Here is a 72,089-nt window from a genome sequence, read left to right as displayed (position 1 = left end):
TCTACTCACTACTCACTACTCTACTCACTACTCACTACTCTACTCACTACTCACTACTCTACTCACTACTCACTACTCTACTCACTACTCACTACTCTACTCACTACTCACTACTCTACTCACTACTCACTACTCTACTCACTACTCACTACTCAACTCACTACTCACTACTCAACTCACTACTCACTACTCTACTCACTACTCACTACTCTACTCACTACTCACTACTCTACTCACTACTCTACTCACTACTCTACTCACTACTCACTACTCTACTCACTACTCTACTCACTACTCTACTCACTACTCTACTCACTACTCACTACTCTACTCACTACTCTACTCACTACTCTACTCACTACTCACTACTCTACTCACTACTCTACTCACTACTCTACTCACTACTCTACTCACTACTCTACTCACTACTCTACTCACTACTCAACTCACTACTCAACTCACTACTCACTACTCTACTCACTACTCTACTCACTACTCTACTCACTACTCTACTCACTACTCTACTCACTACTCTACTCACTACTCTACTCACTACTCTACTCACTACTCACTACTCTACTCACTACTCTACTCACTACTCACTACTCTACTCACTACTCACTACTCTACTCACTACTCACTACTCTACTCACTACTCAACTCACTACTCAACTCACTACTCACTACTCTACTCACTACTCACTACTCTACTCACTACTCTACTCACTACTCTACTCACTACTCTACTCACTACTCTACTCACTACTCTACTCACTACTCTACTCACTACTCACTACTCTACTCACTACTCTACTCACTACTCACTACTCTACTCACTACTCTACTCACTACTCACTACTCAACTCACTACTCAACTCACTACTCAACTCACTACTCAACTCACTACTCACTACTCTACTCACTACTCTACTCACTACTCTACTCACTACTCTACTCACTACTCTACTCACTACTCTACTCACTACTCTACTCACTACTCTACTCACTACTCACTACTCTACTCACTACTCTACTCACTACTCACTACTCTACTCACTACTCACTACTCTACTCACTACTCACTACTCTACTCACTACTCAACTCACTACTCAACTCACTACTCACTACTCTACTCACTACTCACTACTCTACTCACTACTCTACTCACTACTCTACTCACTACTCTACTCACTACTCTACTCACTACTCACTACTCTACTCACTACTCTACTCACTACTCACTACTCTACTCACTACTCACTACTCTACTCACTACTCACTACTCTACTCACTACTCAACTCACTACTCAACTCACTACTCACTACTCTACTCACTACTCACTACTCTACTCACTACTCTACTCACTACTCTACTCACTACTCTACTAACTACTCTACTCACTACTCTACTCACTACTCTACTCACTACTCTACTCACTACTCAACTCTCTACTCACTACTCTGCTCACTACTCACTACTCTACTCACCACTCACTACTCTACTCACCACTCACTACTCTGCACTCACTACTCACTACTCTACTCACTACTCTACTCACTACTCACTACTCTACTCACTACTCACTACTCTACTCACTACTCTACTCACTACTCAACTCACTACTCAACTCACTGCTCTACTCACTACTCTACTCACTACTCACTACTCTACTCACTACTCACTACTCTACTCACTACTCACTACTCTACTCACTACTCTACTCACTACTCTACTCACTACTCACTACTCTACTCACTACTATGCACTCACTACTCTACTCACTACTCACTACTCACTACTCTGCACTCACTACTCTACTCACTACTCACCTCACTACTCACTACTCTACTCACTACTCACTACTCTACTCACTACTCACTACTCAACTCACTACTCAACTCACTACTCAACTCACTACTCAACTCACTACTGACTACTCTACTCACTACTCACTACTCTACTCACTACTCTACTCACTACTCACTACTCTACTCACTACTCTACTCACTACTCACTACTCTACTCACTACTCACTACTCTACTCACTACTCTACTCACTACTCACTACTCTGCACTCACTACTCTGCACTCACTACTCACTACTCTGCACTCACTACTCACTACTCTACTCACTACTCTACTCACTACTCTACTCACTACTCTACTTACTACTCACTACTCTACTCACTACTCTACTCACTACTCACTACTCTGCACTCACTACTCACTACTCTACTCACTACTCACTACTCTACTCACTACTCTACTCACTACTCACTACTCTACTCACTACTCTACTCACTACTCACTACTCTTCTCACTACTCACTACTCTACTCACTACTCTACTCACTACTCACTACTCTACTCACTACTCACTACTCTGCACTCACTACTCACTACTCTGCACTCACTACTCACTACTCTGCACTCACTACTCACTACTCTACTCACTACTCTACTCACTACTCTACTCACTACTCACTACTCTACTCACTACTCTACTCACTACTCACTACTCTGCACTCACTACTCACTACTCAGCACTCACTACTCACTACTCTGCACTCACTACTCACTACTCTGCACTCACTACTCACTACTCTACTCACTACTCTACTCACTACTCTACTCACTACTCTACTCACTACTCTACTCACTACTCACTACTCTACTCACTACTCTACTCACTACTCACTACTCTGCACTCACTACTCACTACTCTGCACTCACTACTCTACTCACTACTCACCTCACTACTCACTACTCTACTCACTACTCACTACTCTACTCACTACTCACTACTCAACTCACTACTCAACTCACTACTCAACTCACTACTCAACTCACTACTGACTACTCTACTCACTACTCACTACTCTACTCACTACTCTACTCACTACTCACTACTCTACTCACTACTCTACTCACTACTCACTACTCTACTCACTACTCACTACTCTACTCACTACTCTACTCACTACTCACTACTCTACTCACTACTCACTACTCTGCACTCACTACTCTGCACTCACTACTCACTACTCTGCACTCACTACTCTACTCACTACTCTACTCACTACTCACTACTCTACTCACTACTCTACTCACTACTCACTACTCTGCACTCACTACTCACTACTCTACTCACTACTCACTACTCTACTCACTACTCTACTCACTACTCTACTCACTACTCACTACTCTACTCACTACTCTACTCACTACTCACTACTCTACTCACTACTCACTACTATACTCACTACTCTACTCACTACTCACTACTCTGCACTCACTACTCACTACTCTGCACTCACTACTCACTACTCTGCACTCACTACTCACTACTCACTACTCTACTCACTACTCTACTCACTACTCTACTCACTACTCTACTCACTACTCTACTCACTACTCTACTCACTACTCTACTCACTACTCACTACTCTACTCACTACTCTACTCACTACTCACTACTCTGCACTCACTACTCACTACTCTGCACTCACTACTCACTACTCTGCACTCACTACTCACTACTCAGCACTCACTACTCACTACTCTGCACTCACTACTCACTACTCTGCACTCTCTACTCACTACTCTACTCACTACTCTACTCACTACTCTACTCACTACTCACTACTCTACTCACTACTCTACTCACTACTCTACTCACTACTCTACTCACTGCTCACTACTCTGCACTCACTACTCACTACTCTACTCACTACTCTACTCACTACTCACTACTCTACTCACTACTCACTACTCTACTCACTACTCACTACTCTACTCACTACGCACTACTCTACTCACTACTCTACTCACTACTCAACTCACTACTCACTACGCAACTCACTACTCTACTCACTACTCTACTCACTACTCACTACTCTACTCACTACTCTACTCACTACTCTACTCACTACTCAACTCACTACTCACTACTCTACTCACTACTCTACTCACTACTCTACTCACTACTCTACTCACTACTCTACTCACTACTCACTACTCTACTCACTACTCTACTCACTACTCTACTCACTACTCTACTCACTACTCTACTCTCTACTCTACTCTCTACTCTACTCTCTACTCACTACTCTACTCACTACTCTACTCACTACTCTACTCCCTACTCACTTCTCCTCTCCCTACTCTGCCCTCCCTACTCTGCCCTCCCTACTCTGCCCTCCCTACTCTGCCCTCACTACTCTGCCCTCTGCCCTCACTACTCTGCCCTCCCTACTCTGCCCTCCCTACTCTGCCCTCCCTACTCTGCCCTCCCTACTCTGCCCTCCCTACTCTGCCCTCCCTACTCTGCCCTCCCTACTCTGCCCTCCCTACTCTGCACTCCCTACTCTGCCCTCACTACTCTGCCCTCACTACTCTGCCCTCACTACTCTGCCCTCACTACTCTGCCCTCACTACTCTGCCCTCACTACTCTGCCCTCACTACTCTGCCCTCACTACTCTGCCCTCACTACTCTGCCCTCACTACTCTGCCCTCACTACTCTGCACTCTGCCCTCACTACTCTGCACTCACTACTCTGCCCTCACTACTCTGCACTCTGCACTCCCTACTCTGCACTCCCTACTCTGCACTCCCTACTCTGCACTCCCTACTCTGCACTCCCTACTCTGCACTCCCTACTCTGCACTCCCTACTCTGCCCTCACTACTCCGCCCTCACTACTCTGCACTCCCTACTCTGCACTCCCTACTCTGCACTCTGCCCTCACTACTCTGCACTCTGCACTCCCTACTCTGCCCTCCCTACTCTGCCCTCCCTGCTCTGCCCTCCCTGCTCTGCCCTCCCTACTCTGCCCTCCCTACTCTGCCCTCCCTACTCTGCCCTCCCTACTCTGCCCTCCCTACTCTGATCTTCTATTTTGACATTAAAAGTTTGAGTTCGGGTGAGTGGGCACGAGTGCTTATCAAATCACTTTGTTTTTTTACTTTCAGCTGTGCTGCATAGCAACCAGGCTGCTGTACAACATGGCTAAACATATCCCTGACAAAACCAACAGATTTTGTATAGGAGAGTCCTATTTGCTTTGCCAATGCTTGTTTAGCCTACCTCAGTCAAAGAGCAGGCGCGGGTTTGCCGGCGCGCACACAGAGCTCAAGGGAAAAAAAACACATCAGTGCACACGCTCCCAGCACCATCTGCCTTCAATTACCGGCACCTCGGACAGCTGGTAATTGAGGATTTATGTATTCTTCTGCGCGTGTCCGAACACTTTATGCAGGAAGTGGACATTGCAAAAATTCCAAAGCCCTATGGCGTGCTGCCTTACTTAAACACAGCCTTGCCTGGACCAATTACCATTCACATGGCAGAATACCACACGCAAAAACCGCGCGCTTTCTGGAATGCGGCAGCCGACAGCCCTTTCTGAACTTTTTTTTTTTATAACATTAGAGCTCGGAAGCCCCGCCCCACTTCGTGTGACGTAGGCCCGAGCCCTAAAAAGAACATAACAGACAGATACACTAACTTGTATTCTTTGATTACTTTCATTTTCCGATTGTATGAGTTCTCAATATTAACCCTGTAGGTATAAATGTTTTCATTTTATCATGGGTTTCTACCAAATGATTTGATGCTGAACGATTATGCAGTGAGTGCACATTTATTAGTACACCCACAGGGGTCTGACCCTAGTATAATCTTTACATCAAATCTCTTCTGAAACGCATTTGTGTATATACTTCTTAGTTTCAGAAACATTATTTACCTTGGGCTGCCTACAAACCTGCACTATTTATGGGACTGTTGATATATGACCAAAACACTTGAGGTCAAATATCTATCTACTGAATTGCTAGAACAGAATCAAATATAGTGAGTATGTATGGTCTCTTTTGAGGTTTTCTTGAAAGTTCCTTTGTCAAACACCCGCATGGACTTTCTGCTTCTAAGTGATTGGTAAATGTTCTGAAAAGTTATTGTGCTAAAATAAAAACTAGTTTTAAATAAATGCAAAATGGCACCTTGGAGAGTGCAAATAAATAAAATCTTGAAGTTGTTACCACAGTTATTTACGTTTGGCTGCAAAATTCCATATATCCTGGCACACTGGTTGTGTGGTGTGAAAGATGTTTCAATAAAAACTAATTTAACAGCAATAAATGTTGCTTTTTAGGTTTCGCCTGTGCGCTGTGCTCGTGAAATCTATTGTACTGAATATATCTTCAAAGGGGCTTATATCCTGCCTTCACTTGTGATTTGTCCATGTGCTTGTTACTTTACTTTTCCACCGTTTCCATTGGTTGAAGCTTTCTCCTTTGTGTGTTTCTCTCTTATCAGTATCCCGTGGTCCAAGTACTCATTCTCATCCACTTTGCTTTGGTGGCAGGAACTTCTTTTTTTATTAATATGTCAAGGCTGCACAGCGTTTGCTGTTTACCTTTAGTTATCTTATTGTGGCTGGATGCATCTCGACCTGTTACCATGCATTTCTATTGATGGTGCCAGCTCTTTTTATAATTTGTTTATTTTTGCCTCCAACACCTTTGAACTAACTGTTATATTTATATAGCGCATTTTCAAAAATATTGTTTTGCCACCATGCATTTTACACGTTTATTGGCAGCATGTCTTTTCTTTATTTTCAAACCTATTCGACACTTGTCTATTTCATGCACTTTCAGTTTTAACGAGGTGGAAAGCAGAAATGCGGTCTCCTCCCTTCTCTGCTTCAGGGTATCAGTCATGGTGTATGGTGGAGCGGATGCTTTCAGGGAGACAGCAGAAGCCGTCAGCGCCGGGGAGCGGGGGAGACAGGCAACCCGCGCTGGGAGGTTTACACCCTAGGTAGGCAGCAAATAGGGCATGTCCATTACCCCTTTTCTCTCCTTGTGTATTATTATTTATTACAATATAAAATATGGAATAAGGTCACAAGCCTAAGCCATTGTGTTACTGACAGAAATTATAAACCTTGACATTGCAATTGCACTAGGAAGCTTCATGAAAGACTTAAATCGGCTTGTATGGGACAAACTTAAGCAAGGATAGTAATGTTACCTAGTCCTAAAATCCCACACCCTGAGTATATAAATATTGAAGCTTATGGAACAGTTATAGATCTAATGGTTTTAATTAACTGCTGCTAAAAAGGAAGGATGAGGACAATGAATTCCCTTTGAAAGAGAGTTGAACAATACCGCCAATTAAATATTTTTATGTTATTTTAATTATTTAACTGTATATAGAATACTTAAATATTGATGTCACCAGGGGAGAAGGTGGTTAACGGTCTCTTTTTATAATGTATAAGCTAAATTAACTCTGATGAATTAGTGGTTTTAACTGTTTATGTGAAGTTTTCATGTATGGTTTTATTGTGTATTTGAGATTTCCGTGTGTTTAAAGACAATGGTCTAAATAAACAGAAATAAACTAGAACCAGTATTATTATTTACAAGTTGTAGGTTAGCTCCAGGGCTGTAAGTGGGATGAAAAAACTGGGGGGGTCTCTCAAAGGGGCATCGTCAATGCAATTAAGGGCGTGTCTTAAAAACATGTAAGCTAAGAATCTGTGCTTAGCATAGTGTGCCACCCGACTTGTATTTTGCTGTTTCTGTCATTGCATCCAGATATATGATACAACAAGTAACATCATACCTAGAACAAGCTAGGGCTACTGGCTTTGTCAACTATTGTTAGTTGCATGAGATAAATAGGCAGCAACTATAGCTTGTATATAATATTGAAAATGCTTGCACTTACAGCCCTAGTGACACCACAACAATGTTGCTGCTCCTGAGTTTCACAAAGAGAAGGGAAATCCAGAGAGAAAATGACTCTCTATATGATTCCCCTTTTCCTAAAACCATGCCCTGGCATGACAGCATGCCGTAACTTCTCCACTAGGAAGAAGTGAGCAGTGTGAGCACACGCACTTCAATGTGCCTGCTGTCACTGCAGTCCGGAAAAAACGAACCCCTGAGCCAGGGCACAAAACAGAGCCTGACAAAGACCTGTTTCGAGGCCTCATTTAATAAACTGCTGGTGCTCACAACTGGTAAGACCCGGCCCACTTGAAGCCCTGGTTAGCTCATCCCTGTTTTACATGTTCTTTGTTGTGTAATCTACACAGTAAACATTTTCAAGGCTCAGCTCACGCATCGGCTCAAAGAGATGATCCAGACGAGGCTCTGTCTCTCCCTGTTAATTTGCTGGCCTGGCTTGTTCCTAGCTATATATCTGTACTGTAAAGTAAAAAAATATGTTTAACCTCATCGCTGCGGCTCGAATTCCGCCACAGTGCTGAACAGTCCGATTGCGGGCGTGGTCATGACGGCTCCTGGCCGTCATCAGCACATGCCCACAGTGACTCATGATGGCCGGGAGCCGTCATGAGCATGGAAGAGGTTAAAGCTCTTGCCGCTTTCGTAAGTTAGGAGCTTTCCGGGCAATGACGTGGGTACTCTTGTTTTATCGGTGTCTGCCTTTGGTTCGCTACATGTAATGCATATAAATTGATACTTTTGCTTGAAATATGTGAAACTAGTACAAAGGAAGATGCATTTTGTGTGAAATCCCTATAGAAAGCCTAATGGGCGGATTTATGGGGTACCGGTTTTCTGGCAAGCTTGCGTTCCTGACAGAAGCGTTAGAGATTCCAACACCATTAGAAAAGCTTTCTATTGACGTTAATTTGAAACAACACATTTCAACCAGATCACAACACTGAGCTTATCGAAAAACACGATTGGTTAACAAGGATTAAACGGAAATCATCATACTTTTCGGTAGACAGTGGCAGTGCCTAAAAGTTTCACTTACCGACCATGCTGAAAAACACAAGAATAATGCCTGACCTTTGAAGTGTGTGGCATAAACGTTTGTGTGTGGTCTAGTTGATTGATTATTGTTTCTATGGGGGAAGGGTTGATGGTGTGTGTAAAGGGTGTAGTGATGCAAGTCACGTTACTATTCAACTTGCATAGTATAGCAGATGAATGCACCTGCATTTGAGATTCTTGAGTAAGCTGGGCATCATAACTTCCAAAGTGTGTAAGATAGTCTAACTGGTTTATGCACCTCCTGCTGCAATTTGGAATAAACTGCAATTCACAGGCCTCAAACTCACTAACAAATGTATTATTTTATGCTTTCTCAGTTGATAAAATAATTATCTTTTAAATGTGCTCATAAAAGTATTGCAAGGATCCATTTGTACTGTGTGATCTCCACAATATTTACCTTTTCTGCACTTCCTTTTTACCTGCAGTGCGATCTGAGGCTGGTATTTTTGAATCCACCATAAAGTGCTTTTGCTTCAACTAACTACAAACCACATTGATAATAAGAGTGGGGTCTAAAACAGGCTCGGACTTTTGTGATATGTTAGGCTGGCCAGGAACAGTGAGCAGAGTAAAGAATTCAAAATAATCCCTTTATTAGCGGCACGACAGATAGAGCACAGTCCCAGTTGCCCAATGTTTAATTAACACAGACAGCTGTGCAACTCCGAAATTCATTCCATATTCTTAAACAGATACAATCACCCCTTCAAAATGCAAGGTCTATTTTGAAAATGTAATTATAAATCCTGTCAGAAAAATACTTTACAACATCTTAGCAATATGAAAAATCACAGAATAGATAAGAACAATGACTATTCTGAAGTATAAATCTTTCATCTTGTTAGTCTTCTTGCTCTACGTGTGGGTTAGCATGTTGTTTGTACATTACTACCTCATGATGTTTTAAAACAAGCATTTATGCTACTACAAACGGTGTTAGTTCTAACACCATAAGTCACATTATGATAGAGAGTTATTACTCCTGATAGATATTACATTTGACTATCACCAACCTACATACACATTTGTGCATATGCATTACATTTTTCACGGCAGAATGATTTCGATTAATACTACTGAAGAATGCCCCAGAACCTAATATTTGGTCCCAGACAGGGCAGAATCATATCTATCTTTTTTCTCTAGGGGAGAAACTCTGTTGCCTTCCCTTCACTGTTTTTTTCTTCCATTCCTTGGATGCACCAGCATAAAAGTCCAAATTAGCCACTAAGAGGTAGTTTTCATTCACTTCATCTACATTTCATTAGCACTCCGTACCTCTCACCCACACCAACTCCTCACCTAGGTTAAGGAATACCATAAAAAAGACCACCTCAAGGGCTCCTCACTAGTATTGAGTTATATTCCACACCTGGTACCATTTACACTCTACACAACTGCACTCTATGTCACTGCACTCTACTCTTTATCACTGCTCTCTACTCCACTGCTCTCTATGAGACTCTACTGTATGCCAATACATTATGAGTCACTCTACACCACTGCACTTTACGACACTCTACTCTGCAACACTGCACTCTTTACCACTAAACTATATGCCATCTACACTCCATGACTGCACTCTACGCCACTGCACTCCATACTACTATATTCTAATCTGCACCATTTTATGCCCCTGCACTCTATGCAACGTTACTCTGCACCACTATACACCATGCACTCTATGCCACTCTACATCATTCTATGCCACTGCAATTTATGGCACCTTACTATGCACCACTGCACACCACTGTATTCCACGGTGCAGCATTGTACGCTGCTTAATTCTATGCCCCTTCTTTCTACTATAATCGTCAACACTCTATGCCAATACACTTCACACTAAATGACTGTATTCTACTCTGCGTGACTCCACTCCACTGTACGCCACTCCACTGTACTCTGCTCCGCTCTATGCAATTGTATTTTATACAACTGTACTCTACGACACTCTACTGTACACCTTAAAAAACACTTAATATTAATCGCATAAGTAAAACCTATTGCATTTGCCAATGCTTGTTCTGTGTATAAGAACACTCTTCCGGTCTCATTCACAAAGAAAGGCCTACATATACATCCATGCACATAGTCCGATGCAAAGGTGTAAATGTTCACATTTTGAGAATTTAAAAAATCCCAATAATGCAACTGGAAAGCTGTGGCAGTGAGAGAATTAAGGGCATTCTTTAGGCAATGTAATGTCACATTTGCTGCTTCCCCAATGAGAATTTGTACGCACTGTACAACTCTGTATTTTAGAATGACACTCTGATGCAAGTCCATGTTTTCTTTTACTTTTTTTTTTCTCCATGGAGGTTACCTATTTTGCCTGTGCAGATAAATCATCCCTTATGCTGTCAGAAAGTTAAGGGTTAGTGTTCTTTCCCCCTCCCCACTTTAGAAGCAGAGTCACTCATCCACAGCAAATCTTTAATTTCTGAATGTCAATTGTCTCAAAAGTTTCTAGGCATTTATAAACTCTCAAAGCAAATCTTTCCTTCCTCGCCTTTCTCCCCACCCTTAGCATGCAGTTTACTCCTGTATAATGGTGCGCAGTTGTGGCATGCAATTACACCGCAGTGAAAACATTAGCGACGGCTAGGTATCCTTCCATGGGTAGCTGGCAGGTGAGCATGACGTCATTTTGTGCCCTAAAGTTAGGTTTACGAATCGTGTTTAGTATAACATATCTTTGGTGAAAAAAGCCAGTGCATTTAAAACCAGTGAGTCAGTCTGCTAGGATTAAATTAAAGAGCAGGTGTGTGAGTTTCTTTGTTTTACGCAATGCCTGAAATATGCCATCTGTGTAAGAGACCCATTCACAGTAGTCTTTATTTGGGTCGTTGACTCTGAAAGCCATTCGTTAGTGCTCATTTATTTATTTAGAAATGGTTACTAATCATTGTAGTTGTTGTGCAGGCTGTAAATAGTACAATACACAATACAAAGAAAGAACCAACACATCTTTTTTATTTTACTATTGAAACCCGTCTCTTCTTCAAAATAATATGCACAGCTATATTCACAATGTCACAGTTCTGATAACTACGGAATGCAAAAATCCAGTTCCATCTCGCAGAGGCACAGGCTTCAGGGTAATTTATCTCTTTAATTGAAATATATTCATGTTCTCTTAAACATTATGGGCATAGAAAGCATAGATGTACTATGTCTTGTGAAGTGCTTGTTGACAGGAACCAGCCTTTTGCGCACTTGAGTTATTTCCCAACCCATTGCCTGCTGTTAGATCTGATGGCCTTAGGGTGGTCTTTCCCAACCTTTTGCCTGCTTACCTCCACTTTTAGTTGTATTATTTTAGTTGGTCTAGGGACTCTGAACACTTAACTGCTACCAGTGCTAAGGTGTATGTGCTCCCCCCTAAACATGGTTACAAAGACTTATCCACAGTTTTATTTATCTGTAAGTCTCAAGTAGAGTGCACTACCTGTGTCCAGGGCCTGTAAATTAAATGCTACAAGTTGGCCTGCAGCACTGATTGTGCCACCCCTACAAGTAGCCCTTTAAACATCTCATGCCTGCCACTGCATAGCCTGTGTGGGAAATTTACATTTATAACCCCTTGCCAATCCTTAAACTCATATAAACGCATATAAGTCACCCCTAAGGTAGGCCCTCGGTATCCCATAGGGCACGGTGCTGTGTAAGTAAAAGGTAGGATATGTACTTTTAATGTTCACATGTTCTGGTCATAAAGAACACCTCATTTCGTTTTTGACTATTGTGAGGCCTTTCCTCATTACTTATTACACTTTTAAGCTGTAATACCTCATTGAGAAGGAGGATATCTGTTATATTTAATATAATTGGAATAGTAATGATAAATCCTCTTTGTTGGCAATGTTGGGTTTGACTTCACTATTTTAGAAATTACACTTTTAGAAAATGGCGTTTCTCTGCTCTTAAAGCTCTGTGTACCTGAAGCCTGTCTCCAATACACAACTTGGGTGGGTAACAGCTGGAATCTGTGCATTCCCTCTAGACAGCCAAACAAAAAAGAAAGTTAGTTGTGACTTAGTGGCCGTCTGCATCCTGATGGGCCATCCTGGGCAGGACAGGAGGGAGGAGCTGACACACCTGAATAAGCAGTGCCCTGTCCCCATACAAAGGGTGATATACTCCCTGTAGTGAATGTGAAGCTGTGGCTGAAAAGGGAGTACCTGTGTGCAATTCAAAGCCCCTCTTTGAAGTCACCTTCACTTCAAAGGCACAACTCTGTACAAATACAAAATAGATACTACTGGACCTGTTAAGAACTCTACTCTACCTGAGGGAAGGACTGCTGGGCTGCTACAAGGAGTGCCACACTGTTGGTCTGCTGCTCTGAATAACTACTTTTCTGCTCTGCTCTGCTGTGCTGCCTTGCTGCCTACTACCCTCTGCCCTGCTGAGGAAGGACTGGATCCATCTCACTTGAACCCAGAGTGACTTCAAGGGTATGTTGGCTTGACCCCTGTTATAAAGTCTCAGAAACATCAAAAACTACTTTTCACCTGCAACAGCATCTGGACTTTGCTTGCTGCAAGTCCTGTTCTGCCAAGTGGTGCTAATCCAGTCATGGGCCCTTGGAAGTGGGTAAAATGTGCTGCAACTGCCAGATGCCCTGCATTGCCATCATTGCACCTCTCAAAACCTGAGCATCTCCCTCGACAACATTGCAGCGTGGCCACTGCGAGAACCGAAAACATTGCTTCACTGTCACTGTGACACATCATCTACCTTTCCAACGCATCCCTGACCATGCGCAGCTCAGATCCTACACATCGCCACCATGACTCAACAAGGTTTTTGTTAGTGGGCCAAGGCTGGTCCCTGTATCTGACCTGGGGTTGGTTGGCCTGAACTTTTGGATTCACCCCAGTCAAGGGCAACCAGATATCCCCGGTTGGCTCTTTAAGTTTTTAAGCACTATATTTTCATGTATTCTTTAAAAAATTATGACTCCAATTATACTTATTGGATTTTGTCGTTGTAGTCTTGTTTTTTCATAAAAATATCAGCTATTTTTATAAATTAGTGGGGAGTCTTTTTGTGGTGTTTTCACTGTGTTAATTTCTGAAGTGTTTCACAAACTCTTTAGACACTTCCTCTTAATTTATGCCTAAAGACTAATCTCTATGAACAGTTTATTCACATCATCGTATATTTAATTTGTATCTTGTTCTCTGTTTTGCTTTATTTGTTAAAAGTTCCTTTCTTTTCAAGATAGTATTTTTTTCTTTACTTACTACTTTTTTCACTATTATTTTCATTGTTTCCTTCTTTTGTGTTTGCATTCTTACTTTCTTTGTTTCTTTCTTTGTTTTTTCCTTTTTCTTTCTTTCTTGCATTCCTTATATAACTTCCTCCTTTCCGTTTCTGACCCCTTACCTTTTTTCCCTGCATCAAAGTGCTTTTTGCTCTCCGCTCTTTTAACTTAATTCTTATGACTTTCCTGCTCTTTTCTTGACACGTCCATCTCTTCGTTGTTCCTGTTGATCACGCCTGTTCCTTTTGCTTCTCTCCTCCCATACTTCGTTCCTTCCTTGGGTCTCGATCTCTTTCCATTGTACCTTCTTTTGTTTACCTAATGGTTTCTCCTTTCGGTTTCAATCTGCATCGCCTCTTTCTAGTTTGTGATGATTGTTTTAATCTTTATAATAGAACAGCTGCTGATAAACAAACCGTTCCCGTGATGTTTCCATCTACATCTCCAAAGATCAGATGTTTTGATGTTCAATGAAATAATACATTATCAAAATCTAATTCTCCAGCAAATAGCCTTTGTATTGGGACATCTTTTATTCATAAAACCTATTTTCCTGCGTGCTGTCTCTGAATCATGAAATCATTGTGCATCGAGGTTGACGGTTTGTATGGACGTTGATCGAGTGTTTTCTTTTGTGTAAATTATTTTCAATCTGAAAATCTTCTTGCTCATAGAAATACAGTGAAGGTGCTGTTCGTTTTGTGTACTTTCTTCTTTTAAAAAACTAGTTGACCATGCTGAAAAACACAAGAATAATGCCTGACCTTTGAAGTGTGTAGCATAAACGTTTGTGTGTGGTCTATTTGATTGATTATTGTTTCTATGGGAGAAGGGTTGATGGTGTGTCTAAATGGTGTAGTGCTGCAAGTCACGTTACTATTCAACTTACATAGTATAGCAGATGAATGCACCTGCATTTGAGATTCTTGAGTAAGCTGGGCATCATAACTTCCGAAGTGTGTAAGATAGTCTAACTGGTTTATGCACCTCCTGCTGCAATTTGGAATAAACTGCAATTCACAGGCCTCAAACTCACTAACAAATTTATTATTTTATGCTTTCTCAGTTGATCAAATAATTATCTTTTAAATGTGTTCATAAAAGTATTGCAAGGATCCATTTGTACTGTGTGATCACCACAATATTTACCCTTTCTGCACTTCCTTATTACCTTCAGTGCGATCTGAGGCTGGTATTTTTGAATCCACCATTAAGTGCTTTTGCTTCAACCAACTACAAACCACATTGATAATAAGAGTGGGGTCTAAAACAGGTTCGGACTTTTGTGATATGCTAGGCTGGCCAGGAACAGTGAGCAGAGTAAAGAATTCAAAATAATCCCTTTATTAGCGGCACGACAGATAGAGCACAGTCCCAGTTGCCCAATGTTTAATTAACACAGACAGCTGTGCAACTCCGAAATTCATTCCATATTCTTAAACAGATACAATCACCCCTTCAAAATGCAAGGTCTATTTTGAAAATGTAATTATAAATCCTGTCAGAAAAATACTTTACAACATCTCAGCAATATGAAAAATCACAGAATAGATAAGGACAATGACTATTCTGAAGTATAAATATTTCATCCTGTTAGTCTTCTTGCTCTTCGTGTGGGTTAGCATGTTGATTGTACATTACTACCTCATGATGTTTTAAAACAAGCATTTATGCTACTACAAACGGTGTTAGTTCTACCACCGTAAGTGTTATTATGATAGAGAGTTGTTACTCCTGATAGATATTACATTTGACTATCACCAACCTACATACAAATTTGTGCATATGCATTACATTTTTCATGGCAGAGTGATTTCGATTAATACTACTGAAGAATGCCCCAGAACCTAATATTTGGTTCAAGACAGGGCAGAATCATATCTATCTTTTTTCTCTAGGGGAAAAACTCTGTTGCCTTCCCTTCACTGTTTTTTTTTCCATTCCTTGGAGGCACCAGCATAAAAGTCAAAATTAGCCACTAAGAGGTAGTTTTCATTCACTTCATCTACATTTCATTAACACTCTGTACCTCTCACCCACACCAACTCCTCACCTAGGTTAAGGAATACCATTAAAAAAGACCACCTCAAGGGCTCCTCTCTAGTAGTGAGTTATATTCCACACCTGGTACCATTTACACTCTACACAACTGCACTCTACGTCACTGTACTCTGTGCCACTGCACTCTACTCTTTATCACTGCTCTCTACTCCACTGCTCTCTATGAGACTCTACTGTACGTCAATACATTATAAGTCACTCTACACCACTGCACTTTACGACACTCTACTCTGCAACACTGCACTCTTTACCACTAAACTATATGCCATCTACACTCCACGACTGCACTCTACGTCACTGCACTCCATACCACTATATTCTAATCTGCACCATTTTATGCCCCTGCACTCTATGCAACTCTACTCTGCACCACTATACACCATGCACTCTATGCCTTTCTACATCATTCTATGCCACTGCAATCTATGGCACCCTACTATGCACCACTGCACACCACTGTATTCTACAGTGCAGCATTGTAGGCTGCTTAATTCTATTCCCCTTCACTCTACTATAATCGTCAACACTCTATGCCAATACACTTTACACTAAATGACTGTATTCTACTCTGCGCCACTCCACTCCACTGTACGCCACTCCACTCTACTTTGCACCGCTCTATGCCACTGTACTTTCTGCAGCTGCACTCTACAACACTCTACTCTACACCACAAAAAACACTTAATATTAATCGCATAAGCAAAACCTATTGCATTTGCCAATGCTTGTTCTGTGTATAAGAACACTCTTCCAGTTTCATTCACAAAGAAAGGCATACATATACATTCATGCACATAGTCCGATGCAAAGGTGTAAATGTTCACATTTTGAGAATTTAAAAAATCCCAATAATGCAACTGGAAAGCTGTGGCAGTGAGAGAATTAAGGGCATTCTTTAGGCAATGTAATGTCACATTTGCTGCTTCCCCAATGAGAATTTGTACACACTGTACAACTCTGTATTTTAGAATAACACTCTAATGCAAGTCCATGTTTTCTTTTACTTTTCTTTTTCTCCATGGAAGTTACCTATTTTGCCTGTGCAGATAAATCATCCCTTATGCTGTCAGACAGTTTAATCCCTTCACTGCGGTGGCTATTCCGCCGCAGTGCTAAGGGGGCGGGGCAGCCGCCCGGCGGGCGCATGCTGGTGACGGAACCGCTCCGTCACCAGCCACGGTTGCGCTGTGCTCATGACGGAGCGGTTCCGTCACGGCCCCGCCCGCTCAATGGAACGCTCAGCGCAGGCACGGAATCCGCGCCGCGCAGGCGTGCCGAGCGGGCCGTGACGGAACCGCTCCGTCATCAGCACAGCGCGACTGCAGCTGATGACGGAGTGGTACCGTCACCAGCAGGGGAGGGGTTAAGGGTTAGTGTTCTTTCCCCCTCCCCACCTTAGAAGCAGAGTCACTCATCCACAGCACATCTTTGACCTCTGAATGTCAATTGTCTCAAAAGTTTCTAGGCATTTATAAACTCTCAAAGCAAATCTTTCCTTCCTCGCCTTTCTCCCTACCCTTAGCATGCAGTTTACTCCTGTATACTGGTGCGCAGTTGTGGCATGCAATTACACAGCAGTGAAAACATTAGCAACGGCTAGGTATCCTTCCATGGGTACCCTGCAGGTGAGCATGACGTCATTTTGTGCGCTTAAGTTAAGTTTATGAATCTTGATTAGTATAACATATCTTTGGTGAAAAAAGCCAGTGCGTTTATAACCAGTGAGTCATTCTGCTGGGATTAAATTAAACAGCTGGTGTGTGAGTTTCTTTGTTTTACGCAATGCCTGAAATATGCCATCTGTGTAAGAGACCCATTCACAGACACTTTATTTGGATCATTGACTCTGAAAGCCATGCGTTAGTGCTCATTTATTTATTTAGAAATGGTTACTAATCATTGTAGTTGCTGTGCAGGCTGTAAATAGTACAATACACAATACAAAGAAAGAACCAACACATCTTTTTTATTTTACTATTGAAACCCGTCTCTTCTTCAAAATAATATGCACAGCTATATTCACAATGTCACAGTTCTGATAACTACGGAATGCAAAAATCCAGTTCCATCTCGCAGAGGCACAGGTTTCAGGGTAATTGATCTCTTTCATTGAAATATATTCATGTTCTCTTAAACATTATGGGCATAGATGTACTATGTCTTGTGTAGTGCTTGTTGACAGGAACCAGCCTTTTGCGCACTTGAGTTATTTCCCAACCCATTGCCTGCTGTTAGATCTGATGGCCTTAGGGTGGTCTTTCCCAACCTTTTGCCTGCTTACCTCCACTTTTAGTTGTATTATTTTAGTTGGTCTAGGGACTCTGAACACTTAACTGCTACCAGTGCTAAGGTGTATGTGCTCCCCCCTAAACATGGTTACAAAGACTTATCCACAGTTTTATTTATCTGTAAGTCTCAAGTAGAGTGCACTACCTGTGTCCAGGGCCTGTAAATTAAATGCTACAAGTTGGCCTGCAGCACTGATTGTGCCACCCCTACAAGTAGCCCTTTAAACATCTCATGCCTGCCACTGCATAGCCTGTGTGGGAAATTTACATTTATAACCCCTTGCCAATCCTTAAACTCATATAAACGCATATAAGTCACCCCTAAGGTAGGCCCTCGGTATCCCATAGGGCACGGTGCTGTGTAAGTAAAAGGTAGGATATGTACTTTTAATGTTCACATGTTCTGGTCGTAAAGAACACCTCATTTCGTTTTTGACTATTGTGAGGCCTTTCCTCATTACTTATTACACTTTTAAGCTGTAATACCTCATTGAGAAGGAGGATATCTGTTATATTTAATATAATTGGAATAGTAATGATAAATCCTCTTTGTTGGCAATGTTGGGTTTGACTTCACTATTTTAGAAATTACACTTTTAGAAAATGGCGTTTCTCTGCTCTTAAAGCTCTGTGTACCTGAAGCCTGTCTCCAATACACAAGCCAAACACAAAAGAAAGTTAGTTGTGACTTAGTGGCCGTCTGCATCCTGATGGGCCATCCTGGGCAGGACAGGAGGGAGGAGCTGACACACCTGAATAAGCAGTGCCCTGTCCCCATACAAAGGGTGATATACTCCCTGTAGTGAATCTGAAGCTGTGGCTGAAAAGGGAGTACATCTGTGCAATTCAAAGCCCCTCTTTGAAGTCACCTTCACTTCAAAGGCACAACTCTGTACAAATACAAAATAGATACTACTGGACCTGTTAAGAACTCTACTCTACCTGAGGGAAGGACTGCTGGGCTGCTACAAGGAGTGCCACACTGTTGGTCTGCTGCTCTGAATAACTACTTTTCTGCTCTGCTCTGCTGTGCTGCCTTGCTGCCTACTACCCTCTGCCCTGCTGAGGAAGGACTGGATCCATCTCACTTGAACCCAGAGTGACTTCAAGGGTATGTTGGCTTGACCCCTGTTATAAAGTCTCAGAAACATCAAAAACTACTTTTCACCTGCAACAGCATCTGGACTTTGCTTGCTGCAAGTCCTGTTCTGCCAAGTGGTGCTAATCCAGTCATGGGCCCTTGGAAGTGGGTAAAATGTGCTGCAACTGCCAGATGCCCTGCATTGCCATCATTGCACCTCTCAAAACCTGAGCATCTCCCTCGACAACATTGCAGCGTGGCCACTGCGAGAACCGAAAACATTGCTTCACTGTCACTGTGACACATCATCTACCTTTCCAACGCATCCCTGACCATGCGCAGCTCAGATCCTACACATCGCCACCATGACTCAACAAGGTTTTTGTTAGTGGGCCAAGGCTGGTCCCTGTATCTGACCTGGGGTTGGTTGGCCTGAACTTTTGGATTCACCCCAGTCAAGGGCAACCAGATATCCCCGGTTGGCTCTTTAAGTTTGTAAGCACTATATTTTCATGTATTCTTTAAAAAATTATGACTCCAATTATACTTATTGGATTTTGTCGTTGTAGTCTTGTTTTTTCATAAAAATATCAGCTATTTTTATAAATTAGTGGGGAGTCTTTTTGTGGTGTTTTCACTGTGTTAATTTCTGAATAGTTTCACAAACTCTTTAGACACTTCCTCTTAATTTATGCCTAAAGACTAATCTCTATGAACAGTTTATTCACATCATCGTATATTTAATTTGTATCTTGTTCTCTGTTTTGCTTTATTTGTTAAAAGTTCCTTTCTTTTCAAGATAGTATTTTTTTCTTTACTTACTACTTTTTTCACTATTATTTTCATTGTTTCCTTCTTTTGTGTTTGCAGTCTTACTTTCTTTGTTTCTTTCTTTGTTTTTTCCTTTTTCTTTCTTTCTTGCATTCCTTATATAACTTCCTCCTTTCCGTTTCTGACCCCTTACCTTTTTTCCCTGCATCAAAGTGCTTTTTGCTCTCCGCTCTTTTAACTTAATTCTTATGACTTTCCTGCTCTTTTCTTGACACGTCCATCTCTTCGTTGTTCCTGTGGATCACGCCTGTTCCTTTTGCTTCTCTCCTCCCATACTTCGTTCCTTCCTTGGGTCTCGATCTCTTTCCATTGTACCTTCTTTTGTTTACCTAATGGTTTCTCCTTTCGGTTTCAATCTGCATCGCCTCTTTCTAGTTTGTGATGATTGTTTTAATCTTTATAATAGAACAGCTGCTGATAAACAAACCGTTCCCGTGATGTTTCCATCTACATCTCCAAAGATCAGATGTTTTGATGTTCAATGAAATAATACATTATCAAAATCTAATTCTCCAGCAAATAGCCTTTGTATTGGGACATCTTTTATTCATAAAACCTATTTTCCTGTGTGCTGTCTCTGAATCATGAAATCATTGTGCATCGAGGTTGACGGTTTGTATGGACGTTGATTGAGTGTTTTCTTTTGTGTAAATTATTTTCAATCTGAAAATCTTCTTGCTCATAGAAATACAGTGAAGGTGCTGTTCGTTTTGTGTACTTTCTTCTTTTAAAAAACTAGTTGGGACATTATTCTGGCTGCATCTATATTGAGGCTTAGGGAATATAGAGTTTGAAGCATTCAGCACATCATCAGAATTGTGCGCACACAGCTGTTCCTCTAGTCAGTATGTCATTCAGAATACCAATGTGATGGACTGTGCTTGAAGATTAGACGTTTGCACAGTTCTTTGGCAAACACTGACCTCAGATGAAGGGAAGATTGAATTAGATTTTTTTACCTAGTCTTAAAATGCACCTGTCGCGTTGTTATGTATAAACTTAAACCTTCCTTTTCGATTAATGTTCCCCTTGTTGTCACAAAGAAACACACAGGTAGAATAGTCTTTTTTGCCCTCCTTCTCTATCTCTCTCTCTCTTTCTCTCTCGCGCGCACACACACACACACACAAACACACTCACACACGCTCTCTCTCCCTACTCTCCCCAAACAGCAACAGTATTCACCATCACACCTGCTTTTCGATTTGTGACATACCTCACTGCCTTAGCAGAACCTTCATCTGTTTTATTTCCTTTACCTGAGTGACTTTCGCAAGTGGCACCACACACAGCACATAACCATTGTCACAGGAAACTGTTTGCACAAGAGCTCTTTTTTTAACCTAGTGGCGGATATGCGGTGGATGATAAAGTTGGCCAGTCTTCTTCGTTCATGGTTGTTGCCTTTTTCACTTTACTAAGTTTTTGCTGATAGCGCCACTAATCACCTGTCACATAAAATAAATTACAACATTAGAATGTTGGGAGCTCCATTGAAAACAATGGAGTGCTCTGGGATTCTAATGGCTTGTAGAAGCCTGGAGTTCCAACATTCCAATGTTTGACTTTGTTCACAGCTGCTGCTGTGAACAGAGCCCTCTTAGAACCCCTCTGAGAGGCTCCCAGAGGTGTTTTCTTTTACTAATTAGAACATTCTTTCCTCTAAGGGCAGAATGTTCTAATAGCCTTATGTCCCCATTTGTGGGCTCTACAGGCCATTAAAGCCCGCTCCCTTGTTAAAGCCACAATCCTGAAAGGATGATTTCAATTCCTAAGAATTTTCAATGGTAAAAATCAGTTACATGTCATCTGCATAATTGTACATTTTGACTTGCATTTTGTTCAGAGTGCGCACTAGGGGGCAAATATATGGATTGAAGAGGTAAGGAGAAGATATGATCCCTGAGAAACTCTGCAGGCCAACCTAAAACCTTCAGAGAACCAAAGAAGAGTGCTTTACTGACTGCAAATGATCTTTCAGAAATGAGATGGCCCACTCCTGAGGGGTGTCTTGAACGCCACACTGACATGGTCCACCAAGACCATGTGGTCGACCGTGTCAAAGGCCGCTGAAAGATCGAGAAGTACCAGGGCCTGGGTAGCCCATTTTTCAGCAGCCCCCGTAAGTCATCCACCACCGACAGAATGACCAGCTATGTGGGGTGAGCCAGCCGAAAACCAACTTGATGGGAATTGAGGACGTTGGTTTATTCTATAAAAGTTCAGAAACAGCCTGCTACATGTACCTCAAGTACTTTGGCAAAGTACAGAAGAATTGTTATGGAGTGATATATTTTTTTTATAGAAGGATCCTCCACAACTTTCTTTAACAAAGGTACTACTGTGGCTACTTTGAAGGAACTGGGAACTGTACCACAGCTCAAAGACTGATTTAGAAGAGCTAGAGCTTTATGTACGAAATGGGTAAATACCATTCTTAGCACCTCTAGCTATTAGCACTGTCAATAAAAGTAGGAGAGGGTACACTCTTTCACTGACTCTACCCCCTTTTGATTTTCAGCTATCAGAAAGTGTACTTGGTCAATAAGAAATTAATTTCCATTTTGCAAAGTACATTTTCTATTTTAAAATGCATTTGTAGTGACACAAATCCTGTGTTTTTTCCAATGGAAGGCTTTTTGCTCCTAAAAATACTTTGTACATCATGACTAAAATGTCCTCTGGCAAAATAATCGTTCGAAATGATTAACGAACATTTTTAACGATGTTTGCTTCTTTTAAATCCTTGTGTCTCATACAATTAAATTGGTTAGCATATTTAATGATCCGTGCGTGTAATGATCACTGCGCTACAATGAGGAACCTAAAGCGCAAGCCCTTTCTCCAGCTCTCTGTAGCTGGAGAACGATGACATCACATGCCACGTCACGCGTTGATGCCCCTTGGGACGTGGCACATGTGACAGAAAGCCATTCGGCTTAGAAGGGCCGGCTCGCCCTGAAGCCGGGTACCTGCATGGCACCAGGAGAAACTATAATTGAGGCGGCGCACCACCCTTGACGATGTAAGGAGCTGGCGAAGAGGGATGGCTAATTGTGCATTATGACAGCCCTCGGTGGGGGAGCGCGCAATAAATGTTAAGAGCTGGAGGTCTTTCCAATGGCCTATGAGGAACTTTATCTGCCCACCAGACCAGGGTGGCCAGATGAAAAGCCCCATATAAAAGAGTGAGAATTTCTATGAGCGCCAGCCTTGCTTGATGCTTACGATACTTACCTGATTGTAATTTTTCCAACCAGTGTGTGACTGCAGGTGGTCGCCCTTTTTTCTCTTGCCAGTTTTAGGAATTGATAAAGTAAACTTGGTAAGATGCACCAAGTATTTGGCTGTGTGAGTGATCTTAAGCACATAAGTTCATAGAATTGTCGATAAGAATACTGTTGGGGGCATGGTTACCAACATAATTCTTTTAAATAGGTGTGTTCATTTATGTTAGGAATTAGACACATAATGCTTGCAATATTGACATTTTTATCTTAGAGTTCACAATTAATATAAGGGCAGTGTTCCCTCACTAGTGGTGGCATATAATGATAAGAACGCCCATGCCGCCCCAAAATTGTTTAGTAACAATAAAGGAAGCCTATATAACACTTTATTCACTTGAATCACTAATCACTATTTTTGTTTGTTCACTGATGCACAAACACGCTTCACTTGTATTTTTATTCTCTTCATTTACAGATCTCAAATAAGAGTATGTGTACTGGAACACACCACATGATACAGATGGAGTAACCTTAATTACATTGATATACTAGGGGCATATCAGCAGTAATGGAACTTAGCAAAGGGATCCGACATCCCTGATGAAAGCCAGTAGAGATACCGATTGCGGCAGAAACATGTTGACCTTCATGCGGGACGGAGGGGTGTAGGGTGCATAAAACACTCACTTCACCACCATCTTAGGGTATGAATTACCTTTTTAACCCTGGCAAGGGAATCCAGGAATACAATTGTCATTAGGATGTCCCTTAGTTAGTTTAAAGATTCACTATCTGCACTTTTTAGTTAGATGCTTCTTCCTTTTTTTATTTGTTTGTATTGTCTCCCCAACCATATTGCTCCGCCTCAAGCGTTGGTCTGCGCTGAGATGTCGCAGCAGCCCTACGAAGAAGCATGCCACCATACATTGTGGGTGAGGGCAGCTTGTAAATGTGCTTTGGCTACACCTTATTGTAGACTGATGCTTGATAAAAAAAAATAGCGACTTCATAAAACCTTACTTCTTTGCTGTGTGTTGCTACTAGTCTCCAAACCTGTAACTCCCCTAAACCTAGGATTGACACCTTAGGATTGACACCAGAACCTCTGATCTAAACAACTTGCATCAAGGAAGGACCAAGTGGAGACCTGTGTCGCTGACAACAGGACTTTACCCACAGCAGCTGAGCAAAAGTGGGATACATTGTCCTTGGAGCAACAGACTTGTAACTGACTGAACAGCCATCATCTTTGGCTAAAACAAGGCACTCCCATAGGGTGCACCCTCAAACTCCCCTGGTCTAGTGGCACAAGTCCCCTTCAAACTGAAGTAAAAACAATCACCTGATTCAAAGAATCGCTGCCCATCGAGCCCTCCATGCGAACACCCAAATCCAGGTGGTCCAGTGCATTGTAGGGGTTGTAATCTTGCCTGTCCCAAAATTTCAGCCCGCTACGTTACTCCCCAGGACCCAGTAAAGTTGCAATACCTTTTCGCTGTGCTTACAGCTGCCAAGGCTTGCTGGTCACCAATCCAGCAACTAGCCCCAAGCTCAACGTTGCATCTACAGGGAACACTGTGCAACCTTCATATGACATTGGCAGCTGTGTATCTGTTGTTTTTTGCATTCTGTTTCTTGCAGCACTGTGTAAGCGGTAAAACCAGCACCCCCTCGGCTCCCCTTCTGCACAAAGTGCAGCCAGGACAACTCTTCAACCATGCTCCACGGGCTAGGTAAAATCGATCTGACTATTGTGGCATGGTCCAGGGACCTGCATAATCTTAAACCTGTAAGGGTTCCAGCTAACTCGACCTGCAAATGACCTATTATCACTAGTTGTTTTTCCCATTGACCTCAATGTTATCTTTTTCATGTATTATTCTTCATGGATTTAATATTGCTTAAAAAATCTGTACTCTGAAATGCTTAACACATGCCCCTCTAGTAAAGCCTGACTGCTGTTTGCCACACTACCAGGACTGAGCTAAGGCTTTATTAGTGTGAATCCAAGGACCATATTTGGGGTAAAGTGATAGTATTAAATGATGAAGATTAGCCCCCACAACACATAACACTTCACTTTCCTACAGTGCCATTCAACATCCTGAAGCGGTCAAGAGTGAGAGGTGGACACTGAGCAAGTTGATCTTTGAAGCCTCAGTACTCAACACCTTGGTGCCTCAGAGAAGCTGACGGAAAAGCCAATGGTCAGTGAGCGGAGTTAAAATGAATGAGGGCAGGTACGCTCAGGCTTCGGAATTTCATCCTTCTTGTAAATTGACTTTGTCAACAGGCGTCTTCTGATTAATTGACTTCTGACTAACTGAGTGTTGGGGTTTGGCTACTCTGAGGTTTGCTCTGATGAAGATGTTGAAAGCCATCTTGTCACAATTAAGTGATGGTTTAATCTTCCCTTTCTTATTTCTAACTGACTTCTGAATATGATACAAAAGTCAGTGGTTAAGCATGGCACCAAATAAAGAACATTTGGCAACATATTGTCAAGGACACAATTCATTTGTAAGAGAGAAGAGGAGAGTAAAGGTGAGTCTTGGATCCTTTAGGTGTAACTAAAGAAGGTATGTCTGACTAGGCTGCAGAGATTCTGGCTAATGATAATGCTGCAACAGCCACAACCTATGCTTCAGACACTGAGGAATAAGAGGTCCAGCAGAGTAAGGTAAGTCACAGGTGAATTACTATGTTTGACAACTTTTTTTCTGCAGCCAAGTGCTGTCCTCTTCCCATTGCTCAGGGCCAAAAACACTACTCAAATAAGGTTGTATTACTGATGTCCTTTACCATAGCAGGTATAGTTGACAATAGATATTGACTGGGCCCATTTAGTTAAAACACGCCTTAATTCCCAATCTGTTGTAAGGTAAGCATCATTTGGTCCTGATAAACTGCTTAAGATCCAATTGGGCCACCAGGCATGAAAGATGTTGACCCTGCTTTACATATTTTAAGCTGTCAAGATTCATTGGTTCCTAGGACATCGTTCATTTGCTTTTACTCTTGTCAAGGGGACCACCTTAATAAACCATCTTCCGTATCACTTTGACATTTTGAACCACTCACTGCACCACTCTACACTCATGATATTCTCACTTGCACTAATCATTATGGCAACCAAATCAGAAGACGGCTGACAAAGAGGCCCCTTGAGGGGCTTGTTGGGCATTGCAGCGCCTGACCAAGGAGAAGCAGCTCAATGATGAAGCATGACACCCATCTGGGTGTGGGAGGGCAATTACTGTGGGAAAATGGATCCCCTGATCTAGTTGACCAGCCTCCCTCTTTGTCCAAACTGACAGCTTCTCCTTTCTCTGGAGGAACAGCATCCTGCTATGTTTAACCAAATCAAAAGTCTAATCAACCAATCCCTCTGCTTACATTTATCTTCAAAATAAATATTCAAACTATCCTTGAAGAGATTTGCCTAATTAAATCTAACCAAGCTTCACAACCATCTAACTTTAAAGACCTAGCTGGCTTCCTTGAGATTAGCAAAGTTGTGAGGGAAAACATTTATCTCTTAAGAAATAAATTAACTCAAAACCAAGAGAAACAAGAAACAATGAAGAGGCAAATGAAATCTTTCACACTCAAGTGTGGAGACTTACTTGGAAAATCACTCACAGTTGTTTAACCTTAGATTAGTTGGGGTACTAGAAGGTGTAGATGTCCTGGCCACTCACCTGGAAGGCAGGATGTTAGCAGGAGTGATGAAAGACCCCCTGACTTCCTGGGACACATCCTGGCACAGCTGGGTTTACAGGAGCCCCAACAGGTGTCTGAGAAGGGAAAGGGATGTGTACGAGAGAGAGAGAGAGAGAGAGAGAGAGAGAAACACAGTTACATCTTGCCACTTGGTCCAGCCAGGTTCCCAATCTTCAAGTGAAGTGGGGGGGGCAAGGCAGTGTTCCATCTATCAGGCCTTTGTGGGCATTACACATATACACTATGAGCTCTGACCATACTCTCGAGGATAAAACAACACTCAAGATCATATAATGACAACTTATACACATTAATCACCTTAATGAAGTTGTTCATGAAATCTGAAGGTGCTAGTCAGTTGCATGGAAGTCCATGGTTCATAAGCGTGACGCTCTACACTGGTAGGCAAAAACACTATGGAACACAGTACGTGCCCAAGACTGAAAGTACGATAACAGTTTCTGTCTAGTTCTTGGCTTGTAGCTCAAAGGGATCAGTATTATGTCTCAAAAGTGTTAAACATAAAAACAACATAAATGTAACTTGTGAAAGTCTCATCAGCAATACCATATCAATAAGGAATGTTCCACCAACACTAGTACCAGAAAAGGAAACGTAACTTAAAGTGTACAATGTTACACAAACACAGTGTTGGAACCTGGGATGTCAGGTCACCCAGGGTAGCCTGGCCTAGGGTAAGTCACAAATACTAGAGGCACATGTATGAAGGTTGCAAACCACCCAGCAGTAAATTAACGCATTAACACCCAAAAATGACACTACACCAATGTTGGAAAAATATGAGCTTGTTTATAAAAATAGTTTTTGCTCTTTTGTCTTTTAAAATTTCAGTTTAACACATTACAGTTTGTCATGAAAATAGAGACACTTTAACAGTTGCCAAATCTCTACATTAGTCAGTTTTCCAATTCACTACGCTTTTACATTCAGTCATAGGATTTGTAACTTCCTCAAAATTGTCAGATTAGTCACTCTATATGGCTTTAAAAGATCACATCACAGTACAGTAGCTCCCAAAAGAAGCAGCTTCTATACTTCACTTAAATGGCCCTGTATAGGCTCCTCACCAGTTCTGGCCACAGTAAGGGAAAGAGATTGGTTTAAGATAGTTTGTTCACTGAGGGAAAACCTCCTGTGGGGAAAGTGGATTCTTCAAAGTTCCCTAAAAGATGCTTGGTATCATTCCCCAGTCTTAGCTCATCCCTTGTTTTGCCACACGGCAGTCTGATTCCCTTGTAGTTGACTCACTGGCCTCCAACTTCCCCCCCTTCGCATAACCTCCTTACTTGGTCTCAATGCGTGGGGCCCCTGAGGCCAGAATCTCTGTCCCACAGTGAGGGAGGTAACCAACCTCCTCTGGCGCTCGCTGCTGTCCCTCGTCCCTCCTCCCCTGCTCGGCACCGCTCCTCCTTGTTAGAGCGTTAGCAGAGGAAAAGGGGGGTTTCACGAGAGGGGAAGCGCCGGTGCTCGCTTCCCGCCTACTTTCTCACCGATCTCTCCTCAGCTTGATCACGTCGTCTCTCTGGCAGCAATGGTGTTTCCGCGCATGCGCGGGTGACTAGCGGCACCAGACCGGAGTCTGCCTCAGCCACGCTACTGCTGACAGTGGCTTCCCCACGAGCCTGCTTACTCCAAGACCCCTCCTGGAAAAGGGAAGTGGATCCGCCTGGGGCATGCGCGATAGCGCCCGACTTCCTTCAGCCAGCCCTCTCTCTCTAGATCAGTGGCACCACCACAACAACGCGGCCGGTCCGGGGAACTGCACACGGGGAAATCAGCGCTGCCTCTTAGAAACCGGCACTGCTCACTGGATATCCGGCCCCCTCTCCTTCCTCTGACTCGAGAGGGGAATTGGCGATGTGCCGACTGCGTGTCTGGTAAGGACCCACAGGGTCACAAGGCACTAGCCTGCTTTACCACTCAAGGAGATGGGGGATAAAACTAGTTCTCCTCACATATAGGCTCCTATTCTCTACCCCTTTTCAGGGACTTTTTAACCCCCGGTGCTGGGTAGAGGCTGGTGATAAAGGAGCACTCTTTCAAAGTCTCTCCAACTGGGCAGAGGACTGCGCTCCGCAGCGCTGCAGTCTCCTTCTCACCCCCCTGTATTTCTAGACTAGGGGTTGGTCAGGCGCCCAGGGTCTCCAGCCATCCAAAGCAGCAGGGTCAGGACAAGTAACCCAAGGGAGGAAGGGTGGTGAATCAATAAGACAACCCTCTGACTATCCTACCCCCACCTTCTGCTACAGCCTGTCCTCTAGCTGACTCTCTTTCTGGAAAGACAAAATGGCTGACCAGCATTCCGCCTTTTATAGGCTGACCCTCAGAGGTCCAGAAGGGACCAGAAGGTTCTGGAATGCCCTACTCTATCCTATGGGACAGATTCTAGGTTTGTCAGTTGGGACAGTTGGTAGCCACCATTTTGTGACTCCAACTATTTTCCTGTCAGGAAAGGCCTCTAGGCCTGAGGTGAAAAACTATGAGGGTGAAAGAACACCTATCCCCTTTACCAACACCTTGAAAAAGCTAGTGGACACAAAAATTAATAAAAGTATGAGGGGCAAAAAGGGGACAAAATAAATAATAAATTGGAGGGACTACGCAACAAGCCAGACAGGTCTAACACGCGTCCCCCCCAGCTGAAAGTGGGGAGAACTACCCAACCCCTTGGGAGTCCTCATCACTAAGGCGGAAATATCTGGAGAGACCGTCTGTATTGGCGTGGTCCACTCCAGGCCGATTTTCCACCCGGAAGTCCATTCCCTGTAGGGAGATGGACCACCTCAACAGCTTGGGATTCTCCCCCTTCATCTGCATTAGCCAACGAAGGGGGCGATGGTCAGTCTGAACCAGGAAGTGCGAGCCAAACAGGTATGGCCGCAGCTTCTTCAGAGCCCACACCACCGCAAAAGCTTCCCTCTCAATTGCACTCCACTTCTGTTCCCGGGGAAGCAGTCTCCTGGATAAGAAGACCACAGGTTGATCCAGGCCCTCTTCATTTAGTTGCGATAACACTGCCCCAATGCCATGTTCTGATGCATCTGTCTGGACGATGAACTCCTTGGTGAAGTCTGGGGCCCTCAGGACCGGTGCGGCACACATTGCCTGCTTCAGTTTCTCAAATGCTTGCTGACAAGCTTTCGTCCAAACTACCCGTCGAGGTTGTTTCTTTGAGGTGAGCTCTGTGAGGGGCGCTACAATAGTGCCATATCCCTTCACAAAGCGACGGTAGTAGCCTGTGAGGCCCAGGAAAGCTTGGACCTCAGTCTGTGTCTTGGGGGGTTCCCAGGCCATGATTGCCTCAATCTTTGCCTGCAGGGGCTGCACTGACCCCCTACCCACCAAGTGTCCAAGGTACACAACCGACCCTTGCCCAATCTGGCATTTGCTGGCTTTGATGGTCAATCCAGCTTGTTTCAGGGCCTGGAGAACTGCTTGCAAATGTTGCAAATGGTCCTCCCAACTGCTACTGAAGACAGCAATGTCATCCAGGTAGGCAGCAGAGAAACTCTCTATTCCAGAGACGACCTGATTCACCAGCCGCGGAAATGTGGCAGGGGCATTTTTGAGCCCAAAGGGCATCACACAAAATTGGAAGTGTCCCTCAGGCGTGGAGAAGGCTGACCTTTCCTTTGCTCCATCTGTCAAGGAGATCTGCCAGTACCCTGAAGTGAGGTCAAAGGTACTTAGGTATTGGGCAGCTCCTAGCCGGTCAATTAACTCATCCGCCCTAGGGATCGGATGAGCATCAGTCTTTGTAACTGAGTTCAGTCCTCGGTAATCCACACAGAACCTCAGTTCTGGTGTGGTGCCTGGTGGGGCGGCTTTTGGCACTAGCACCACCGGACTGGACCAAGGGCTGTTGGAAGGTTCTATCACTCCTAGCTCTAGCATCTTGGCTACCTCTCCATGGATGCTAGCCTTCACCTTGTCTGACAGCCGGTAGGTCTTTGACTTCACTGGTGGGCTGTCTCCGGTATCCACATCATGGGTACACAGGTGGGTTCTTCCCGGGACAAGGGAGAACAACGAAGAGTACTGCTCCAATACCTGGCGGCAATCCTCTCGCTGCTCAGGAGTTAGGGATGGGGAGAGAATCACTCCCTCCACCGACCCATCCTTCTCTTGAGATGAGAAGAGATCAGGGAGAGGCTCGCTTTCTGCTTCCTCGGCACCATCAGTCACCATCATCAGGATGACCTCTGGCCTCTCGTGGTGGGGTTTGAGGCGATTGGCATGCAGCACCCGTAGGGGCTGTCGAGGGGTCTTAAGATCCACCAAGTAAGTGGCCTTACCCTTCTTTTCCAACACCTCAAATGGGCCTGTCCAACGATCCTGAAGGGCACTTAGCTCTCCAGGTTCCATCACCCACACTTTCTGGCCAGGCTCCAATTCCACCGGGTGAGCATTGTGATCGTACCATTCCTTCATTACTGCCTGGCTGGCCTCCAAATTGTCAGAAGCTTGCTTCCACAACTTGGCCATTTGGCTCCGGAAGGCCAGCATGTAGCTCACCACATCCTGAGGAGGCTTTCTGGGAGACTTTTCCCATCCATCCTTCACCAGGCTGAGAGGTCCACACACAGGGTGCCCGTACAACAGTTCAAAAGGGCTGAAGCCCACTCCCTTCTGCGGCACTTCTCGGTAGGAAAACAGCAAACAGGGCAGGAGGACGTCCCATTTCCTCCGTAGGCTCTCAGGCAGACTTCTTATCATGCCCTTCAGGGTCTTATTGAACCTCTCTACCAGTCCATTCGACTGGGGGTGATAAGGAGTGGTGAACCGGTAAGTCACTCCACACTCCTTCCACATTGCCCGCATGTAAGCTGACATAAAGTTGGTCCCCCTGTCGGACACAACTTCCTTGGGGAATCCCACTCGGGTAAAGATCCCCATCAGGGCCCTAGCCACCACAGGTGCAGTGACAGTCCTCAGAGGAATGGCCTCTGGATACAGTGTGGCATGATCCACCAGAACCAGGATAAACCTGTGACCAGCTGTTGTTGGTGGATCCAATGGCCCTACAATGTCGATGCCCACCTTTTCAAAGGGGGTGCTAACGACTGGAAGTGGTTCCAGGGGAGCTTTCAGCTTCACCCCTGTTTTCCCACTGGCCTGGCAGGATACACATGTCCGACAGTAAGTGTTGGATGCCACTTTCATCTGAGGCCAGTAAAAGTGGAGGACAAGCCGAGCAAAGGTCTTGTCCTGGCCTAAGTGTCCTGCCAAGGGTATTGCATGAGCCAATTCCAGCAGAAAGGCTCGGTATTGCTGCGGGACTACCAAGGCCCTTGATGAGCCAGGTAAGGGTACCTTGGGTTCACTGTAGAGGAGTCCATCCTCCCAGTAAATATGGTGGTGTCCCGTAGCATCACCTGCTGCCTGGGCTTCAGCCTGACGCCTCAGTCCCTCAAGGGTAGGGCACTCCCTCTGCCCCCTACAGAATTCCTCTCTGGTAGGTCCTCCCTCCACATGCCACTCAGCAGGGATGGGTAAATCCTCCAGAGAGTCTACTCCCCCCTCCACGGACTCCTGGTCCACCACCGCCGGTGGCCGATCTGTCACATGGGGCGTGGAAGCCGAAGCAGGCTCTTCCTGTCTCCGGGTCTGTCTCTTTTTGGCAGCGGGTTGGGCCATTGTTCCAGGCTCCAACCCAGGCGAACTCCCTCTTCGGGTAGTCGCAGACCGTGTGCTCACACAGGTCCAGTCAGGTGTACCCAGCATCGCAGAGTGCGTCCGGTATTCCACCTCTCTCCAAGTGTTGTGCTCCATGTCATTCCCCAGCAGACAATCAACTGGCACGGCAGGGCTTACAGCAACTCGAAGTGAACCTGCAACCCCTTCCCACTCAAAGGGAACCTCAGCCACTGGGTAGTGGCCCATTCTGCCGTCAGCCATCGCGGCGGGGTGGAGTACATGGGGAACCACCTGCTCTGGAGACACCAGTTGACTTCTCACCATAGTCATACTGGCTCCTGTATCTCTCAGAGCCTCCCCTCTCTGTCCATTGATGGTGACCCATTGCCCATACTTAACAGTATTTGGGGGCACCTGGATCTTAGGAACCATCTCCCGTTCTCCCAGGGACACTAAGGTGACACCCGCCCACTCACCCCCCTTATCTAAAGGCAACTCCTCTCCGAGCGCTACACTAGCGACTCCCGGTGGTTTTCCTCCGGTGGGAGGGGGTGGTCTCTTTGGGCATCTGACATCTCCCTTATAATGTCCAACACCACCACACTCAAAACAGTCAAGAACCCTTGGCTGCTGGCTTTGGCCAGGATTAGGGTTCCTGGGCGGATTTGCCTTAGGGGTGAAACCTGTTCCCTTCGAATCTGTTTTGGGGACCTTTAGAGAACTCCCTCTTTTTATCTCCCCCCTCCTTCTTCTGAGGGGCGCCCTGTCCGGCCTTTTGGGAATCCCCTCCAGTCCCCTTTGAGGACACCCGGGTACTTGCCCAGATGTCCGCCTCCTCTGCAAGCTTCCGGGGATTGGTCAGCTTGCTGTCCACTAGGTGTTGGCGCAGCTCGGGAAAGCATTTCTCAAGGAGGTGCTCTTTCAAAAATAGATCATACAACCCCTCATAATCCTTCACCTCGCTGCCCTTGACCCAGCCCTCTAATGCCTTTCGTGCATAATCAAGGAAGTCCACCCAGTTCTGAGTGCTTAACTGGTGGCTCCCTCTGAACTTCTGGCGATACCTTTCTGGGGTAAGCCCAAACTTCTTTACCAATGCTAACTTCATGATGGGGTAGTTGGTTTGCTCCTCTGGTTCCAGGGCCAGCAAGGTATCCCGACCAGTAGAAGGCATGTACCTATACAAACCACCCCCCCAGTGCTTCTCCTGCACCCCATGGGCTCTTAAGGAGACCTCATAGGCAGCCAACCACTTGGCTATGTCATCTCCCTGACTAAAGCTAGCAATAAGGTATTTTGGCAAATAGGGTCTGGACTCCCTGGCTGTTTCTTTGGATTCGCTGCCACCATTTATTACAGGAGAGGGCCCCCGTTACAGGGCCTGGAGTTCCAACTCTTTCAACCTGAACTCGTGAGCCATCCTCCGCTCCTCTTTCTCCTGCTCCAGCTTAGCCAACTCCCATCTCAATTGCCTTTTTTCCCTCCTGTCAGTAAGCTCGGCTTCAGTTAAGCTTCCCCCAGAGGAACTACTGCCCTTCCTGGAGTAGGACATTGGTCCTGGGATTAGGTTTTCCCCCTCAGAGTGGAATAATCCTTCTATCTCCACAACCGTGTCTCGGTCTGCCCCTTCATCCTCCTCCTTCCCTTCTTTGTGTGCCTCCACCCAAGCCCTTAGACTGGTCTGGAGTTCCCCCTTCTTGGCACCATGCTTAAAAAATACCCCCATTTTCTGGCAGAAATCTTTCAGCTGAGCCACAGAATAGGTATCTAGGTTTTCTAGTGCAAATTCCATTTTACAATAGGCAATACCAAGTTATACACACAAGGAAATTAGAGTTGCAAGGGCAACCTAAAGCCACCTCCACCCCACCACCAGGAACAAATTTGGAAAAACAAAAGGACAAATTAGGAGGGCCGCTAGGAGAAAACTCCTGATGTAGGCTAGTGTATTACGTTCAATTACTACTGAGTAGCTGCAACCACAGTCAGGATCCCACCGCTGCCACCAACTTGTTGGAACCTGGGATGTCAGGTCACCTAGGGTAGCCTGGCCTAGGGTAAGTCACAAATACTAGAGGCACATGTGTGAAGGTTGCAAACCACCCAGCAGTAAATTAACGCATTAACACCCAAAAATGACACTACACCAATGTTGGAAAAATATGAGCTTGTTTATAAAAATAGTTTTTGCTCTTTTGTCTTTTAAAATTTCAGTTTAACACATTACAGTTTGTCATGAAAATAGAGACACTTTAACAGTTGCCAAATCTCTACATTAGTCAGTTTTCCAATTGACTACGCTTTTACATTCAGTCATAGGATTTGTAACTTTCTCAAAATTGTCAGATTAGTCACTCTATTTGGCTTTAAAAGAACACATCACAGTACAGTAGCTCCCAAAAGAAGCAGCTTCTATACTTCACTTAAATGGCCCTGTATAGGCTCCTCACCAGTTCTGGCCACAGTAAGGGAAAGAGATTGGTTTAAGATAGTTTGTTCACTGAGGGAAAACCTCCTGTGGGGAAAGTGAATTCTTCAAAGTTCCCTAAAAGAGGCTTGGTATCATTCCCCAGTCTTAGCTCATCCCTTGTTTTGCCACACGGCAGTCTGATTCCCTTGTAGTTGACTCACTGGCCTCCAACTTCCCCCCCTTCGCATAACTTCCTTACTTGGTCTCAATGCGTGGGGCCCCTGAGGCCAGAATCTCTGTCCCACAGTGAGGGAGGTAACCAACCTCCTCTGGCGCTCGCTGCTGTCCCTCGTCCCTCCTCCCCTGCTCGGCACCGCTCCTCCTTGTTAGAGCGTTAGCAGAGGAAAAGGGGGGTTTCACGAGAGGGGAATCGCCGGTGCTCGCTTCCCGCCTACTTTCTCACTGATCTCTCCTCAGCTTGATCACGTCGTCTCTCTGGCAGCAATGGTGTTTCCGCGCATGCGCGGGTGACTAGCGGCACCAGACCGGAGTCTGCCTCAGCCACGCTACCGCTGACAGTGGCTTCCCCACGGGCCTGCTTACTCCAAGACCCCTCCTGGAAAAGGGAAGTGGATCCGCCTGGGGCATGCGCGATAGCGCCCGACTTCCTTCAGCCAGCCCTCTCTCTCTAGATCAGTGGCACCACCACAACAACGCGGCCGGTCCGGGGTCCTGCACACGGCGAAATCAGCGCTGCCTCTTAGAAACCGGCACTGCTCACTGGATATCCGGCCCCCTCTCCTTCCTCTGACTCGAGAGGGGAATTGGCGATCTGCCGACTGCGTGTCTGGTAAGGACCCACAGGGTCACAAGGCACTAGCCTGCTTTACCACTCAAGGAGATGGGGGATAAAACTAGTTCTCCTCCCATGTAGGCTCCTATTCTCTACCCCTTTTCAGGGACTTTTTAACCCCCGGTGCTGGGTAGAGGCTGGTGATAAAGGAGCACTCTTTCAAAGTCTCTCCAACTGGGCAGAGGACTGCGCTCCGCAGCGCTGCAGTCTCCTTCTCCTTTTCACCCCCCTGTATTTCTAGACTAGGGGTTGGTCTGGCGCCCAGGGTCTCCAGCCATCCAAAGCAGCAGGGTCAGGACAAGTAACCCAAGGGAGGAAGGGTGGTGAGTCAATAAGACAACCCTCTGACTATCCTACCCCCACCTTCTGCTACAGCCTGTCCTCTAGCTGACTCTCTTTCTGGAAAGACAAAATGGCTGACCAGCATTCCGCCTTTTATAGGCTGACCCTCAGAGGTCCAGAAGGGACCAGAAGGTTCTGGAATGCCCTACTCTATCCTATGGGACAGATTCTAGGTTTGTCAGTTGGGACAGTTGGTAGCCACCATTTTGTGACTCCAACTATTTTCCTGTCAGGAAAGGCCTCTAGGCCTGAGGTGAAAAACTATGAGGGTGAAAGAACACCTATCCCCTTTACCAACACCTTGAAAAAGCTAGTGGACACAAAAATTAATAAAAGTATGAGGGGCAAAAAGGGGACAAAATAAATAATAAATTGGAGGGACTACGCAAAAAGCCAGACAGGTCTAACACACAGCATATCTATTAAGAGGAATGCTCAGTTGAAATGCGCTGCTTCTTGCCACAGCTGCTTCTTGCCACAGTGCTGCTTCCTGCCACTCTCACTAATGCCACACAAGTCACACAAATATTCCCCCTGGGCAGGCACTTAGCGAAGGAACTCAACTCTGTGATCTCTGCTGTGTCCGATGAGAATGATCAATGCAAGTGGGATGCTTCCATGCACTGGTCCGGTAAAAGGACTTCGTGGCTCCAAGCAGATTCACCGGGAAGCTTAGCAGGAAGACCAAAGGGACCAATCAGTAAGTGGGGGCTGTAGCTTATCTGGAGCGAGAGAAGAGCTCCTCTGGAACCAGGAACAAAGTCAAGTAAGGCATTGCGTGGGTTGTGTCTCTCCATAGCCACTCAGAAAGGCTGTTGCGGCAGAAGGTAGTCCGGCAGACTGACAGGCAAAGTGGGATTACCATGGTAACGCTGACAACAATGGCGAAGCACATGAAATAAGCATGCCAGGCATCAAAAACAAGCATTGTCAGTAGCATAGTAAAGCGATTCCAACAAGCATTGGCAGTAACAAGACCAACAAGCATTGGCAAAAACATTGGTAACTCCCTGCTAACGTTGCTCTAATGTGACAACACCTCAATATGAAACATACAGGGCCCTAGAGGATGATGACAAATCACGCAGGGTGCAGACTGAAAATTGATGACAGTAAACATCTCAAGTCCACTCGATTTAGCAGCTAAAACAAAAACTCTCTATGTCCTTAAGAGCAAAGCCACAAAAGATACACACTTCTCCCTTTCTATTGGAAGAGAACACAGAGTTCCACTGGACCAATCTAGCCCAGGGAGCAAGACTTGTACCATTATCGTCTATTTTCAGGACTTTAATATAGAGGAACATATCTCAACTGTCACCAAGGAGTGGCATAGATTTGCCAACAAGGAGGGATAGTCCCTCTCTGCAGGGTCAACCCCAAACTTTTTGCATTAATCCTCCGGTTTTCAAACCAGTTTTTGTTGGCCTATAGGACTCTGCACACTTTACCTCTGCTGAGCTGTGCTAAAGTGCTTGTGTTCTCTCTTTTAAACATGGTCACATTGGCTCACACCTAACTGGTATATATTAAGTGACTTGTAAGTCCCTACCAAATTATCCTACATGTCCCCAGGGCCTGTAAACTAAATTCTACTAGTGAGCCTGCAGCACTCATTGTACCACCCTTTGAAGTAGACTTTTAAATACGTCTCAGGCCTGCCACTGCTGCCTGCCGAGAAGTTTTAACCTGTTACTTCTACCTAGCACAATAAACCTTTTGCCAGGCCTAAACCTTCCTTTTTAATACATATAAGTAGTCAGGGTAGGCCCTAAACAGCCTGTAAGTCAGAGTGCAATATATTTAAAAAGTAGGACAAACTCCTCATTGCGTTTTTCACGACTTTAAGGCTTACCTCTCCCATTGACTAACATGGAGTTAGCTAATTACTTTTTGATTGGGAGCTGATAGGGATCTGCTGTTTATACTCAGATGAATTGCATTTTATAATCCTTTTTAATGATTAAGTCAGATTTTAAGTCACAATTCTGAAACTGCCACCTTTAGAAAGTTGTCATTTTTGTGTCCTAATCATTTAAGCCTTCTGCCATTTTCCTGGGTCACGTGTCTGTGAATGGCTCTGCTATTGGGGTCTGTGCTTTCCTCCCAGCCAGAGACACAAAAAGGGATTAGGTGTGGATAGGATGGGCCATCCTGCCAGGATTATTGAGGTCCAGTCCCACTTACATTTCAAAGGGCTTTGTCCACTGAACACACAAGGGAACCTGATACTAGTCCTTTGTCTCTCCAGACGTCTTGGAACCTTGTCAGGGGAAGGTAAGAAAGTTCCAGAACCAGATGTGGGAGTATTATAGGGAATCCCCCACAATGACATTTAGAACCATGTATAAATATTGGAACTCCAGAGCCACTCTACAGTACACTCCTGGACCTGTGGGCATTACAGAAGAACTACCTTGTTCCTCAAAGGACATTCCAGCTGCTTGAGGTTTGCCTTGTTTCCCAGAGGGCTGTTCTGCTGTTATCAGAGGACTGCACTACTGTTTGAGGACTGCATTGACCCCCACTGGGCGGCTGTGCTCCCTTCATCCCTGGCTATCCGAAGTGACTGAGCTACATGGACACAACAACCTCTAGGGGCCTTTTGCAACTGCTGCACTGGACCTACCTGGACCTGCAACAGGAGCTGCCTGAGCCCTGCTGGCACTGCTGCAGTGAGTTACTGATCCCCAAGAGGTGCCTCGTCATGTCCTGGACCACTGGCTGGCATCAGTTGAGCTTCTCTGATGAAAGCAGGTAAAAACCTGAGGTTTGGGGCTTTTCTCAACAGCAAACAGTCCTGTCCGTGGCGAGACTCTGTGGCCCGCTACAACTGCCAAGCTGAAGCTCCGGTGAACCCTGATCTTCGCACTACAGTGACCACCAGCAACGACCGCCAATGCGAGATCTGCACTTCACTCTACAGCAATGATGGCCCATGGTTACTGCTAACGGGAAGCTCCAGCAATGACTATTTGCAATGCCCGAACCCAATCTTTGCCATATAGCGATGACTGTCCGCAGCACCAGGGCTCCTCATTGTGGCCTCCTTTGCTGAGCTGGACTTTGAAAAGCTGTTTTTTCAGAAGGGCCATCCTGACCCCTGTATCCTACCCGAGCTCCATTGAGGTTGGCCTGATCTTGTGACTTTCCCCCAGGCTAGCATGACCAGTTGAGCATGAGTGGCTTTGTGTACTTTTGGACACTACACTTACCAAAAACTTAAAAATTGCAATCTTCCGGTTCTACTGATTGGATTTTTGTCATTCTGGTTTCATTTTATTTGTGAAAATTGACTCTCTTTTTCCAAACTGTTTGGGATTTTTCTTGGTCTGTGTTTTTGCTTTATTACTGTTTGTGTTTGTGTTCTGCTTTAATACTTTGCACTTTGCCTTTTAGTTAAGCCTGACTTCTTTGTTGCAAGCTGCCAAGGGATTAATCACAGGTTAATTTAATGCCTACTGTGGTTCAACCTGACAAGGATTGTGGTTGCTGCCACCCCCCTAAACCAGTAACCCAATTTCTTATATTAACTGTCCTATTTAAACGAATTTTGGAACTCAGGGCCAGATGTAGGTAAATCCAATTTACCGATTCTAAAATACCGAATTTTACCGATTCGGTATTTCAGAATCGATAAATGAAATGTAGGAAAAAAATCGGTAATTTTGACCGATTCTGTAAAATTCGGTATCAGAGACTCGGTATTTACCGACTCTGTATTTACCGAAACGGAATTTACCGAATCGGTATTCCCCATTCATTCCTATGGGCCTTATTGGCCATAGGATTGCATGGGAAATACCGAATCGGTAAATACCGAATCAGTAAATACCGAATCGGAAAACGAAAAAAACAAAAGTAAAACTAATGAAGGCAGCCAATCAGGTGCAAACACACTCCCCCTTCCTACCAGGAAGTGGCTACCCAGGCAGCTGCAACTAATTAGAAGGTTCTGGAGAGGCAGTCAGAGCTGAGCAGAGTCAGAGAGAAGCAGGGAGAGTTTTTTGAAACTTTACCAACTGAAAAATGGCAAGCAGCAGTGAAAGCCAAAAGGCAGAAATAAAGAGGAAAATAAAGTTCAGCAGCATGGAGCTGCAGGTACTTGTGGAGGAGGTAGTGAGGGTGCACAACAAACTTTTTGGCAGGCACTCCCTCACTGTTCCCGAGTCTGCCAAAAGAAAAATCTGGCTGGCAATTGTTGAAAAACTGAATGCTGTGGGAGTCACAACCAGGAACACTGAGGACCTTAAAAAAAGATTCTATGACCTCAGGTGCCTCACCAAGAAGAAAATGGCTGAAATCCACAAGCAGGCAAGCCTAACCAGTGGAGGCAGGAACACAGCCCCCCCCCTGACTGACCTGGAGGAGTTGGTGGCCTCAACCATTGAGGCAGACAGCGTCTGCGGACTCGGAGATGTGGACAGCTCAGCCAGAGCTGCAACAAAAAAAGGTAAGACGCATGCGCAGCATTACACCCCATACCAACCTGCTTCCCTTTACACTTTGTGGACAAGCAAACCCCAGTCCAGTACTGCTAGCACTATACAGGAGCAATGCATTATGGGAAATGTAGTCAGCAAATGTAAGACCATGTGTAACAGCGCAGACATCAGCAAGTTATTAAAATGATTGCAGATAAATGAAAGTGAAATGTGTAAAGCATTTATTGTAGTGACTGTGACACAGTAGCACTCAGTTGATATACGCTTATTTATACCTAGGGGCCAAATCAGGCAGTCGACCCACTGACACAGAAGGGACCGCACCAGAGAGGGAGGAGAGTGAGGAAGCAGGTCCAAGCCAAGTGCAAGTCTCGCAGGACGAAGGTGACACAACTGGCATGTCGGTGGAAGATGACACTGTACGGACCCCAGAGTTGTTGCACTCCCGCCAGCTTTCCCAATCCCCTCATTTGTAATTCTCACCAGAATTTTTCACCATCACTGCTCCAGTCCACTCCTGTAACCCCACCAGCCAGGAGGCGTGTCGTGGCCCCACTACCATCAATTGAGGCAGCAGAGGGTCAGGGGGAGGCTCAAGTCACCGTGGATGTGAGTTCAGCAGCACTGCAGTCCACAAATGAGACGGTCACTTCTCGCAGAAGACAACGCAGACCCAGCAGTGCAGGTGGACGTGGTGAGGGCACTGTGTTCCGTGGGCTGGAGGGGTGCATGGTGCGCATTCAAAGGATGCAGGGCAAATCAATCCAAGCCTGCCAACGCCAACTCAGAGCCCTGACTGTGCACATAGGAGACATGGGGAAGGGCATGAGAGACATAGTGGAGGCAAATAAGGAAGTTGCCAAAACAAATAGGGACATTGCAGCAGGGATGCAGCAGATGAGCAACTCAGTTACGCAGCCATGCTCCAAACTTGACAGTGTGTCACACACAAGACGCAGGGATGCCCGTGCCCACCATACGGCCATCAATCGCTTGGCCACTGCCACATCCCTGCTATGCAGGAGAGGCATAAATATGCAGGAGGCATTGACGCAGAATACAACTGAGGTCACCAGGGGCATGGCCAGAATGACGAGTGCTCTAGAGGCAATGTTGATTTCCCACACAGCACAGAATCCTGCCCTGGACGTGGCAGAGGGTGATGACACTAGTAGCCGGAGCAGCATAGCAAGCACTAATGTGGAGACACGGAGGAGTACCAGGCGCCAAGCTGAGGCTGCAGGGCACGCTGAACAAAGCGAACAACATCCAAGTGGCCCAGGGAAGCGCGGGCGCAAGTGACATTACCGTTCATGGGTGAAGTAACCCGGGACATACAGTCCCCACGTGTATATTGTGTTTTTGTTGCACTTACGTGCTTGAACGTTGTGGCACCATTAAAATACGTTGGTCCCATACACAACCTGTCTGTGTCTCATTACTTACTCAGAAATAGTTGTGTGTAATCTCCTCACGTCTGTATCTGACATCACTTGGTGTTGACACTCCAGCAGGTTGTGTTTCAGGCACAGCAACCTCGTCGTCATGATCCTCAAAGTCTGACAACTCCACCTCAGTGCCCTTCTTCACAGCAAGGTTGTGCAACATGGCACAGGCAGCAATGATTTTACAGCAGGTGATGGGGGTATACTGCCGGGCATCTCCACTCTTATGCAGGCACCTGAACCTGCTCTTCCATATACCAAAGGTACGCTCCACAATATTTCTTGTGCTCTTGTGGGCCCTGTTATATCTCCTTTGGCTGGGTTTTGAGGGGTTGGGGTAGGGGGTGAGCATGAAGGAGCGGAGGGCATATGCACTGTCTCCTAAAAGGAAATGGGAATACATTACTCACATGCATACATGTACTTCTTACTGCAATAGGTGTTAATATGGTCGCACACTGTGTCTTACCTAGAAGGTATCCTTCACCAAATTCCCCTGCTGTCAGCCGTGCATAGATAACGCTGTTTTGAAATATGAAGGAGTCGTGGGTACTCCCAGGAAATTTTGCCACAAGGCACTTGGCATTGCAGATCACCTGCACATTGATGGTGTGGGTGGACTTTCTATTCCTATATATGTATTCGGTGGCAGCAGGGGGACAAATGGGAATGTGGGTGCCATCAATGCAGCCAATGATATTGGGGAAACGCGCCATCAGATAAAAATCAGTTTTTGTTTAAAGCAGTTCTGCATGGGTTTCAGGGAAAGTTATATACTGGTCCATCCTCTGTACCATGGCGTCAAGGAATATGTGGAAGAAGCGTGACAGGCTGCTCTGAGTCAACCCACCTACCGCAGCAACCACACTCTGGTAACTCCCAGACGCAAGCAGGTATAGGCTGCACAGCACCTGCACGTGGGGTGGAATGGCGTGCGCCCTTGGGGTAGTGTGCTCCAACAGTGGGTGGAGGTCCCTGATAGGGTTCAAGATGGTGTCTGGGTCCAACCTGTACCTCTGGAGAATCTCTGGCTCTGTGAGCATGAACAAGGTGATCCTCTGTCAGTAGACCTGCTCCTGTCTCTGCCATTCCCTCTCTCCTTCCTCTGTAGCCGTAGCCGCCTCGCAATGACATAGAATGCCGCCATTGTGTAGAAAGTATTGCATTTTGGGTCCTTTTTTATAGGCTGCACCTGGTTACCACCTGATTTCAATCCATGGTAAATACAGACTCTTAAATACCGAATTTCTACCAAATTCGGTATTTAAGAGCTTACCTACATCTCAATGTTCAATTTGACCACTTCTTATTTACCGAATCGGTATATTTACCGAATCGGTAAATTTACCGATTTGGTAAATATACCGATTCAGTAATTTTACCGATTCGCAAACTGATGCGATTCGGTAAAATTACCGATTCGGTAAATTTACCGATTCGGAGGGTTTACCGAATCGGTAACTTTACAGATTCTGTAAATTTACCGATTCGGGCGATTTTCAGTCCCCTACATCCCAAAAGCACAAAACCGGTCGGAAACGGCCGAAAATACCGATTTTCGGCCGTTTCCGACCGGAATTGGGCTACCTACATCTGGCCCTCAGTTTCTTGTAGAATTTAATGTATGCAGGTATCAGTGCTCATTCTCACACTCAGCATTATTTTGCTCTGGAGAAAAGTACAACACTGGATTTTTATGCAATGGCTATAGCAAGATTGTTATATGCTAAAAAATGGAAATCTATGAAAGCATCTACACATGATAAATGGTGGCTGGAACTCATTGCAGTATATGAATTAGAATACCAGATCACCAAAATAAGAGTGTCACTTAGTATGTTTAATTGGATATAGGGAAAAACAAGCAATTATTTAAGGAGATTTTCTATTCAATGAAATGTTCTACCCCTTTATTAAATGTTGAGGCCTTCTTACTCTGCCCTCCCTTCCATTTTTATTTCCCATTGTGTCTCTCTTGCTCTCTGTTTTTATGTTTGACAACTATATTGACTACTCCTTTAATTAAAAAAAAGGGAAGCCAAACAAAAAAAAATGGGAAGCCAAACAAAAAAAAATAGAGACAAGAACAGATAGTAATTCCATAGAGTGTGCTGAGCCAGAATAGAATCAGAGATCTGGTTTGGCTCAAAAAGCCACAGAACAAGCAGAGTCCTCAAAGATTCAGCATATAAGTCAGGCAATAAACCTCATGTAAAAATATGACAAACACTCTTTAAAAGAAAAGTTATTTCCTTAGCATGTTCACAGATTATATTAACGGACTGCATAGAGTAATATTTATTGGAAATAATAGCTTCTAAACATGAACTTATCACCATGCAACAATACCCTTATGCCAAGACTGTGTTGCTATGAGTGAACCAAGAAATATATTTCTCACATAAGCTATACATACTACCAATATTGTTGTTATAAATGATGCAATTGACTGTCATACAAGAAATAACACTTATAACACTTATGGTAAACTGAATTACTTTAAGTTGCTCTTGTGTGACTCACTCAAAGACAATATGACATTTTGAAAAAAACAATTTGCCTATGACCACACAGTTTGGTCAAGTGAGAAAGCTGACGTATTAGTTGCTATTGTCATCTACATTAGTAAATTATATTCAATAAACACAAATATGATGTTAAATCAATCTGACTCAACATATGTAGCAGATAATTTACAGAAAAACACAATGTAAAGCATAGGGGAAAACGTTTTATTTTATTTTAATACTTTATTTTATCACTGGCTTCATCTCCCTTAATGACAGACAACGGCTCAGCCAGTAGGTTTCAGCTCGAAGATGACAAGTCTTTGTCTGTGTGAATGCTTTTTTTCCAATTGCATGCATGCACATGCAGCAAAATATATGCACACACAAGATTGGCAATCTGTAAATGGGATTACTCATGCTGAAATCCATATCAAGATTGCCACAGATGCAACACGTGTTGTGGTGCATTTGTGAGCATCCATTGTGGCACAAATAGCCTTTTATGCATTTTCCAGTCTAATAGGTAAATCTATGATGTATGTACCGATATATATATATATATATATATATATATATATATGTATATATATATATATATATATATATATATATTCACTGAAAAAACCACAGGTTATAGACCATATATAGTTAGGAATTAGCATTTAGAAAACCTTATTTTACTCACACAAAACCATTGAAATTCCATATATAGTTAGTTGCACTAACTATATATCGTGCACCCGCAATCCACTGCTGATGATGTCACATATTACATCATTCATGACATGGTCAGTGACATCACTGATGACATCACTGATGACATCTCAAATGACATCACTGATGACATCACTGATAACAACATCCAGTGATTTTTTGTTTCTATAAAGTTTAAATATGTCTTACATATTGAAGAATGAGTGGATGTGTAAGTGTCTGGACGAAGGATTTAGTAGGTGCATGACTGACTGTATGAGTGAGTGATTAAATGTGTCTCACTGACTGCATGGGTTAGTGACTAAACTGTCTTAATTTGTGCATCATTATGTCTGTTGTTCTGTAAACTGCTGCATGTGTTGATCAGTAGCTATATGAGTAACTATATGGGTTATTGATTGATTGCCCAAGTATTTGTATGGGAGACTGAGTGTGTGTGTGGCTAGCTGGGAGGTGTGTGACTCTGTGCAGATCAATCTGTACTTGTATCAATGATTGTATAAGAAGGTAAGTATGTGTTAGTATATGTTTGAAAATGTAAGGTGCTCTATGTTTAACTGTATAGACAAGAAAATGGAAGTGTCATTGATTCTTTACAGGACTGACTAGGTGTGTGAGTAACTCCATGGATGAGTGGCAGACTGTGAGTGTCTGTATAGGTGTATGAGTGCATATGATAGTGTTGTAAAGATGAGTGATTGTATGTATGAATGATTGTATTGGTGAATGAGTGAAGGTGTGTGTAGACGTAGCAATCAGTGAGTGCGTATGTAGTAACTAGTATTGGTGTGTCAATGGTTTCAAAAATTATACTCTCTTTTTAACACTGGGTGAAACAGAGGTTATATTAAAATGTGAGGAGATGCATTGTATTGTCACATGAATGATATCATCAGTGATGTGGTCATTGATGTCAAATGAGATGTCATCAGTGATGTCATCAGTGATGTCATTTGAGATGTCATCAGTGATGTCATCAGTGATGTCACTGACCATGTCATGAATGATGTAATATGTGACATCATCAGCAGTGGATTGCGGGTGCACGATATATAGTTAGTGCAACTAACTATATATGGAATTTCAATGGTTTTGTGGGAGTAAAATAAGGTTTTCTAAATGCTAATTCCTAACTATATATGGTCTATAACCTGTGGTTTTTTCAGTGAATTTTCAAGGTTTTGTAAATGCTAATTCCTAACTATATATGGTCTATAACCTATGGTTTTTTCTGTGAATTTCATTGGTTTTTTAACAGCTAATATCTGTAGCTGTAAAATGTATTCTTCTTTAAATCCAAAAATATATTTTATATGTTTATGAATAATTTTTTTTTTTAATATTTTTTTTTCTTCGTTCCCGCTTCGCGAATCGGGAAGCTTCCCGTTAGCTGACCTTGATGCCGCGAAATAGACCGCGAGCCGGTAAACGTTTCTTTACCGCAAGTGCCGCGTTAGAAAACAACATCGTGACGCCTCCCGTCCGCATGACGTTTCACGTTGTCGCGTGATACGTCATATGACGTGCTACGTTAGCGAACTGGTACGCGAAGCGAGTCGCAAAGCGCAGGTTTCTGGAAGCAAACCGGGAGGCCCTGCAAAGCGCTTAACGTAAACACAGCAAGTCATGTGACTTGGTAATAACACTTTTCATTGGTTCATTTCACTTTTGGTTTCCTAATGATGTAAGACTAGGTCATATAATCTAAAATGAACACTTTTGATTGGTTGAGAACTCTTGTTTTTCCCAAATGATGAAAATCCCTCCTTCTTTCCTCACTCTGACTTTCATCATTGTGAGAGAAAGACCCTTTGTGATCACTGAGCAATGGCTTCTTTAGTAGCTTCAGCTGGTGCTTCCCCACCACCTCCACCACATCCAAGGAAGAGTGGACCACCTGCTCAAGTTATAATTCAACAAGAAGAAGAAGAAGAGGAACAGGACGACGAGCACGAAGAGAGGCAGTTTTTGCCTGAGCAGCCCAGGACGTCTCACCGGAAAGAAAACTTCATTTGGCAATTTTTTAAAATTCCCAAAGGTCAGAAAAAAGTAAATGCAAGATACGTAACTTGCCTTATATGTCAAGATAGACTGTCCAGAGGAACCGAGAAAAAATACAGTTTCGGAAACTACACAATGCATCGCCATATGACTAGGTGGCATCCTAACAACTACAGTGCTGCACAGTTTCGGAACGACCTAGATAATCTCCCTATTATGGCCAGAAGATCTGTTGTACCGGAAGTAACGGGACCAGAGGGCAGGGAGATGGTGCCAAATATACAAATGAAATTTGGTGAAGTAAAACACACCTGCGTATTTTGCGATGGATTCATTTCCTACGGAGAAAAAAGCATCACTCTGATCAACAGAGCTATTGACTATCATATGCAAGTTTGTACGAAACGCCCAAAATAATAAATACTTCTTTTTTTGTTTTGTTGCTCCTGTTGAGCCCTTTACAATGAATCGTTTTCATTGCCCCCTCCAAGAAAAACCCAAAAAAATATAAAACTTCAGAAAAATTCAAAAAAAGTAAAAAAAGTTCCGAAAAATAATAAAAAAAATATAAAACAACAAAAACAATAAAAAAAAAAGTTCTTTTCAGAACTACCTCCCCGTTATTAAAAAATTGGTACAATATTTGGAACTGTGCCAACCTCTATTTCTCTTAGTTCGCTTCCCAGTTCGCTCGCCGGTACGCGAACTAGAAGCGAACCAAAAACAGTAAGTATAAGGGAAGGAAACAGACACTTATGTTAAAAGAAAGACAGCTATAGGGGAGTAAACTAGAGATACTATTACCCGTAATCCACTGCTGATGATGTCACATATTACATCATTCATGACATGCTCAGTGACATCATCAGCAGAGGATTGCGGGTTTTTTGGCAACGTGCCTTATCCACGGTTTAATAACGCTGCCTTTTGCTTTATATAAGTTTTCAAATTGTATGAAATATATACCAATAGGTCGTTATGAACCTTTAGGTAGTGCTTTTCTTCATGAGGTCTGGTCGCTTCCATACACATACAGATGTTTCAAAGATGATCAAGAAGTTTATCTGAATGGAGAGGAATGCACTGAGACGCCAGATCATTCACTAATGTGTAGGCACATACAGTTACACGGTTCATGCAACAAACACCGACCAAATATGGCTTGCGTGTTGCAAGGCACGCCAGTTCCTGCTATCATCCCCACGTTCAAGTTGTTGGAAAATGGTAGTTATTTGATGCTCAATAATGAAGATTGTTCTGAGTTAATTGAAAAGGGTCTGCACCTCTGTACGGGTGTTCGCTATGTGAAGCACGAAAGTTTCACGGGCCGAACTCAAGGCCACCTCTCTCTGAGACAAAAGAGCTCTTATTCTTGCCATGCCGTTGAAATCTGTCCCAAGGTTGGTATTTGTGGCCAGATTGAAAACTCCCTATGTTCATGTGTGGGAGGAAATAGAACATTTCTGCAGCAAATAACCCGTTCACTTACTGTTACGATAAAAGGAATACTTTTAATTCAGATTTGCCTTTCAATTTCAGCAAGATGGTTCCGACTATCTTTAACGCATCCTCCACAAAGACCCTGGCGCACTTTTTTAAAGTTGTTACCAGTGGTCTCGTGACTTCATTTGAGAAAATCTTTGGAGTCATCCCTGCTTCCTTTCATTCCATTTTCTCCACTCCGGTTCGTGGATTGGCATTTTTACTTGCATTACCAGCGGACGCTCTTGTGCTTTTTTACATTTTTAAATATGGATGTCCCTCCTATGCAACCTCCCACCCTGCAGCTGCTGACACTGTTCAGCAATCGCATGCTAGAATATTATGGCACAATGCCGTTGGCGATATTAAGCACGGCATATGGATTATCTTTTCGATTCTCCTACTTCACCTGTGTCCAGCCTGTATTTCACTGCCTGACCTGTGATTTCGATTGGGCCATTGATTTGTGTCTCTGCGGACCGGTTTCTCCTGACGTCGACTTTAATCAGCTGATGACTCCTATCATTACTCACGAGTTGGTTTGTCCTGGCGAAAGGATTATGGCTGTGGCATTGATGCATGGACTACTTGGTCCCTGGAATTTACTGGCGGCAGCACAGTCTTTCTTGGAACAGAGCTTTCTTGAAAACCCACCGAGCTGTCCTCTGATGGTGATAGAGGATCCGGTGCTGGGAGAGCACGTATGTTCTTTTCCGCTTTTAAATTGGATGGCTGAACTGTTTTCGGATGAAGACGGTGACTTCCTATTGGAGGCTGTTGCAGCTTATTTTGCATACACAGTTATGTCATAGACCTTTTTCATGTTTGATATGCTGAGTACTAGCATTTCATTGACAATTCATTGACTTATTTGTCAAGTTTTTATTATTTACCTTGCCTATTGGCTTAAGACTCGATAAAGTACTTGGCTGTTTTATTTTTCTTTAGCATTAAATTTTCCTAGTTTTTAATGCTTTACCTTGCGGACCGTCCACATATAAACTTGCAATCTGCTCTCATGAGATGGCACTTCTATTATCTTATTCAGTTCGTTTCCGGATCATGGGGAGGTGTCATCTAGGTCCTGGATATCTTTACACCGTGTTAAGTTAGCATGGGCTCATTACCGGTTTAAACGCCATTTTTCCTTTTTTGCAACTTCTGCACACGACACTTAGTTGTTGCTTTAGCTTTCCACCTAGTAGTTCATCGTGGTTTACATGAGAATAATATGTTATTGCTCTACTATCTGCTTTGCTTGTTAAACTATATCTGTACAGCGAGTGCTAAAGTTTCAAGAACAACACGATACAGAATTGTTATGAGGTCTGATCTCCACGACTTCATACTCATAACATAAGTGCAACTTCTGCCAATTCTGGGCATGAGGCGAGTTTTATATTGCTTTGCCGAACACACATACACAACAGTTGATGCGGTTCACATGAAGAGAGAGCTGGTGTATGCTGATGTGATTCCTTCAAATCTAAGACACTAAAGTATGGGCACGCCCTAAACCAACACAAAGAGACCTTTTTAGCAAATAATATAATATGTGTATTAGGGAGGGTGAGATATAAGCAGCCGCGGGCCGTGGAGGGAGTTACGGTGAGGCAGGGAGGCGGGGAGGGGGAGAAGCAGGGTGGAGCCCTCTCTACCTTGCCCCTCCCCCTCCCTGCCTCCCTGCCCCACCGTAACTCCCTCCACGGCCCGCGGCTGCTTATAAGTGTTGCTAACTCTTATTCATTTACAGCATGTTAACATACTGTCACCATTCGCTTTTTATGTACTAGTAACTATGCTGGTAATTTTGCTACTGATAATATGTGTACTTCTATTATCTAAGATACTACGCCTGAGAAGACGGCATTAGTAAATAAACATTTCAAATACACATGTGTTCTTCTTAACTCCATGTTCTGGTTTCTAAGAAATATATAACGACCGACTGTTCATGAGTTCCACGTATCCTGAGGTACTATAAGTTCATATTCTGGATTGTCTAAACATTGAGAGTTTGTTATATCCAATGTGACACTGTACCTAGCTTGCTAAGGAGTTTTTGATTACTAACGTGAGTTTTGGGACACCCTAATTCGCCGAGGTTCCAATCCTCTGTCCACAGTTCTGTGTGAGAACAGAAACCCTGCGACAAGGGCACCCCCGACCCTTGCTGGAGCTTCATCACACTTGCGATACAACTCCAGCAATGCGCCACCTTTACGGCACAGATACATCACGCATCTGTGCTGTTTTTGCCCCATGATGCGCCGCATTGTAAATGCAGCACACCATAGGTGACGGAACAGCGGCACAGAATGACTAACACATCCCTGGTGATGCGCCAGTCATCATAAATGTATCCCTATGCTTCTTATCTTGTTAGAGATGAACCGCCATATGTATCATCAAAGTTTTTTGCATTTCCTAAATAGCGAACTTTAAGGAATAAATAGCGATTCTTTACCATTCCTAGTTTGCGATTAGCTATTTGCTAATTACAAATTACCCATTCATTTCCTTCATTTCCATAGGGCGGTTGGACTCACTTTTAGCTCGAACGGCTGAATGGATTTCCACGAAACTTGGCAAAATTGTAGGGACTGGTAGCCCGATGTGCCTTTGCTATGTCTCAAGATATATGCTCCAGTGGTTTTTACGAAAATTAACTTTGAAAAATATATATTGGGCTACATTGGCCTATATATATGTTGGAGCCCAAATGTAGCCCAATGTAGCCCAATGTAGCCCAAAGATGGCCGCCAGACACACAAAAAAACAAATGTAGCCCAAATATCAGCCAGATGTAGCCCAACTATAGCCCAGTGACAGAATGACCAATCAGCTTCGCAAACGTCCGTTACGCGAAGCGGAGCGCTGTTACAGATATATATCTTTTTTTGAACGTTAATTTCTCAAAATCCACTGGAGCACATATATTGAGACCTAGCAAAGGCACATCGGGCTACCAGTCCCTAATATTTTGCCAAGTTTCGTGCAAATCCATTCAGCCGTTCGATTATTATTATTATTTTTTTTTTTTGCCCCGCGGGGCCCTTTTAAAACCTCCACATCAAACCTAGGGGGTCAGCGAGGATCTACTATGCCCCCTTATAGTTATTTCCCCCTTTGTTTTGACCTCCTCTTGTCTCTCGATCCTACCGAGAGACAAGATGGCGGCCGCTACGGACTTTTTGGAATGTTGACAGACGCCGGAGAACCAATCAGCTTCGCTTCACAAAGCTCCGTTGCGCGTAAAGTACGCGAACCGGAGCGCTGCCTGGTCCGCTGTTACAGATATATATCTCTTTTTAAACGTTAATTTCTCAAAATCCACTGGAGCACATATATTGAGACCTACAAAAGGCACATCGGGCTACCAGTCCCTACAATTTTGCCAAGTTTCGTGCAAATCCATTCAGCCGTTCGGGCTAAAAGTGAGGCCAACCGCCCTATGGAAAACTCAATGTTAAAAACACGTTTTGGGACCCCCCTTTTTTCTCGGCCCCCCCTTGACGAACCCCCCCCAAATTTTCAAGGGCTGCTCAGAAACAAAATGTGCCATTTTCCTGAAAATTTCAGCCAATTCCGTCCACAAACGCCAAAGTTATTAGACATAGAATTTTCAAAAAACCCATAGAGAAAAAATCCTAACTATATATACCTACTGGCGACCGCCAGTAGGTAATATATATATATATATATATATATATATATATATACTACATTTAAATTTAAATGAACAATGATGGCCAGGGGAACTTATTATTGCACAATGTTGTGTAGTCTAAAATATTTAGAAAAGCACATGAATTAGTTTGCAATTGCCCACCTCAAATTACGTTTTTCCATCATACAACCACAAATATTGAAACACGAAACAAAAAGCTCTGAGAGGCAACATAAACAAACTTTCAAATATTGAAAGCACAAATGCTGGACAGATGCACATGAGGCGAGAACAAATCTTTAGGTTTTCGATCCTTTACTTCTTATATTTGAAATGAAAAGCCAATAGAGCCAACGTGTTTCAGCCGTGGTGGGCCTCTTCAGGGCATCCAAAAAGGATAAGAGCTCCTCCTGAAAAGAGGTTTCAATTTCAGTGCAGGTAGTGAAAAAAGAAGAGCCACACGCTGTTTGTGTAAACAATCTTATGTATGGTCCAGTATTGGCGAACAGTTTTAGAAAGTAACATTCCACCAACGAAGAGCTTGTCATGGCAAGAGTAAAGCCCAATTGGCGCTAGTGATGTGGAACCATTATCCACATCTTAGAACTGACCCGTTAGAACGGCATTTCAACCTGGCAGATTTAATTAAAATATGAAACACAATATTTATATATCACTGTGGCAACCCCCACTGGCTAGTTATAGTTAGGAAAAGCATTTTTGGAATAGCTTGTAACTTTGGCGCCGTTTGATGAATTACCACTAAATTTCCCCAAAATAGTCTCATCCTATCTCAGTTCCTTTCTGGGAAGATTCTGGGTGATCCTTCAAGCGACGGCCATAATCAAATAGGGAGAGTCCCAAAATGCGTTTCCGCCCATTCAATTTTCATAGGAAACTTGAACATCAATACCACAAAAACAGCTGAACTGAATTGGACAAAACATGGCAAAAAGCTAGATCTTGGTCCAGAATACCTGCTTTCAGTGATTTGGTGTAAATATGTTCATTAATGTTTGAGAAATTAAGGTTCTGTGTATATCATGCATTTGAGGAGCTGCAGTTGATAGATGTCAAGAGAAGATCTGAATGTGTGCCACAACATCAACATAGATATGGCAACATCCATTTTAAGACTCAGGAGCTAAGTCCACTGACCTGTAAAAAGGTTAAAAGAATATACAGTGGAGAAGGTAAGGAAATACCCTTCCCCCATATGCTTAGGAGGGTTTCAGGTGCACTCTCTTTAGGGCCAAAATCTAATATTTGTAAAAGTGTTACTGCAAATTTGCTGATAATCCGTGGCTCTGCAATAAACTGACCAAAAACAGCAGGCTCCCACTCTTTTATAAAGAAAAAGAAACCCAGGAGGGCTGGGGCCTGGGAGGTTGGGGACATTTTCTCTTAGGGAGGGGGGCGTGAGGCCATGTTGGGCCCCAGTACCCCATCCCCTGGGGCCTATTTCAATTATTATGGCGATGGGGTGTGCCAAAGTACGGGCCCAGAGACCCGATCTCCTGGGGATAACTCCTTCATTTTGGGGGAGGATGGCTGTCTCCCCTCTCCCCTGAGCCAAAGTAGTGCCCTGTGGTCACCATCTTATGGACATAATCCTTTTTTGGGGTCGAGGCATGGGGCCCCCTCCATGAGCTACAGTTTGGCTCCAGAGACCCCATTACCTGGAGCTTGAGCTAGGTCTCCCGCCTCCAGCTGGGACACTAATTCTCCTGCCGGGTGGGGTAAAACATTTTTATTTGTTTCTTGTCTTCCGCTGGCAGGGAAGAATGTTTGCTCCTGCTCCGGGAGCAGAGTACAAATCTGCTACCGCGGGGTGGGAGCATAGTTGTTGCCAGCTCCCATCAGCAGCCAGGTTTTGTTCTAGTCTGGCAGTCTGCAGGGGCAGTGGGGGTTATGCGGGTCCCCACAGCCACCAACTTCCTTTAAAGATGTGGGTGCTCCATGTGGGAACTGGGGCACCCACAAAATGCAAAAGCATCCACTCCCATCAGCACCTAGAATGGATGCTGGCCAGTGAGCTGCCGGGGACTTTGGATACCCCCTTTTGTTCACTAACTTTCTTTAAAGATAAGGGTGTCCCAGAAAGATTTTACTAGTGTATGAAGAGGTGTATGTGATTGTCACATGGATGATGTCATCAATGATGTCATCAGTGATGTCATTTGAGATGTCATCAGTGATGTCACTGACCATGTCATGAATGATGTAATGTGTGACATCATCAGCAGTGGATTGCGGGTGCGCGAGATATAGTTAGTACAACTAACTATATGGAAGGAATTTCAATGGTTTTGTACGAGTGAAATGTCCAGCTAACTATAACAGCCCTAAAACCTATAGTTTTTTCAGTGAAATTCTAAGGTTTTTTAAATGCTAATTCCTAACTATCTCGGTCCTGAATCCTATGGTTTTTTCAGTGAATTTCAAAGGTTTTTTAAATGCTAATTCCTAACTATATCATGCCAGAAACCTATGGTTTTTTCAGTGAATTTTGAAGGTTTTGTAAATGAATTTTTTTTTAAACTTTTTTCTTTTTTGTCCTCATTTGCCGATACCCCAGTGCGAGAAACCACCGACCACCACTGTGTGCCACTATGTCCAGCCCCCAGATCTAGAACTAGGGCTCGGGCATAAGCACAAGAATCTTATTGGCGGAAGAAGGAGAGCTTCGCAAAAAAGGGCGACCTTCAATACTCCATCTAGGCGTGTTACCACCTGTTGGACCAGATATCTCAGAGAATGCCATTGCTGTAGGTCCATGGAGCAGGAAAAAAGGCATAATCATTGGACCCGGGGAAAGAAGAAGAAAAAAAAACGGAAATCCTACCTCCATTTTATCAAGAAGTCCCAAAAAGCAACCTTTTTCCTGCTGCAAGATCTGGCCAAGTCTACCTTAGAAACTTCATATAGGGACGACAACCATCCCGCATATGTTGGAGGGGCTACATCCACCCAGAACCTGCAAATCTGTCTCCTAGCCAGGAGAATTGCATAAAAAAGAAAGGATCTGGCATGCTCGGAGATGTTTTCGTCCGTCCCGAAGATGATCAGGGGAAGAGTAATACTCAGTGTGGTGTTAAGAATAGAGCACAGGGCATCCATCACCTCCTCCCAAAAATGGCTAATGGCAGGGCAGTCTTTAAACATATGCACATCCGAAGCTTCGGGCAGATCGCATTTATTGCATTTTTTCCCTGGCTGGAATTTGGCTAGCTTTTGGGGAGAGAGATATGCTCGATGTAACGTGAACAGGTGGTTTCGCCTCAGCCATGCTGGTTTCACGATCTTGTGTGAAAGACTAAATGAATTCAGCCACATCTGCTCACACTGGTCGCCCACCTCGCTTCCCCATAGCTCCTCAGGGAGTTTAAAGTCACCATCTATTTCTTCCAGGATCGCCCAGTACCAACATGAGACCTCCTTGCCCCCCCCCTGGCCTTGTCACCGGTAGATTTTCCAGATTACTATATTTGCCCAGGGGGACCCCCTTCCTAATCAATGCCTGAGCCCAGCTTGTCAGTTGTATATATTTGAAATTAGAGAGGCCCTGCCCAACTCTCTCCTGCAGCTCCTCCCAGGATACCATTGAGCCGCCTGCCACCAGGTCTCCCCAATTCAAAATTCCAGCATCCTTTATCGGGCACGCCAGTCTGTCTTTAAGACACAATGGAGTACATGGCGAGTCCCACAAAGGTGCTGCGTTGGAAAAATAGCTCAGCCCTATTTGTTTCCTAATTGTGGTCCAACTTCTGGCCAGTGATTGAAGAGTTTTTAATTTTACTTTTTTTAAAAATTTCTGATCCCCGAACTTGAAAAGGAAACCGTCAGGTGGAAGATCGGCCCCTTCTAACATAGCTCAAAACATTCTTCCCCTAGAGCTATCCACTGGTGTTTTTAGAAGCATTCTAGAGTAAGATAGTTGAAACGCCCAGGCATAATATTGCAGGTCTGGTAACGTTAGCCCTCCTTTTTCCCTCCTTCTCCTCAGCTTTTTCCAAGCCAATCTTGTAGCTCATTCCTCCAGATAAAGGTATTAATCTCTTGTTGACATTTAGCTATTTGCTTAATATCAAAGGCCATCGGGATAGAGTTAAACAGAAAAGTATATCTAGGCAGGATAGACATTTTAACTAAGTTTGTCCTCCCAAAGATGGATAACGGGAGATGATTCCATGCCTTTAGTTGTTTCTGACATTCTTTATGTACTCGCTCCAGATTATAAGCGGCAATCTTACTGACATCTTGGATAATCCTAATGCCAAGATAAAGCATAGAGGACACAACCTCCACATGCGTGCTAGTAGTGTTCCAGGCCATGATTTCCGTTTTGTCGGAGTTTATCTCATATCCGGAGATCTTGCCAAACTCCTCTGCCCTCTTGATCACTGTGGGAAGAGCCAGGTCTAAATTGGATGTCATTATGAGGATATCATCCGCATATAGGGCTACCCGCTTATCCCACCCTCCAAAGCTAAATGATGGTATGTTAGCCTCCTCTCTAAGATTCTGAGCAAAGGGCTCGATATAAAGGTTGAAAAGGAGGGGGAAGAGCAGGCAACCCTGCCTTGTGCCCCTTGAAATTCTGAAGGGTTCTGTTTACAGAAAGCCTAGCCGTCGGAGCTTTATATATAAGCGATATCATACAGCAGAAATTCTCAGGCAAGTTGAATTTCCTCAAGACCGCAGCCAAGTAGGCCCAAATGACCCTATCAAAGGCCTTGGTCGTGTCCAGCGTAAAGGCAGCCAAAGGAAGAGAAAAGGTAATTGCGATGTCAATTACCCCAACTAGATCTTGCGTGAGGTTTGCTAGGTGTCTTCCTTTAATTAGATTGGACATTGCACAAACGAGCGCAGCAGCGTGCTCATACCCTCGACCCTGAGACTAATTCAGGCTGCGTGGTTTTTTAAAATAGCAGCGACAGCAGCGCAGCGCACTGTAATTTTTACCACTCTGTTTGACTCTGTTTGTTTTTAAATATTTTCACAAAGTAAACTTCGCTCACTATGTCACTGGATTAATCGGTGTACCGCTTACCTATTCTGCCCAGGCGTGTTCTACTACTCCACCACCAAAAGTTTGGCTGTGTGGAGGGAACGAGCGCCACAACCGGAAGGTTCCCCCCTCCACTTCCGGTGTGCCACCACCAGCAAGGTTAGCTCTCTAGCTTTCCGCCTCCCCCCCGGTACATAAGAGCTGGATGGTGCTGCTGACAGGTAGATTGGACATTGCACAAACGAGCGCAGCAGCGTGCTCATACCCACGACCCTGAGACTAATTCAGGCTGTGTGTTTTTTTAAAATAGCAGTCCCGCTCTTGTTCGCCGATGGTAGCAGATTAATCAGCTTGCTCCTAGCGACAGCAGCGCAGCGCACTGTAATTTTTACCACTCTGTTTGACTCTGTTTGTTTTTAAATATTTGCACAAAGTAAACTTCGCTCACTATGTCACTGGATTAATCGGTGTACTGCTTACCTATTCTGCCCAGGTGTGTTCTACTACTCCACCACCAAAAGTTTGGCTGTGTGGAGGGAACGAGCGCCACAACCGGAAGGTTCCCCCCTCCACTTCCGGTGTGCCACCACCAGCAAGGTTAGTTCTCTAGCTTTCCGCCTCCCCCCCGGTACATAAGACGATGCACTCAGTCATGCGCAGCAGACGGGCGCAGCGGGTGCATCGTCAGCGCGCCGGAGTCGCGCCAGAGTCATGCCTGTCTGCGCCTGTCCGCGCCTGGCTCGGGCCGCGGGCAAGTTCCCCTGATCAATCCACTCAACTCCTGACATACAGCTCTACTCAACTGCTAGCTCTTAGACCTTCCTCGCACCTCTCGCACAACCCACCCCACTTCATCCTCTCAGAGCAGACCTGTGGCCCTTTTACTTGTAAACTATGCACAAGTCCCCTCCCCAAAGAACATCGGCCTAAACCATTGCAGGCGGTGCTTATAAACGCTCTCTCCCTCCCAAAACACAAACTTGACATCCTCGAACTCATTACTGCACACTCCCTCGACTTACTTTTCATAACGGAAACATGGGGAGATGCGGCAGCAGACCCAGATTTCACAGCCGCTCTGCCACCCGGTTTCTGTGTAAACCGACTAGACAGACCGATAAAAAAAGGAGGTGGCCTGGCCATCGTTTATAGAGAACACCTCCTCACAAATACCACCCCCCTTCTCAATATGAGCTGCGAGGCACTCTCATTTATTATCACTCTCACTGGTAATCAGTCACTCACAGGGAACCTAGTATACCGTCCCCCAGGCCCTCGCACTAAATTCCTCGCCAGCATTAACAGCCTCCTAGAAAGTGTAGCAGGAACTCCTCATTTTACCATTCTCGGAGATTTTAATTTTCATCTAGAGACCGACACTGACAACGATACTGTATCCCTTCTTGAAGACATGACAACTGCAGGACTTAACCAACTAGTCTCGGCACCCACACATATTGCAGGGCACACCCTTGATGGGATATTCACAAACAATTTAGACATTTCCTACTCCTCACAACTGCCTCTCGCTTGGACAGACCATTCAGCGGTCTTTTTTGCTATCAGGCTTAATAATCCCACAGTCCCCCCGTCAAAATCTGCGTCTCCAGTCATTTCCAGGAACTGGAAAAACATTAATATCCCGCACCTATACGCCACTCTGGCATCATCACTAGATACCATTGACACAGATCCAGACATAGCTTCTAACAATTACCTTTTACACCTCAATAGCACCCTGGACGCCCTCGCAACACCAAAACTCATTTCCCGAAATCGCACTTCGCCCTCAGCCCCTTGGTTTTCTGAAAATCTGCGCTTACAGAGACAATTCTGTAGGAACCTAGAAAGACACTGGCGCAGACACTACAGCCTTACTGACAAACTTATATACAAAAGCGCTCTCATTAAATACAAGCAGCAGTTAGTTATAGAAAAAAGCAGTTACTACGTTACCCAGATCAAATCAGCAGAAAATTCCACCAAAAAGCTCTTTCATGTAGTTAAGCACCTGACTAATCCTCCCACTCCACCAGAAAACACCTCTCAAGAGCTGTGTAACTCGCTGGCGGACTTCTTCACTGACAAGGTCACCTCCATATTCTCTGCTTTTACTCCTCAAGTTGCGCCCACTGTCAAATCCCCTGTTCTCAACCATTCCCCCAATCCTCCGTCCTTTTCTTTTTTCCACCCAGTCACACTTGAACAAACCTCATACCTTATCACTACTATCAAATCAGGCTCACCACTAGACCCCTGCCCCCCTTCCATCCTCAACCTCATCCCTGAGGCCATCTCCCCTGCAATAGCCACTATATGCAACAATATGTTCCAAGCAGGTACCTACCCGTCAGTGTGGAAAAAGGCAATCATCAGGCCTCTTCTAAAAAAAACCTCCCTTGACCCCACTGATCCTGCCAGTTACAGACCCATTGCATGCCTACCCTTTCCATCCAAAATTTTTGAAAGCCTCATGAACCAACAATTATCAGACTTCATTGACACCCATAATTTATTGGACGACACACAATTGGGCTTTAGGAAAGCACACGGAACCGAAACAGCGCTCCTCAAAGCAGCGGATGAGATCAGACACACGTTAGACAAAGGAGGAGCGGCAGTCCTGATACTGTTGACTTGTCAGCGGCCTTTGACACGGTCGATCACAACATCTTGATCGACCGTGTCGCAGCCATGGGGGTGGAACACAAAGCCAAGGACCTGATCGCATCTTTCTTACACAACCGGTCCCAAACTGTCAAACTGGGTTCTTTCTACTCATCTCCCCTTTCCCTTCCCTGCGGTGTCCCACAGGGCTCCTCGCTAAGTCCGACTCTTTTCAACATCTACGTATCGGACTTAGCGAGGGTGATAAAGGTACACGACATCAGCCTCACCACCTATGCTGATGACACTCAGTTTGTCCTCTCAATACACCGGGACGGAGACAGGGTGGCCGCCAACTTCCAGGAGGGAATGTTGGCCATCAGCTCCTGGATGGCGGCCAACTGTCTCAAATTGAATTCCAACAAGACTGAAATTATGCTTTTTGGCAAACTAGAGCCCTGCTGGGCCCCTCAGTGGTGGCCAGGCGAACTAGGCCCCCCGCCCAAACCTGTCACTAAAGTAAGAAACCTCGGAGTCATCTTCGATGATCGGCTTCTCTTTAATCATCATGTAAACAATGTTGTTTCCTCATCCTTTTTCATCTTGAGGAAAATTTAAAAAATCCTACCTTACATTCCCACCTCAGCTGCAAAGACCCATGTCACCTCCCTTGTGCTTTCACGAACAGACTATTGCAACTCCCTCCTCCTCAATGCTCAGGCAAAGGTGCTTAATAAGCTCCAGTTGGTGCAGAACGCTGCAGCCAGGGTTCTGCTCAACATTCCAAAACACAATTCCATTTCCCCCGAGAAGCCGCACAAAGTTTAAGGCTCTATGCATAGCATATAAGGCTATTAACAATACTAGTCCTCAGTTCCTCAAATTAGCTTTCAGACCTTTAGAGGTACCAAGATCTCTTCGCTCATAATCAGCCCACCTCCTGAACGTCCCGCCCACAAAAAAGGTCAACTGGGGTGACAGACGCTTCGTAGTGGCCACAGCCAGACTGTGGAACTCTCTCCCCTTGGGCATTAAGACTTGCCCCACGCTACTCAGCTTCAGGAAACAGCTTAAGACGTGACTGTTTGCACAATAGATGCCCTTGTTCGTGTAGTTTTTGATCTTTAAAGCGCCGAGACACCTCCAGGTAGTTGCGCGCTGTACAAATCGCAAAAATAAAGAAATAAATTTAATAAAACCCTTTTGGTCTTCGTGTATAATTTAGCTTGTCACCTTCCCCAACCTAGCCGCCATAATAGCAGCGAAGATGTTATAACCACTGTTGAGGAGTGAGATCGGGGGATATGACCCACATTCTTTCAGATCTTTCCCTGGTTTGGGTATTAAAACCACCGTGGCATCATTCCAGGACTTTGGAGGGTCTATTCCCTCCAGGAGAATGCCATTAAAGATGGTAGCCAAGACCGGGGCAATCTCCTCACTAAGGGCCCTGTAAAATTCCCCCGGTAACCCATCGGGGCCTGCCGCCTTCCCCCGCTTCACTTGCCCCAACACCGTGCCAATCTCTTCAACAGAAATCTCTCTTTCCAAAGTCCTACTTTGCCCTGATGAGAGTCTTGGGGTGGAAATTGAGTCCAACCAGGCCTCCCTCCCTGCCTTATCCTCACAGGTATCGTCTTTATAAATGTCCTGAAAGAAGTCCTGGAACGCGCCCCCTATTTCCACTTTTGTGAGCCGGGGGCTACTTCACCCTCCACCCTTATCTCCCTAACGTAATTTCGTGCTTGGTCGGCTTTGGTTTTCCATGCAAGAATTTTTCCAGCGCCTCGCCGAACTCAAAATGAGAGTTTCTGCTCACCTCCCACCTTCTAGCGACCGTTGCCTGTAGTAAATTTTCTAATTGGGATTTTAATACACCAAGTCTTTCATAATCCGCACCTGATCTCATATGGGCACCCAAGTTGTTTTCGATATCTTTCATTTCCACTTCCAAGTTCTCAATACTTTCCCTATATTTCTTTCTTCTGTACGAGGATCGACTTGTAATACAACCCCTCCAGAAGGCTTTCAATGCGTCCCACATAGTGGGAACGTCAGCTGTATCTACATTGGCCTCCAAGAAATACCGGGTCTCTGATCGAAGAAAGATGACCTCCTCATCTTCTAGGAGAATGGTACGGTCAAACGACCAGGAGGCGTAGGTCTGCTGGTAGCCTACTGTTAATATAAATGAGATGGCCAAATGATCAGAGAGATGTGAGGGAAGGTAAGAAATATCTATCAATAGATCTTTGAGACTATAGCTAAACAGAGCATAGTCTATCCTTGAAACATGTTTATATTTAAGGTTTCGAAACCTCCAACTTAACCCCTGCCCTTTCCCTCCAAATATCTGCGAGACCTAGTTGTGACATTATTGTTAGAAGATCTTGCCTAGATTTAGAAAGAAGACAGGCCCTAGAATTAGCAGACTTGTCTAATTTTGGATCTAATACAATATTAAAATCACCCACCCAAATTACAGGGTCATGAAAGGCTACTAAGTGGTCACGTATGATGTTCAAATAGGAGGGATCATCCTGGTTTGTGCCGTAATAACCAACCAGGGTATATGGAACGCCATCCAGCACAACCCTTAAAATTAGCCACCTACCGCTCCTATCCTCCCTGTACTCCACAATTAGAACTTTGGCCTGCTTCTTAAAAATAAAAAGCACTCCCCTGATATTTGCCGATTGGTCTGTACCCAAAAAAATGTCTATCCATTTTTCTTTTTTTAGAATCTCTACTGTGTCAGCTTTAAGGAGGTGTGACTCCTGTATGACTATGACCTGTGCCAGGGAGTCTCTCAAATATTGGAAAATCTTTACTCTCCTGCCCCTAGTGCGCAGGCCATTGACATTCCAGGATAAAAATTGTATCTGCGTCATTTCATCAAGCCGTCACAACCCCCTACTGCCTCATCAGCATTCCCTAAGTCCCTATTGTCATATCTTCCCCTATCCCTTTTAGAGCATAGTACCAAATATTTCAGTCGGTGGACTAAACTAATTGCATTAAAATAATTCTCGGGCTCAGCCCCATGAGGATTTTTATCATTTTTACCCCTGCCACCCTGAGCAGCACGCTCCTCCCCCCTGGAAAACCCCACCCTACCTACACTGGACAGATGTATTGCCAGTTTTTGTGCCCTCTGGCCCCCCCGCCCTCTTCCACTCCTCCCTCTGCTGCAAAGCTGCAAAATAAGTAGTGCTTGGGTGATTCCATTCAAATTCAGAATACCTTGTATTGTGTTTGTATTGTTTTTTTTTCTCCAATTTTTCCTTCTCAATTAAAACTTTTTTATGACCATACAATTTAGACAACTGGGGCTATACTGTAACTTCAACTATACATCCCTCACCTAACAAGGAGAGTCAACTCATGCCCCCTAAGATTTCCCTGCCCTCCCCCGGGTAAGATCCCTTAACGACTTCAACATCTCCTCGGCCTCAAAGGGAGATCTAAGGTTGTGCATTTTGTTATTGAACATAACTCGCAAGAAGGCAGTAAACCTCATCTGCACTGTCGCACCCAAGGCTCGAAATTTTTCCATCCCCTGACCTAGCTCCCACTGCCGATCCAGAGTGGTCTTTGACAGATCCGAGCGGATCTTGAACGGAAAGTCCGGACCTTTTAGAGACTTATTTTTTAGAGCCAGATTTAGGAATTTTTCTTTGAGTGAATAAGTAAGAAAGTTGACCAAGAGTTTTCTGGGCTTAACTCTGCCAGGTTTTAGACGAAAGGGGTCCCTATGGATCCTTTGGATATCTTTCTCCAGCATATCCGACGTCTCTTCCAAATTTAGTGTGTCCTTAAGTAGCCTCACTACAAAAGACTTGATGTCGCTCCCCTCTTTCCCCACAGGGACCTTCAAAAGTCGGAGATTATTTCTTCTTGAATAGCTCTCCAAGGACTCAACCCTCTCACGAATCGCATCCCCCTCTCTTTGCAAGTTTTGAATTTTTACTTGAGCAGATCCCAGATTAGCTTTAAGCTCCTCCACGGAGCCTTCAAGGGTCTCTGTCCTTTCGTTCAGTCGATCTACTTTCCGTTCTAAAACATCACACGCAGCCCTAATCTCAGTTTGATTTTCAGCAGAGACCTATGGTTTTTCCAGTGAATTTTGAAGGTTTTGTAAATGACAATTTTTAAATGTATTAAATGTTATTTTATTTATATTGATTTACTACATCTTTTAAACTATTTATTTTTAGATATTTTATTTTTTAAATTACATTACATATTTTTAATATAAATTGAAAAAAAGTTTTTTTTAAATATTGAAATTGTAATTTTTTTTATTTTATATATTTTTTAATTTAAATATATTTTATATAGCAGGCAATGATATCCTATGGAAGAAAATTTAAGTTACCCTAAGTGCGGTTAGAATTACCTTTCAGGATCAGTAGTGGGCTGAAAGATGCAGCACCTAGGTCTCTCCTGATAACAGGTGAGTAAATAGGAATTCGTATTTCGGCTGATTTTAGAGGAATTTTTTAAAGTTCCAAAACTCGACACTTAGAAGAATTTCCAAGTGAAACCAGTCAATGTTAGCCTATGGAAGGAAATTCAAGTTAATGTAAGTAAGGTTAGAATTACTTTGCAGGATCAGTAGTGGGCTGAAAGATGCAGCACTGAGGTCTCTCCTGATAACAGGTGAGTAAATCAGAATTCGTATTTCGGCTGATTTTAGAGGAATTTTTTAAAGTTCCAAAACTCGACGCTTAGAAGAATTTCCAAGTGAAACCAGTCAATGTTAGCCTATGGAAGGAAATTCAAGTTAATGTAAGTAAGGTTAGAATTACTTTGCAGGATCAGTAGTGGGCTGAAAGATGCAGCACTGAGGTCTCTCCTGATAACAGGTGAGTAAATCAGAATTCGTATTTCGGCTGATTTTAGAGGAATTTTTTAAAGTTCCAAAACTCCACACTTAGAAGAATTTCCAAGTGAAACCAGACAATGGATTCCTATGGAAGGAAATTCAAGTTACTGTAAGTACGGTTAGAATTACTTTTCAGGATCAGTAGTGGGCTGAAAGATGCAGCACTGAGGTCTCTCCTGATAACAGGTGAGTAAATCAGAATTCGTAGTTCGGCTGATTTTAGAGGAGTTTTTTTAAAGTTCTAAAACTCCACACTTAGAAGAATTTCCAAGTAAAACCAATCAATGTTACCCTATAGATGGAAATTCAGTTAGCAGGTAAGTAGTGTTATCATTACTTTTCTAACTCAGTGGTGGATCCTGGATTCAGCACTCAAGCATCTCCTGTAAACAGTTGAAAGAATGTGTTTAAGTCATACAGGCAATTTTTTAGGAATATTTTTAGTTTGTGAAAATAGACACTTAGAAACTTTTCTGGTGAAAACCAGACAATGGATTCCTATGGAAGGAAATTCAAGTTACTGTAAGTACGGTTAGAATTACTTTTCAGGATCAGTAGTGGGCTGAAAGATGCAGCACTGAGGTCTCTCATGATAACAGGTGAGTAAATCAGAATTCATAGTTTGGCTTATTTTAGAGGGATTTTCTAAAGTTCCAAAACTCCACAGAAGAATTTCCAAGTGAAACCAGTCAATGTTAGCTTATGGAAGGAAATTCAAGTTACTGTAAGCACGGTTAGAATTACTTTTCAGGATCAGTAGTGGGCTGATAGATGCAGCACTTAGGTCTCTCCTGATAACAGGTGAGTAAATCGGAATTCGTAGTTTGGCTGATGTTAGAGGAATATTTGCACAATGCTCAAGGAAGGGGGCGGTGCCTGAGGTGACATGTGTGCAAACACGCCCTGTGGCGCGTTTTAAGTTGTGGAATTAATTCCCTTTTAATTCCTGAGGTCCCCTGTGGGCCCAGTAGCCCACCAGGTACCTCCAGTATGCGCCAGGGAGCTGTGTTGCAGAGAGGTGTTCAGAGGCCACGCTCCTTTTTACAACAGTCTGCAGCGCAGTTCTGTGGCACCTACTGGAGGTACCTGGTGGGCTAGTTGGCCCCTAGGGGACCTCTGTATTCAAGAGGAAATAATTCACCAACATAAAACGTGCCACAGGGCTTGTTTGCACACACATCACCTCAAGCACGCTCCCTACCTTCACCACTGTGCAAACGAGCCCCATGGCACTTTCTAAGTTGGAGGATTAAGTCCCATTGAATACTGTGGGTCCCTGGGAGCCAACTAGCCCACCAGGAACCTCCAGCATGCGCCAGGGGGCTGCATTGCACGGAGGTGTAAAAAGGGGCGTGGCCTCTTTACACAGCTCTGCAACGCAGCCCCTGGCACATACTGGAGGTTCCTGGTGGGCTAGTTGGCCCCCAGGGACCTCCAGTGTTCAAGGGGAATTATTTCCCCTTCTGCAAATGCCACGGGGGGTGCGTTTGCAGAGTGGTGCAATCCTTCACCTCAAGCCCCACCCCCTACCTTCACCACTCTGCAAATGCGCTCCCTGGATGCGCCGCATTTACAATATGGCGCACCATGGGGCAAGGATTGACAGATGCGTCAAAAATTTTGACGCATCTGTTGACGGAAAGGCCACGCATTGCTGGAGTCGTGTCGCAAGCATGACGCAATACATTGCGTCACTCCTTACGCCTCCTTCAAGCATGCGTAATGTTTTGACGCAGTGGCGTCCTAAAAGTCACTCAGTGAAATCTTGTAGATTTCACTGCGACACTTTTACGAGGCTTTCCTGCATGGGAACGCCTACACGGCATACATTATACCTGGCACAGGTATAATGTCACGCAGGGCTTTACAACATGAAGCATCTCCCTAGATGTGTCACATTGTAAATGGGCCGCAACTTTTACGCTGCCGCTGCGTCACAAAAATGACGCAAGGGGCTTGTAAATCTGCCCAGAGACTTTATTTTAACTCTGTATATATTGCGTTGGAATTTTTAGATAAATTTTGCTTTTATGATCCGTTTTAAAAAGATCGAATAAAGCTGTGTGACTGACTGACTGACTTTATTTTAGGTTGGAGCAGAAGCAGGTTCCTGTGCTCAGTGTTGCAGTATTTCACTGGAGGAATCTTGAGATCTGAAGAGTGTAAGAGGATCGTGTAGCTTCCAGTTTTTTGATTGATTCGTTTTGTCCACCCATTTAGGTTGCTGGTCACCTCGTATCTGCTTATACGAGACATTCCCACTAAAGCAACTTGTTTCTCGTGTGTTTTTAAAATTGTCAGATGTAACAGAGTGATTCGTGGGCTTGTCTGGTACTATTAGGAATTCAAATTCACCTGGCATCAAGGGGCTGTTTGCAAGATCAGTCACAAGCAATTAGGGGACTTCTCTCTTGTGATCTCTCTTCGTTCTTATGCATTGACTTCCCACATCTCATGGCTTTAGACTGCCACTATTAGATTACAACCCCATCCCTTTTGTATTGCAATAATGTATACAGAGTCCAGACCAGGCACTCAATGAGGAAACAGCAGAAAGTAGTTGCAAGTTTGGTGCCCATGAGGCTTGAATTTGTGCACTTAAAGGCATATATACCCCTCAAGGCATGCATGGCAGACCTGTAGCATGGCAGTTAGATTTGAATACACCCCAGCTTGAGAGAGGATCCTACTGAATACCTTAAGTCAGTGGGTATTAAGGTGCAAGACTACCAGCTCATTAAAGTTATCATCGAGACATTTTTGCTGATCCCCTTTTTTCCTTTTTCCCTTTCTCCCTTATGACACAACTTGATGGATCAGGATACGCCTTTGCTACTTTTGGTAGAGCTTTGTGGGGCAAGAGCGACGCAAAGCTTCAGTCAGATTTTTGAAGCCACACAAAGCCACTTTGCGGGGATTTGATTGGCTCCAAAAATGTGGAGCAACGTAACGCAGCACACATTGCTGTGTTGCTCTACTGTGCTTTGTGAAGGTGTTCCATGGCTGTTGCGTGGGTGTTCCCATGCATCTTCCATGGTTTTTGATGCATTTTCAGTTTTGCAAGACCTTGTAAATCTGGGAATGCACCAAAAAGATATGCCACTTGAGATGTAATGAGGAGAAATATCCTAATTTCTCCTAATTACTTCCTCTTTCTATGTGTGCTGCATTCAGCAGCATACATAAATACAGGAATATGCCTCTCAGGATTGTTTTTGTGCATCAAGGTGTCCCTTCGTGCACGAAAACGACCCTGCATGCAACGAAGGCAGCAATGCACCATGGTGCAAGGATGTCTGTGTTCTTGCTAGGCAGCCCATTGTGCACCAGTGCAGGAGGAAACGTTAGGAATGCGCCATATGCCTTAAATACGGTTTATTCCTGAACGTTCGCATTAACGCTATGCAGGGCCGCAAGGTGACATGCTGCACTGCCCCACTATTTCATAAATATGCTCCACAGTGTTTAGTTATCCTCCTCCTAAAATCTGGGGTCGATGACTTGAACCTTACCAAGCCTGGCTTTGGTGCTTTATGTCATTTACTTCTAGTTTTAATGCCCTTCACCTTGCTCCCAATTCTGACTTTAGAGCATAGTAGCCCCTCACAGTGCCTGAGAGTCTGTTTCTGAGGAGCTTAACCATGTCTTGTCTCTAAAAAGAAAATGTGTAGAGGAAGAAGCGACATAGAAATAAGGTAGTCTGTTGCAGTCAGTGGGGAGTGGTACATTGTGGTTATGTAGTCCTCTTGTTGGGGAAGTCATCCACAGTTAAACTCTCATACTCTCCCTACTGTATTCATTGGGCCACATCAGAGTACTCTGTGCACCAGATGAAGACGATGTTCTATCGTCAGTGTATACGCTGCTTTAGAAGGCACTACTCAACAACAAATGGAAAAGGAGTCTTGATGCTAATTTGTTTCCAGAAATGTCTCTTTATCATACAGAAAAGCATGCACAAATACAATCCCTTCAGACATTTTTCTCTTTCTCAGTGTGCTGCAGAATGCAAACACAAGGAAAAATTAACATGTTTCTCCTCGTTACGCATCACCAGTGGATGCGTAGCAGTTTTGGACCAGGTCTAAAATTTATGGTAAATCTGGGAATTCGTCAAAATCCATGGGTTTTGCGTGGGAACACCCACGCACCACCCATGGAACGCCTCACTGGGGCAGAGTAACGCAAAGCAGCAATTTGCACTACATTGCATTACTCTGAATTTATAAAGCCACTCAGGCCCACACAAGCTGGCCTTTGCGTGGCTTGATAAATCGCACCTCAAGGGTTGCATTGCTTTTGCACCCCGTTTCCTGTTGCAAAAGTAATGCACCCATTTGATGAATATGGCCCTATGACTTTATTTTTAAGGTACTTTTAAGAGTCCTGAGCAAGCAGACGTCTCTGTTCAGATGTTTTCGTCTTGAAGATATTCATACTTAGTACAGTGATTGCCATTCTTGCGTTCACAAATGTCTACAGAGATAGAAAACCAGTAGGGTATGCTAATCTCACCAGACTGGGTCAGTTTTAAACAGAACATGTTGTTCTAGATTTTAAGAAATGCTGTGAAATCTACAATAGAAGTTCCTGTTGTGTCCTCAGGTTCCCTAAGCAATTTGTTCTTATAATAAATAAATAAAAGCATGTAGCCCCCCTCAAAATTATTACAGGAGAACACTTTATTATTTTAACTCCCATTGAATCAAATGCATTGTCTTCCATCACAATTTGAATGCAGAGAGAATGATTTAACAACAGGGTAAAACAAAATACAAATAAATCTATGCGATTCTCATTAAAATCCCATCAATTGTCATTACTAGCAAATACATATTCATGAATCAATATGATGAAACCGTCTGTTCATTACACAGTGTTTTCCAGGTTACATTTTATTTATTTTTTTGTATTCTCCACTAAAACTGGGTGACTGCATATTGATTTGTCTTTTTCGTACAATGCGGACTGCCTCTGCTCTTCCTTTGCTTTTAAGGGGATTAACCTATGCATTTCCACTTGTAACCGGTCAAAATCAATAGAAATGCACCATAGTGTCATGAGTCACATTGTTCCAGTGGCAGCATGGTGAGGAATTGATTTTCGTCTGCACAGGAGAATGTTGTGACAGCAAACTCCCAATATGTGGTGGAGTCATGTCCAAGTGGTCTTTCAAAGGCCAAAAGCCTTGGCATGAATGTGAAGCTTTTATTTTGCAAAGTGCAGCAAGATGACCTTTCTTTTTGCACTTTGAACAGAGTACATTAAGTGCTGGACACCGCTTGTCATTAGCAAAATATTCTGTCCCATCACAACAATGGCATCTGTGCACAGAAGCAGATCTTCTCTTGCTTTCACTCCCATTGGTCTTTATTGCAATTTTTGTATCTTTTCATTAACAACACTGACCCCCTGATCCTTTTCTTTCTCCTTTTTGATGACATCAATGCATTCCAAGGAGTGTTCACCATGTCTAGCAACAATGAGAGCTTCATCCAGGGTAGGTTCGGCCTTTAACCAGAGTTCATCCCTTACTCTCTCCATACCACACCCCACAATTAACTGATCCCTAATTTTTCCATCTGTAATACTACCAGATTTACATAATGAAGCAAGTCAGCACAAATCAGTAACATTTCCTTCTACAGACAAACCACTTTTCTGAAATCTTACGGCAAATGGTAGCACTCAAGAATAGTGCTAATTTTCGGTAGAAAGTGACCATCCAGTTTCTTTATGCACAATTCGTATTCATTCAAATCTTCTAAGTCTCACTGTGAAGGTCGAGGGAGATGGTCAAACATTTCCTGACTTTCTGAACCCAAGAGTGCAATAATAAAGACGACTTCCTTTGCGCACCTAAGGAAGCTCCACAAATCTTAGCATACCTTTCGAAGACTTTCTTCCATTTTTGCCATTTTAATGGAGGAGAAATTGGGGCCATCAGAAAAGAACAGTGGGCATGTAATGTTTTGCATAGTAGCTGATTAGTAGTAGAGAAGTACTCCATGTATTAGGAATATCATATAGCCAACACACTTTGCTACTACACTTTGCCAAAGGTGGCAAAGAGATTACTGCATAAGCAAAACAAGTTTAGTGTTGAAGGAGTGTGTGCAACACTGTCGAATAGTGTGTGGTCGAGGTGATGCAGAAATCTCACCAAGCTGCAGTGGTGGCGGTACTCTGTCTAATGTATCAATCTCTGATTGCAAAGTCTGGTTCTGAAGGGAAGCATCAATTTTACTCCCGCGACTGGGTTGATGCACTGGCTCTGCTACGAGCAGACAGTAGATGCGTTGAAATCCATGTTGCAAATAATTGGGCCATTTCCAGTGAGCCAGGCACAGGAACAGGGGCGAATTTGATATACATGAGTCTCAAGCAACAGAAGGCAAGCCAACAAGCCCTTGGAGATCACTGGAAGAAGGCAGAGTCCACCACCCCTTCAGCAGAGTCAGAGAGCAGCAGGGCAATAAACCAAAAAGCTGCTCTTCCAGATCAGCAATCCAGTTGAGTCCTTTGAGGAGCACAGCAGTGCTTCTGACAGAGGTTCATGTATAGGTCCAGAAGTGTCTGATTTGCTGGGGTCAGAGACCCATTACTTATACCCAAATATACCTTTAATGTCTCTTTTATTTATATTAATGTATACTTTATCTTTACATTGATGTTTTTAAATTGTACAAGTGCTTTATATGACTGTTAATAAACTTTATTCTGAACCTAAAGTAGGGGAGAC

Source organism: Lissotriton helveticus, chromosome 6 (assembly GCF_964261635.1).
Source record: "Lissotriton helveticus chromosome 6, aLisHel1.1, whole genome shotgun sequence".
NCBI lineage: Eukaryota > Metazoa > Chordata > Amphibia > Caudata > Salamandridae > Lissotriton > Lissotriton helveticus.
Note: the sequence above shows the minus strand (reverse complement) of the source record.